General features: G+C 40.4%; 5 protein-coding genes across 10 annotated transcripts; 2 read left to right on the forward strand and 3 right to left on the reverse strand.

Annotated features, from left to right (window-relative positions):
- The first annotated feature begins 3,463 nt into the window (after positions 1-3,463).
- On the forward strand, positions 3,464-8,962 carry ldha (lactate dehydrogenase A4). The gene is made up of 8 exons (XM_086298193.1): positions 3,464-3,606; positions 5,566-5,691; positions 5,924-6,041; positions 6,147-6,320; positions 6,418-6,591; positions 6,680-6,797; positions 7,515-7,638; positions 7,754-8,962. The coding sequence occupies exons 2-8, from the start codon at positions 5,566-5,568 to the stop codon at positions 7,916-7,918; spliced, it is 999 nt and encodes a 332-aa protein (XP_086154319.1). The 5' UTR covers positions 3,464-3,606; the 3' UTR covers positions 7,919-8,962.
- A 439-nt stretch (positions 8,963-9,401) lies between these two features.
- tsg101a (tumor susceptibility 101a) lies at positions 9,402-16,295 on the reverse strand. Its single transcript, XM_086298192.1, has 10 exons — positions 15,878-16,295; positions 14,598-14,685; positions 14,445-14,510; positions 13,807-13,970; positions 13,434-13,560; positions 13,104-13,161; positions 12,781-12,875; positions 11,129-11,331; positions 10,758-10,997; positions 9,402-10,658 (listed from the first exon to the last, which is right to left on the reverse strand). The coding sequence occupies exons 1-10, from the start codon at positions 15,917-15,919 to the stop codon at positions 10,569-10,571; spliced, it is 1,173 nt and encodes a 390-aa protein (XP_086154318.1). The 5' UTR covers positions 15,920-16,295; the 3' UTR covers positions 9,402-10,568.
- Positions 16,296-18,478: 2,183 nt separating this feature from the next.
- LOC147324412 (tumor susceptibility gene 101 protein) lies at positions 18,479-20,309 on the reverse strand. Its single transcript, XM_086298194.1, has 6 exons — positions 20,169-20,309; positions 19,965-20,049; positions 19,802-19,867; positions 19,521-19,684; positions 19,277-19,379; positions 18,479-19,097 (listed from the first exon to the last, which is right to left on the reverse strand). Exons 1-6 carry the CDS (start codon positions 20,208-20,210, stop codon positions 18,979-18,981), a joined length of 579 nt encoding a protein of 192 aa, XP_086154320.1. The 5' UTR covers positions 20,211-20,309; the 3' UTR covers positions 18,479-18,978.
- A 2,525-nt stretch (positions 20,310-22,834) lies between these two features.
- LOC147324413 (GTPase HRas) lies at positions 22,835-40,629 on the reverse strand. 4 transcript variants are annotated; one of them, XM_086298196.1, is made up of 6 exons: positions 40,193-40,629; positions 30,017-30,170; positions 29,058-29,236; positions 27,551-27,710; positions 26,741-26,865; positions 22,835-25,765 (listed from the first exon to the last, which is right to left on the reverse strand). In XM_086298196.1, the coding sequence occupies exons 2-5, from the start codon at positions 30,125-30,127 to the stop codon at positions 26,746-26,748; spliced, it is 570 nt and encodes a 189-aa protein (XP_086154322.1). In that variant the 5' UTR covers positions 30,128-30,170; positions 40,193-40,629; the 3' UTR covers positions 22,835-25,765; positions 26,741-26,745. The 4 variants fall into 4 exon arrangements, with proteins under 4 accessions (XP_086154322.1, XP_086154321.1, XP_086154323.1 ...); XM_086298195.1 differs by having other exon boundaries at positions 30,017-30,173; positions 40,193-40,621; XM_086298197.1 differs by lacking the exon at positions 40,193-40,629 and adding an exon at positions 39,253-39,371 and having other exon boundaries at positions 30,017-30,173.
- A 1,686-nt stretch (positions 40,630-42,315) lies between these two features.
- lrrc56 (leucine rich repeat containing 56) lies at positions 42,316-51,931 on the forward strand. Of its 3 annotated transcripts, none has more exons than XM_086298199.1 (13): positions 42,316-42,461; positions 42,656-42,828; positions 43,246-43,333; positions 45,102-45,162; positions 47,154-47,250; positions 47,696-47,893; positions 49,089-49,263; positions 49,351-49,581; positions 49,782-49,849; positions 50,439-50,581; positions 50,851-51,056; positions 51,209-51,524; positions 51,691-51,931. In XM_086298199.1, the coding sequence occupies exons 2-13, from the start codon at positions 42,664-42,666 to the stop codon at positions 51,851-51,853; spliced, it is 1,911 nt and encodes a 636-aa protein (XP_086154325.1). In that variant the 5' UTR covers positions 42,316-42,461; positions 42,656-42,663; the 3' UTR covers positions 51,854-51,931. The 3 variants fall into 3 exon arrangements, with proteins under 3 accessions (XP_086154325.1, XP_086154327.1, XP_086154326.1); XM_086298201.1 differs by having other exon boundaries at positions 47,154-47,184; XM_086298200.1 differs by lacking the exon at positions 42,316-42,461 and adding an exon at positions 42,552-42,574.
- The last annotated feature ends 5,095 nt before the right edge of the window (positions 51,932-57,026 follow it).

Consider the following 57,026-nt stretch of genomic DNA (forward strand, 5'->3'; position numbering starts at 1 on the left):
TGTTATGTAATGTGCTTTTTCCTGGATTTTGGTGTTCATGTCTTTGTAAATGAGCAAACTTCCAAATAAGGAATTAATAGTAATTGGTAGGGGAGACCGGGGATAGTTGTAACATTTTTGACATTTCTGTCTGTAAATTGAAGCTCTTTTAAGGTAGTGGATTCAAAATGTAATGCAAAGTATTTACATGTCTCTGCTATTAAATAGTGCAGCTATTTTCTCTGCAGCACAATTACCCATTGCATGGTATGGTCTCAAACACGAAGAGTGAAATGTTACAATTAACCCCATAGTCTGGGTTAGTTGTAACATATCCTGGGGTAAAATGTAACACAATGAAAAAAGGGTACTAACAAAACATTAACATGTAATCTTTGTTTATTCAACACATGAATGCACTTACATCCATTTATGTAGCTATGTGTGTGTGTGACAGAATGCAGAAATCTAGCTTTTGAACATATTCCAACCCCCCCCCCCAAAAAAGACAAGTTATGGAATTTTCTGCAACTGAATATTTCATTAATTTTGGTTGGTCTTCCTTGAGTTTGGCCTCATTGGATCAGTGGGCATTATAACCTACAACTCTTGCACCAATTTTGAATATAACAATGAAGCTGAAAAAATGTAGTTGTTCACCAGCATCGCAATTCCATTACTTTTTATCATGGCTTACCTTTGTGTGGTTTGCAAAGTGCTTCAGAAAGATGAGGAAATCTGTTTCTTGCACCCATCTTGATTTATTTCCACTACCAGTACTTCCTACTGGTCCATCTCTGACACAGTGGTCTGCATAATGTATGTGTGGGAACACAAACAGAATTGTGTTGCCAATGGCATTAACTGCATATACAAATGCGACCAGTGAACCTCTCTCTGCTGATGTCGTTGCCCCAACTTGTTTAATATAAGTTAAAGTAATAGTGTGGTAAGTTGTAACATCTGCATTATTGTTACAACTAACCCAGACTGTTGCTGTTACAACTGACCCAGACTCCTATAGCCACGAACTAGCTAACATTACAGCCAACGGCTAAAACATTAGCACTAAAGACCTACGCAGAATATATCCCCATAGACATACAAATAACACAATTTAAGTTTGATGAGTTTAACTGCAAAGCAGATAATGTTATTAGAAATTGAAATAAAGTAGAAAAACGTACTTTTTGGCATACAAATTACTTTTTTTCATGTTAAATTGTCTGTGTTTGACAAAATGTGCTGATTTTTCACATGTGATAGCAGAACTGAGTTGGGCATGCACAGGATGAGTCACATCATTTGAAACTTAGCCCTGATTGGAGAAATTGGAAGTGTTACAACTGACCCACGTTACAACTATCCCCGGTCTCCCCTACTAAGGAAGCCAAAGTATGCAAAGAAAATAGATCCCACCACCACCAGACTGAACTGTTGATACAAGGCAGGATGACTTCATCCTATAATTTTCTTTTTTGCCAGATTCTGAACCTACCATCAGAATGTCAGAATCAGATGATGCAATGTTTTATTGTCCAATTTTAGTGAACTAATGCCAACTGTGGCCTCAGTTTCCTGTTCTTACACAGGAGTGGCAACTTGTGTGATTTGCTGCTCCTATACTTCAAAGTTCAATGTGTTGTGCAACCTGAGATGTTCTTCTACATACCCTGGTTATAACTAATGGTTATTTGAATTACTGTTGCCTTCCTATCAGACTGAAGCAGTCTGGTCACTCTTGTCTGAACTTTGGCATGATAAGGCATGTTCTCCCAGAGAACTGCATTTCACTGGATAGGTCCTTTTTTTCAGGCCATCCTCTGTAAACAGTATAGAAAAACCCCAGTACACTGGACGTTTCTGAAATACTCACACAAGCCTGTTTAGCATCAAAACCCATGTCACATTTTGTGTTACTTAAATCACCTTCCTTTTCTATTCTGATGCTCAGTTTGAACTTCAGCAGGTTGCCTTGGCTATGTCTACATGAGTAAATGGAGTGAGTTCCTGCCATGTGAATCACAGCTGAACAGCTGTACCTAACAAAGTGGCCAGGGCCTGTGTGAGTGCGTATTTTAGGTGTCATGACTGAAGAATACCTAAGTTATCTTTATGATCCTTTCAAGGGCAAGTTAACATATTCCACTATTCACACGTGCTCTGACAGAAAATCCTCTGGGATACTTGAATTCTCTTTTCCATATCCTCCAAGAACTGTGTCAAATAAATAGGTGACAATTTCAGTTTCCAACTTCATCAAACACATTGCTTCCAGAAGGATATATATTAAACGGGCATGCTTAGAAAATTACACATTGCAGCATAATTTGTACATTCATTTGAGTGAACTTTTCAATTAGCAATGACTGATAACCTTATTAAAATGAGAAAAGGGTGCATAATCACTCCACTATTAAATCTTTGGTTTTAAACTGCCCAGAAAAGCGATTTAACTAAAGTCGACCCGATTTGACCTTTTATCGTCCATTTATTTTCATGTGTTTTTTTTTCTCACATGCTCAAAAATGCATTGAAAGCTGTGAGCCAAGAGGACATCACGTTGGTGAAATAGTCCTAACTGAAAGCTTTTGTTTGCAACAAAAAAATTCAAGTCGGGAGAGGTGTAAAGAGCAGCCAACAGCAATCGACAGTCTGAGAGCACACTTTTTTTTGCCAGTGTAGGCCACTTGATGATTCAGAACACTTAATTTTAATAAGGCGGGGTGGGGGGTGGGATGCTGGTTTCCGTGCCTTTTGCCAGCCGAATCATATCTGTGTAAGAAAACTTCCCCTGACATGTAGGACAAATGAGTTGTTTTATTGCACACGGGTGAGTAACTCGACTAGTTTTGAACTAACTCAGAGTGGACAGGAGGTGGCGCGAAATGCTGCTCGTCTGACTGTATGACGACACAGTCACTGTTTCCTTCCAGTCACGGCCACATGGGCGGCGTATGAAAGGCTATCCTCAAATCAAAACCGTAACGTTTCCTGTTAAATTAACAGCCACGTGATATTTATCTCGGTGACTTACACACTTTTAACACAAATTCCCTTATTATTGTCACGAAATATCCACTCACGTCCGGCAACCAAGCCGCGGTTATAATGCTATGTTGAGAATGTTGCTACCCTCATTTAAAATCATTATCTGTTACTGTGTCCGTGTGGATGACAGAACTGCATTAGAAACCAGCACAGAGGGTTTTTGAAGTAATTTAGGTGGGAACTATTTCTTCTATGTGCGGACTGTGACAGACTGCGCAGTGCGTCCCTGTACTTTCACCTTACACTGTAACCTGTGCGTTAATCTATCACAGGCGAGAACGGAGTGCGTGTTTTCCATCGTTTTAAATGCAAGTTGCCTGAAAATATTAAAGGACACAGAGCAGATTATACCAGACCTCAGTACCGCATCCTGCCGTGGACGTGACATTCAACACGGGTTAGTGCCCACACAACCATCCGACCTCATTAATATGTAGGTACGTAACGTCCACGCTGGAGGCTGTCTTTAAATACGGGGAGACACCCTCACACCGGCAGCACTTCAGTCAAAGAGCGTTAGTGTGGAGCTGACACATTCCAACTCCTGTTTTCACCCGTTTCTTTGAAACCTTCAAGGTAAGATGGGTCGCGGTACTCTGACTCTACACACCACATCTGCACCCAGGACTCTCTAAAGACTGTTTTTTATTTAAAGATTTTAAAAGCTGAATGTCTCAAACCGCGTGCTAGAGGACAGACCGGGGCGTGACGATGTGTAATCAGTATTAATTGGGTTCAGCTGCAGATTAAATCAGTTAAGATTTCTGTCAGTATTATTTCCCTTATAGCATAAGTAAACAAGTCAAGCAGAGGTAACAGGTTGTCTTGGGCATTCTGCAGATGCATAGTTACTTGTGGGCTATTATGGAGTATTTTATTCGCCCGTTGTATAAAATGTAATAAAAACAGGAAATATTCCGACTCGTTGGTGTTTAAAAACCTTTTTATGTTCTTTCTGTTTGAATCCATCCCCGTGATCGAGGCGCTTGGGTTTTGGTGACGTAAAATGCGCATTGGCTACGCATGCCTACAGCCGCGGTGGCGACCATCTTCCAACAGCTATAAATGACCCTGGCCCTTTTAATTTACTGCGCTTGGGCGTGCTTGCCTATCGCAGGGACGCAGTGTCTTTAATTGTCTTGTTGGTGTTTTATGGCTTTGCCAGAAATGCCGTCCCCGCGTTGTCGGCTTTGTCTGATTCATCGGACCTTTCTTGGCACAGAGTTGTGGATAAATATTTGACAGATGCAGACTGTGGGGAAACTATTAATGTCTGGTTCTATGACGACTGCAGGGCGGTAAAGCTTTTCTAGGACTTAAATTCAACAACAGTCTTTTCTTGAATTCAGATGTGGACAAGAGATGTGCAGCAGCATTGTAACTGAGATGCTGAACGGCAGCCGTTACCTGACACCCTGTATAGCCTTTAGTGGCCTGCTGGCAAAAGAATTAACCAAATGAGCACAATAATGTTGGGAAACATGATAACACTAGGACTGTGTGTAATGTCCCATTATACTCTTCCAGCTACTAAAAGTCGTCCTCTTATTCAGGCAACTAAGGAAGCAGTTTGCCTGGTTTGTGGAGCACAGCAGTGAAGCACTGTCCCATAAGAACACTGGCAATAATCCTAGATTATAATGGGTCCAAATGCTGGTACATGTAGTATGGATTACACTACTACATTTTTATCCTACAGTTTTGAGCAAACTGTATATACAAGCTGTAGATGGTCACCTTGATGTCAGACTGACAGTCTGGCTCCAGCCATCTTGTTTGTTTCAAGTAAACTGATAGATGCCTGGCAGCTCAAGGACACTGGTCACTTGTACACTAGTGGATGCTCATTCAAAAGTAAGCCGCACCCTAATGCAGAGGCTGCTTTATCCTCTTCTCTTAACGGCGCAGCATTTAAGACTAGAAGGGATCAATTGGCACCATAAACCCGTTTGGGAAAGCTTTACCGAGGACATAAATCATGGAAGATGTAAGGTCACATTCATACACTTTAGAGGTTTCAAGTGAGCTCTAGTAGATGTCTCAGTGCATTAATCTGGGCCTGTACTTGGCCATACGTGCTCATCTACACGTCTCAGTGGAAACTGTGCCTTGTCACACCGGTGGTGGAGCCAGGAAACGCAGTGTGTGTGCATGTGAGGCCATCTGGGGATGTTCCCTGTTGCACAGAGGCAAGCTGCAGTGCTTTCAAAAGCAGTGGTTGCCATGGATGCAAGGAGAGGCTCTTTAAAGCTCAACCTTAATGAAAGTGTTCAAATGAAAATGACATTTCAGTTCTGTAATGATGAAATACAATAAAATCCAGGCTTGATTCATTGTGGGATGTGAAATTAGTCATGGAAACTTTTTTGTGAGCCAACTAGTAACCACACATTCAAATTGCTTCATGCTCTCTCACTCCCCTCTGTTTACCCCCCCAACCTTTTCCCTTCATTCTCTTCCCCTTTATACTTCTGCATGGCGTCCTTACGTCTTGTGTCTCATATCCTTCATTTCCTTTATCTTTACTTTTAATAGATGTCCACCATGGAGAAGCTCATTGGCCATGTGATGAAGGAGGAGCCTGTTGGCAGCAGGTGCAAAGTGACTGTAGTGGGTGTTGGCATGGTGGGCATGGCCACTGCTGTCAGTATCCTGCTCAAGGTAAGACGGGTAGGAGGGGAATAAACTTGTTGAAATTAAGAAGATTGCTACTATCCTTATTTGGGGATTGAAAAAGGTTTACTCAATAGGATTTCACTGGGACAGATGTAAAGGTTGTGATGGCTAGAGCAATAGACTTACCAGATCCAACGACATTTACCAGAAATGATTTGTTTGCTGTGTTATGTAAAGTTTGTTTGGTTGTTAAATTGACCTATAATATAATAATTAGGACTTGTGTGATGAGCTGGCACTGGTTGATGTGATGGAGGACAAGTTGAAGGGTGAGGCGATGGACCTGCAGCACGGATCCCTCTTCCTTAAGACGCACAAGATTGTAGCTGATAAAGGTGAGAATTGACAAACTGTCATTTAGTTTACTTGCTGACTAACCTGGAGTGGAATACAACTTTTTTTTTTTTTTTTTTTTTTTTTCCCTCCCTCCATCTCTTCAGACTACAGTGTGACAGCCAACTCTAAGGTGGTGGTAGTGACTGCAGGTGCCCGCCAGCAGGAGGGCGAGAGCCGTCTCAATCTGGTGCAGCGTAACGTTAACATCTTCAAGTTTATCATCCCCAACATCGTCAAGTACAGCCCCAACTGCATCCTGATGGTGGTCTCCAACCCAGGTTAGACAAGGAGTCTACATCATGTGGGGTTTACATGGTCCAATTCCTGTTCGAAGCAGATTAATGGCTGATAATTTCTCATTTGGCACCTTCCCAGTGGACATCCTGACCTATGTTGCCTGGAAACTGAGTGGCTTCCCCCGTCACCGTGTGGTTGGCTCTGGCACTAACCTCGACTCTGCTCGTTTCCGCCACATCATGGGAGAGAAGCTCCACCTGCATCCTTCTAGCTGCCATGGTTGGATCATCGGAGAGCATGGAGACTCTAGTGGTACGCTAGCGACATTATTTGCGAAATTTATACTGTCACGTACAGTTCAGAATTTCCTGTTTCAGTGGGGTGTATTTCTTTCTCGTAGTGCCTGTGTGGAGTGGTGTGAACGTTGCTGGAGTTTCTCTTCAAGGCCTCAACCCAAAGATGGGGGCTGAGGGTGACCCAGAGGACTGGAAGGCAGTGCACAAGATGGTGGTTGATGGGTGAGTGTTGCAATTTATTTGCTGGAGTCTGTCATCCTCTTCAAACATACTGATTTTTGTTTTTAACAACATGTATGGAGTGCCTATACTATTCCCCATGAAATGCTGTGTTAGACTAAAGCTCACTTGTTCTCTTTGACTCGTGTCTAACTGAAGTGCCTGACAATGATTAACACTGAATCCATAAATGGCAGTAATGACGCCGTATGACCCATTATCTGTATTGGTATGTCTGAAAGTTGTATGCAACTCTCTGCAGAAAGGTTAATATTGCACCATCATTTATTGTCTGCCAATCAGACTTGTATTGTAATAGCTGGGTCTTTAGAGTTCAGCCATGTGCAATACAATGTTCTTTGTGTCCCAGTTGAGTCTTATCATTTCACTTATCTTTACAAAGATGAGAGAAATCCACATGTGTTGTTTCAACAGAAGAAATGGTATCTGTAAATGTGCACCTCTGTATGGCTAGTAGAACTCATTTGTCTTATCTTTTAAAGGCAGTTAAATATTTTAATTAAAAATCAATTTTGTATCCCTGTTTTCAAAACTCTTATGGGCAACTTGTCAAATTTAAGTTTCTCATGCAAATACCAGTGGCTGCAATCAATGTCTACTATAAACTTGTTAAAAAAAAAGAGATCGCACAACATGACCCATTTCTCCTTTCAGTCTGTTATATGCCATGCTCATTTTTATTTCTTGTCCATGCTGCAGAGCCTATGAGGTTATCAAGCTGAAGGGCTATACTTCCTGGGCCATTGGTATGTCTGTTGCTGACCTAGTGGAAAGTATCATGAAGAATCTGCACAAAGTGCACCCTGTGTCTACACTTGTCCAGGTAGATGAGGATTTCAGTCTTTATTTTTACTTGCTGAAAAGAAAATGCTATACTTTCCACAGATGTGACAAGGTCAGCTTGTAACTATCACATTTCCTTGCCTTTTACTGTATAGGGCATGCATGGGGTGAAGGACGAAGTCTTCCTGAGCATCCCTTGTATCCTGGGCAACAGTGGCTTGACAGATGTCATTCACATGACGCTGAAGCCTGAGGAGGAGAAGCAGCTGGTGAAGAGTGCTGAGACCCTGTGGGGTGTACAGAAGGAGCTCACTCTGTGAAAAGCACGTCTCTGAATTCTCCAGTTGTCCCTAAAATGACACCATGTGACTCCCTCCTAGTTTCCCTCTTGTGTCTCTCATTGTAATTGGTTGATGTCACCTGTGAATTTCTTAAAAGGCCAAGTGCTTGTAACTAAACCACTCAAAGCTGGGTTTTACGTTTGAGAGATTCACATACAGGTGTCATTTTCCTTTGCTTCCTTCAACCTGGCCTTGATCTTCCATGAAATTTTTGGAAACTCATGCTCGTATCCGTAAAGTCAGCCTGTGTTGGAGAGTAAGTATTTGTCATCCATTTGTCCTCTCTGAAATCATGCAGTCTTTGTGCATATATATTCTGTGTACTGTATGTTACGAGTACTGTTATTGCTTTTTCTGTACACTCCTAGGTCAGTCTGTATGCATTCTGTGGCCGTTGAAGTTATGTTTCTCCACTTGGTAATCTCTGTTTATATCTTGGAGTATAATGGAGACATTCCATTCTGTATGAGGAGGGCTTCCTATTCACCCACAGTAACACTGCTGCATATGTCACTGGTCCAAAATCTTATGATACCAAAGTACCTTATATTATAGTAAAGCAGACTTCCATAAACTTTCTTGGTACTGAAGCCTTCTTAAAGCCTAACCACAAGTGCACTGACAAAATACTTTTGAAAGCAAATTTCATGGCACACAAAAAAACTGGCAAAGTTTACATCTATTAAGGATAAAATGTGACTGCCATAATATAACTCAGATAACAGAGCCAGTGGGAAAGGGTTGGGTTATGAATCATAAGACTGCTACAGTCATTTAAAACAAAAGTTGCTTGTGTACCCTAAATGTTCTAACAGGGTTTTTTTTTGTTTTGTTTTTTTTACACCACCTGACTCTGGAAAAGAACATTAAAAACAAATTCTATTTATAAATGTTAGATCTATTTATGTATTAATGTCACAATATTAAAGAGGATTTATCGATAAGTTACTGGGAAACATGTCATGGCAGCTGGATATTAAGCTGTTTGCTGTAACATCAAATAAATCTGCCAGGATTATTCAAGTTTGTCCTGTGTTCTGTCCTGCATTTACCATCAAACCTGGGGTTGGGGGTCCGTTTGTTTGCGGAGCTGCTGGGTCAGCTGTTGCCCAATATGAGGCTGATCTGAGCTTTTCATGCAAGACTTCAAAATATTTAACTTGCCTTTAAATTACTCGTATTCATACTATTCTACCTGCTCACAACCACTAGCATTTTAATATGTAACTATCACTGGTTTCATAAGTGGTCTGTGTTAAGAGCAGTTTTCTTACAGAAAGCAGTTCTACAAACCAGTGGAGGAAATTATAGTTCATTATTTTGGCCTTTGGTGTACAGACTAGAGCACCAATCTTCAAGTTGGTACACTCTGAACCACCGCTACCTTTTGGTTGTGCAACACAGAAAATCGTTGAATAATATCAATTATGCAAGCCACATGAATGACATGACTAAAAAGAGATGACCTATTAAATCAATTTATTTGTACTGATTTACATCTTTACATAAAAGAGCAAGTTGCCTATGGTTAAACTGAGGAAAAAAAACAAAACAAAATCTATAATACAATTCAAAGTGCATTTAGTAAAAGGCTAAATTCAAGAAAAAAAAAACTTTACACAAGTTAAAGTTTTGATTAGTACATTTGTTTACTTTTGTACCTCTTAACACCCAGTTTTATTCACAAATTTTTAACTTATGTTTACTTTAACCTTCTCAGCAGGACTGAGAATGGACAGCATGGGAAAAAAGAAAATAAATCAGATACAATGGAGAAATTCCTTTACGATCCAGTAATGTATGCCAAGCCTGCCACCTACCTTAGACACTCTACAGAGTGAAACAAAAAAATGTACATGATTGACTGGTTAAAGCAGTCAACGGGTATAACAAGCAGCCGCCACACACTGAAAGAACCTCTCTCTCTCACACACACACACACCCTCCATAAGGAGACATACAAATGGAAAATAATGTAGTAATAGTAGTGTGTGCAAGTGGGATAAGAGCTCAAATTAAAGCTGAATGTCTGACCCAAACAAATCGGTTCAGGTTAATGGATATAACTTCATGGCTACTGAAACATGAACAGAAATCCTGAGGATGAACCCTTCGCTTCCTGAAAAGTACTCCTGTGTATTTACAGACATATCTTTTCATTACAAAAGGGAGTGATCATATGGGCTCTCTACAAAGCTCTTCACTTTTAGCCCCTACCATCTGTACTTAAGCCCCTACCATCTGTACCTACTAGCCAAATCATGTGTTATGGCAAAGAAATTGCCAACAGAACCTGTAAGCTTTAGTTTTAGGCCAAATTTAATGTCATGACAGTGTTTTTTGCTTTTAATATTTGGTCATAAAAATAACCCTCTCATGTTTAGGTCATGTCCTTACACAATGACCTCAAAGGAGTGTTTGGTTAGTTTAAAATCTAAACTGTCTAGCTACAACTATGGCTGCAATTTACCATTCAAATATGTATTTTGTCTTTGTTGGTGCTGTTCAAATTTCTATCAGAATAAATTCAATATAAGACTATAAAATAGAGCAGCTGGTTGATATACAAGATGATAGAAGAGAGTAAGAGAGCATGAAGATATGAATGTTTCTAGGTAGTAAGCGTGGGTCAGTAGAGGTCACTAAGCCCAGCAGTCTTGCGGGCTTTTTGCATAAGAGCACGAAGCTGGAACTGCTTCCTGGACAGAAGACGTACATGCTATAAACAGGAAAAAAAAAAAAAAAGAGGCAGATAGGTTAAAGTGTCTGTATACTTGTTTCTGCTTATATGTGCTAGCAGCTATCTAGATCTGGTTACCTTGAGAAAAACTTCCAGGTCTATGACACCCCTGCGGAGGGCTTCGCCCAGGTAGAAGATTGTGTCTTCAATTGCATTCTCTTCAGCGTACAGGTTCAGGATCTGTTTGTACAATGGCGCTGTGGGCACAATGACGTCATCAATGTCATTATTCTCCGACTGGTTTTCCATTTTCTCCAAGGCCTCGCTCAGCTCCTCGTCTTTTCTCTTCAGCAGATCGATGTTCCTGTCAACTTCAGTCTAGTGGAAACATCGTGATGATTGCACATATTTAGCAAATCTCAAAAATGACTGCTGTAACAGTTATCTGTGGTGAATAGAGAACAAAACAAACAGAAAGATTTAACACTGAAAGTATGATCATCTCTCACCACTTCCTGGTCCAGTCTTGAGATCATCTCTTCCAGTTTCTGATGTCCTTTCTTCAGGTCCTCTTCTGTTCGCTTCAGGGCATCCAACTCTGCCTGAGCTCTGTCCATCTCCTCCTTCATTCTCCAGCGAAGCTTGTCACTCACTGCAGAAATTAGAGATGCCCGGATGGTGTCCTCGCCAATGGTGCCATCTCTGTTTGGGCCTTAAGAGGAAGAGATTATAATAAGTCATCTGAGACAGTGAACAGGAGAGCCAGATGGAAAAAAAGATACTACTACAACTTAAACCATAATCTCACCCAAATATAATTATATTTGATTTTGTTAAGTCTCTTTTACACATACCATGTCCTATGTAAAAGGGCCTTTACTGTAAATTGACAAAAGCTAATCATCTTCAGATAACTGTAAAAATGATAATTTAAATCATAATTCTGTGGAGGCTTTTCTTCCACAGAGAAACTGTGCCACCCTAAGGTGAGGATGTTTGACTAAACCATAACAGACATTTTTTTCAGGTTCTTGGTGGAGGCAAGAGGAAAATGCACAGATTTCTGTCAAATATGGTAACATGGACTTGTGGCCTTTACTATATACACAGACCAACTCTACCAGCGCACATAGTCACTCCCTAAAGCTCACTATGAGCCAAGAAAAACTCTCCACTATTCATCCTTGCATTGCAGTTATTCAGTTCAAACAATTCACACTACATTTAAAATATTTTCAACAGTATTTATAGGCACAGCAAGGCATCACCACAGAGAAATCTGACAACAAGGTTTATATACAAACAAAAGGGTCCAAAAGGGTGTTTTCCAGAATGATGGAAAATGAATGAAGTATTCACATGATTTTCCCAGTTAAGCCATTTATTGGCCTCCAGTTTTAGTTTCAGTTTAACACCCATTGGCCAATCTATGATTTATGTTCTGGTTGTAGCACTATCCATAGTGACAACAATATTGTAGGATGGTGGTGAAAAAAGCAACAGAAGGAAAATTACATCTTAACAAATTCATACTTTTATTGAAAAACAAATTCCATGTAGGCAACCTTACTAAGCATTACAGCTGGTATTTTGGACTGTATTGTAAAACAATTTACATGTTTATTTATTAGTGTTTTATACTAGCTACACAAGACAGTTCAAGGACTGGCAAATTCCAGATTATATAGCAGTAAATATACTGGCAAATGTCTGCAGAGTCAAGACCACCTTGTGTACAGTCTGGAGTCAGCGCCACAAATGTCAGAGTTAATTCACCCACTAGGTGACCCCATTTCTTCTCCTTTACCGTTCCAAACCTAAAAATAGACCTGTGTGCTTCTGAAGTTTAAGTTGTGGGGGGCAAAAAGAAGCTTTCCCTTTCCGTTCAGGGCCATCCCACCCTTTGGCCTTTAATAGACCCCACTCTAGTTACACTAACGACCTTTCACTGGTGACTTGGTACGCTACTGAAGTTATTCAGAGGGTGAGAGAGTCGAAGTCAAAAGGTCAAGTGTCTCAGTATGGATTAACTAAAGATCATAAAGTTTTATCAAGGGTGAATAACGTTTTTTGCTGAGAATTAAAACTGTTCTACATTAATATTTCAAAGATACCTGGAAGTAGAAAACATATGCACCCAGATGCTGGATGTAATACTTACCCACTGTGGAAACTGGAGTCTGGGTGGGGTAGTGTGCCGGTCCAGCAGTGGCTGGGTAAGAGTTCCCCCCTGGGTACTGATAACTTGGGTAGCCTCTGAAAATAGTTAGATGATTGTCAAGCTAATGCTTTACATTTTCTATTCTGAAACATTTCAAGACCGTATTTGCAAAATTCAGCTGTACATGTAACAGAGCCAGTGCTGCAGTGTCTTGATAATAAAAGTCAGTGAATACTCCACCATCAAACATATTGAATTTGTTGTGTCACACATATAAGTGTTAGCTGTAGGCAGCAAATAAAAGGGCTTGGGAGAAATCTTACCCAGAGTTAGGATTTGGACCATATGGTGACACTGCAGGCATGCCAGGCATGTAGGAAGCTGCAGCAGAGAGAGAGAGAGACAAAAAACGAGATCTCAGGACACAAAGGTCAAAGGTTTCATTGATTTTTTTTGGGACTGCTCACAGGCACACAGAAGAGACAGAGATAAAGTATCAGTTTCAGTATTGTGTTGCCATAGTATGTGAGCTCCATCTGGTGCCCAAGGAAGTAAATGCACCATTAAAAAAAAACACAAAAAAAACCTAATTTCTAACACTTTGGGAAAAAAAATTCACAGACTACTGTGTACAAGAAATGTATGTCACTCACAATTTGGGGGTCCGGCTGCTTGAAAGGCTTGGTAAGGAGCTTGTGTGGTCGGACGAGAAAACACAGGGGGCTCCTCCCCGAACACCACAATCATCACCTGAATCAGACCATACAGGTCTGATTGAGGCTATAAAACAGTGAGACACATTTTATTAACCAAATTGCCAGGCAAGTTAAGAATGCAAATGATATCTCGAGCCACAAAGGCACTTTTTTTGTCCTATAATCCAGCATACCAAAATGTTGCCTTTTTCTCCATCTAGTAAATTCTTTGAGCTACATTTTTGTGTGCAGAAACTCTAGTTGTCACACTACATGCTTTTAATACCTTAAAACATGTTTTTAAACATGGATTAAAAGAATTACTACTTACATGTTTCCATTCATGTAGATACGGCAGGTAAATCTTTCCATTAGCATCTATGTGCTTGCCAGTTTTGATCATCATAGCGCTGGTAGGTTTGACAAAACATATAGGTGGGTTGTAGGGATATGTGTCCAGGAGCCACAAACACACTGGGATGTTGTACACATTACCTACAGAAATCAAATACACAGTGTTATAATATAGCTATTGTCCAAAACCTTAATGTCCTCACTCCTCCCTTAATATTTAACAAACTCCATATTCTATTATCAAGAACATATTAAGTGAAACACATTTTATGTATCTTTGTACATCAAATACACATTTAAAAAAAATCACAAAGTCTGATATTCAAGCAAGATTAAAAAAAAACTGCTTTCTGTCCACATCCACAAGGTGAGAAAGTTTAGGTTTGGCATTTGTCCTGAGATAATGGTGTAAAAAGGAAAAAAAAAGGTGCAGTTAATCCAGTAAGTCAGAGTGACCACATCGGATAGAAAAAAAGTAGTCTAGTAGACATTATAAATAGTAGTAAAAAAAAAAAAAAAACTTCACTTAATTATGCTTGAAATTTTCCAAAATATATATAAAGTTATTAATTTATTGGAAAACCTCTTTTTAGAGAGCAAAGAAACATCCATTACCTCTGTAGCTCACAGGAACAGTTCCTGTCAAGCTCATCAGATCTCTTGTGGAGCCATCATTAAATACTGAAATACAAGCAGATGCATGCCATTACACAACATACAAGTGAAACCAAGCAGTTAAAAACAGGAGATAAATATTACTTAATTTACCATAAGCATCCATGACTGGCTTCAAATCCTTGTACTGGGAGATCACATTGGTTATTTCACGAACAGTCAGGTCTCTGTATTTGTATTGCTGGGCAACAAGTAGAGGAGACAAAATTAATATTTTTACTTTTTTTTTTTTAATATTTTGTTTACCAAGCTGCTATTCAAAATTCAGTGCCATACAAACTGAGAGTGATCATTTGTATTGACTGATTGATTTTATTTCACTCCAAAACATATCACAGACTAAAAACATATATCACTTAATTACCAGAATAATGACTAAAAAAATACAACTAAAAATAAAAGTCAACTTATTTGATAGGTATTTTGCACTGTCAGTTGAGCTAATGTTAACTGAATTATATTTCACTGACAGGCCACGTTTGTTTGTTTTTTTTACTATCAGAAATAATACTTTCACTCTTCAACAAATGAAGTGCAAGCTTACTGTTCTTCTAACCGCGGGATAACAGATTCTTATTACTGAGCTAAGCTCAATATCCTTAGGATTTTTACACAAACTACAAGAGCTGGATAAGAATCACGTACATAAAGGAAATGTTCAAAAGACAAATCTGAAACAGTAATAGACCTGTAACAGATCCTTGTGGTACACCACAGATAAAATTTCCAAGGGGTGACCTTGAAGAACCATTATTTAATTCTACATACTGTAAACAGGACTTGAAACACCTTACAGATTAAATTTACTGCCTCTTTACATTTGCTTATAAATTAGAATAATCCAATTAAAAAGCCTTGTGAACGTAAATTAGTACAATACCAGTATGGATACAATTATCCATATTAAACTCATTTTTATCAGAGAAGTGTTTAAGACCAGTGTCAATAGAGTCCCTTGGTCTGGCAACCGATTGAGAGTCATTAGCTTTTTCCCACCGATGCATCACAAACCTGGTAATAAACAATTCTCTAAAGTATTCTGAACACGACTGGCAATATAAATACAGGTCTACGGTAACCTCCAAAACCGTGGTCTCATTTTTTTAACCAAAGTAACTTCAATTAATAATATGTGCAACTGTGTGTTCTATGGTTACACAGTTATGCCTCAATCTAATTTAGTACAATATATTTTACCAAAACAATAGTTAAGATACTTTATTATCTTAAATTTGGCGAAAATTGACAGTCTATTAAACAAAACCGTACCAGGAAATGTTAAACTGGCTTCTAACGTTAGCCAGTGTCAAACAGGACGCTATGAGCTAATTTGCTATCGTTTTTCAACAGTCAACACTCAAGCTCAAACTTACCTTTAGCATTTTCTTCAGGTTACTTTCGTTGACTACTGCCATGTTCCTCAGGTGTTTATTTTCACTTTTCTTATTAATAAGTTAAGCGTCTTAACAGCTGACTTTTATGACAGCTAAAGTGACAGCGAATGCAAGCTAAAGCTGGCTAGCGGAGCTCCGGTAAATGCAAGGCTAACGTTAGCCCTAGCTCGGGCGGACTCAAACAAGGGCGTGATTCAGCTACTACGAGAAATCTTCCAGTCTTGTAAACGGGAACTGTATCTGTGTTCCACGCGAATACTCAAAAAACAACTCATAAATCGACAAAATAGCTAACGAGTAATTGTAAAAAGGAGCTTGAAAACAAAAATCCGATGGTCAACAAAAGGAATTTCCGGCAGTTCTCTTTAGTGCTTCCGGTCCCTGTGTGACGTGATGTGATTAACACGTCAATGTAAGATCCCCAAATTCTACGATAGCCCGTGATATAAATCTGTAAATGTACACATCAAATGAATTAATAATTACATCTTATTTAATGTTTACTGTTTTTACTTCCGTGAGATGCACACAAACAGAATACTTGAATTCTGATGATACTATATTTCTTCCATACACTTGACTACCGTGGGAAGGAAGAACTCCCTTTTTACAAAAAGTGACCTAAAGCATGACATGTTCAGGGAGGGGCACTCATCTGCCACAACAGGACTCGGGGTGAGGCAATAGAGAAGAAACAAAAGGGGAGCATAGCAGACAAGGACAAAACAAACATTATGGAAGAGAATATACAAAAATTATTCACATGTTGCAGTGGCATCCAAATGCATTAGGAGTGAAGGAAGCCTGCTCTACCCCTAATTATAAGCGTTATCAAGTTTTAAATCTAATTTTAAAACTAGAGAGTATCTGTCTCCTGAATCCAAAGGAGCTGTTTCCACAAGAGAGAGAGCTGCAGGCTCTTCCTGCCATTCAACTATTGGATACTCTAGAAACCATGAGTAAGTCTTCATTCCAAGAGTTTAGTGCTCTACTGGGATAATATTGGGATAATATGATATGAGATTTTTAAGAGCTCATATTAAATATTAAATATCTCATATTAAAGTAAAATTGAGACAGGCATGGTGTTGGCAGGATCACACTTTAGGGCTGTTTTGCTGCCAGTGGTATTTACAAATTCTTCTACTTTTACCTCAAATTATGATGATGATTGAAACTTAAACACAATTCCATATTCCAACAGGGCAATGATCCAAACCATACATCAAAACTGGCTTTGAAATGAGTAAAGCACACTAAATGGCCTGTATTTGTATAGCGTTTTTACTAGTCCCCACTAGGGACCCCAAAGCGCTTTACACACCCAGTCACACACTGGTGGAGGCAAGCTACAGTTGTAGCCTGGGGCAGACTGACAGAAGCAAGGCTGCCATATCGCACCATCGGCCCTTCTGGTAGGTGAAGTGTCTTGCCCAAGGACACAACAACCAAGACTGTCCGAGCCGGGGCTCGAACCAGCAACCTTCCAATTACAAGGCAAACTCCCAACTCTTGAGCCATGATCGCCACTAACATCAAGCTTCTGGAAAGGCCTTCCCAAAGTCACAATTATGGATTATGTTTAAAAGTCTGGGCCATGCCAGCAAGCCAACCAGTTTAAATGAATTGGTCAAATATTCAGCCACAGGTATGCCAGAAGCTTACTGATGCTAAAGAGTCTATTCAAGGTACAACTTCAGGACAGCATGGCGCAATCACTGTCCACTTAACATCGATGGATCCTCTGTGGAGGTCGTCAAGATCACCAAATTCAAGAAGGCCCAACAGCGTCTCTACTTCCTGCAGAAGCTGAGAAAAGCCTATCTCCCTCCATCCATTCTCACCATGTTCTACAGAGAGCCTATCAAGAGCATCCTGAGTAGCTGCATCACTGTCTGGTATGCAAACTGCACCGTACCGGATTGCAATACCCTACAACAGATCGTGACAGCACCTGAGAAGATCACTGAAGCCTCTTTTCCCTCCAGACACTTATAGCACCTGCTCTGTCCACAGAGCCAACAGCATTGTGGAGGACCCCACACACCCCTCACACACACTCTTCACCCTGCTGCCTTCTGGCAAGAGGTACCAGAGCATTCGGGCTCTCACTACCACTACCACTCTGTACTGTACCACTGTACATGGTTGGAAATGACAATAAAAGCCACTTGACTTAACTTAGGACATTTAAACAAATATCAGTGGAAATATATGCGTATATGTGAGCCTGTATGTATACTTTTGCTCTGGTATGGATTAGAGAAAATTCAAAATAAATTCAAATGTGTTCATGTGTGTTTAAGCTTAAAAAAAATGCAAAGCCTCTAATTCCCATGATTCCCATGACGAGTGTATAGAAACTTCTGACCACAACTTTATGTGGTATCCCAAAATCATACTTATAGTCATCAATCACACATTTAGCCATCATTTATATTCTTTAGCAGGACAAGGAAGACATAGGCTATATATATTCAGCCATTTATAGTTGCTATATTAAATATTATGGGCAAAAATCAAATGTTTTGTTAGTGAACTACAATTCCATGAGAGTTATTTCAACAATAACAAGCAATGCAGGTTTAACATAGCTATTTATTTTCAATAACAGAATAAATCAGTCAGTTTTTACAAAAGATTATATTTCAGTCAGAGTCTTCCGGGTATGTGTTTACACTGATGAAAAAAGCTTATACCTATATTCTATTGACAGAGGTAGTTTTTTTCTATTTTATATCAGTTTATAAAATAAGACAGGCTTTTATAAAATGACAGAGGACCACACCCATCTAAAGTCCAAACAGCCCAGAAAATATTGATGCAGTTGAGCAACATCTTTATGAGGCACTTGTAAAGCAATGACGGTGGTTAAAATGTTTATTGCTACCACACAAAATCAAATGAAAGGGTGCTAATTTGTGATGAAAATCATTTGAAATATAAAAATACAGCATGCTTTTTCATATCTGAAGACTTCACTATTTAACACACAGTCAATAGATACCATATCCACAATATGGGGGGAAAAACTGACAAAAACATTTCTCTCACAAACTGTTGCCAAATTGCACAAAATACTAACAATTAGTTTCATTTTCTTGCTGAAAAGGTTGCCCGTCTTCTCTTGTTAAAGACAGATATAAACTTCCATCTGTGTCTGTAAATACTTCTGGTTGTCTGTGGAACTGCAGCCAACCTGAACAAATAGAATAAATATCGTTAATCAAATAATGATCATGTCTGACATTCTGACAAGTGAAAGGTATTTTCAAACTCAATCAGGCGGATCCTCGATTATTGGCTCCATCTTATCAGGACACAGATGTTGTTTTTGACAGCATAGAGGCTTCTTTCGTGCTTGTGTGTGCTACTTACAAGAGGCTTGCTCAGGCTCTGCAGAAGGCTTCATACACACAGGAGGAAATTCTCCAAACACGGCAACCATCACCTGAACAAGGCTCATTAGGTCACACTCCCCCTAATAATAGAAGGAAAGGGTCACTTTCATGCGCTCTGGCTGTAGAGTTATGCAGCCACATTGTGTCAGTGCCAGCAAAATCAACCCCTAATCAACCCCACATGCAGCTTTGTCGAAAACAAATATTGCTTCAATTCTCACAGTCTTCCACTCTCGCAGGTAAGGCAGCATGACTTCACCATTGCTGGAGATATACTTTCCGCTGAGGATCATCATCTGTTGTGTGGGTCTGATATAGCAGATGGGAGCAGTTTGGGGGTAGGTTTCCTCAATCCACAGGCAAATAGGAATGTTATATGTTATATCTTGTATAATGGCAAAGAGAAAGATATCAAAATCAGAGAGATTCTTAACCTTTCATATTTTTTGTTTGAAGTTATTCTGTTATGAAAGAGAACAAAATGGAATGCGAATGTTATTACTATTAATCGTGGCAGGAATGGTTCCGGTTAAGCTCATCAAGTTCTTTGTAGTTCCATCATTGTAAACTGTACAAAACACAGCAAAGGCAGTTACTGTTACAATGCAACGTTCCTTTTTCCACCGAGTTTACAAAGTTCGGCAGCATTGGACTGTGAACCTTACCATATTTATCCATTACGGGCACAAGGTTTCTGAAGTAAGTTAATGCCACGTTTATTTCATGAGCCACACACTTCCGAAGATATATCTTCAAAACATAAAATAACAAAAATTAAAAGGAGAATAGACAAAAAACAAACAAACACTGGAGAAATCTGTACATGAAACTACAGCCGCTGATCCAGCGATAAATGAAACATTCCTTACCTTAGGAAGCATTTTCTTAATCGTATCTTCGCTGTATGGCATGATTAAAGTTTCTCTGAGAAGAAAATGCCACCTTTTTTTTTTCAATCAGTAACACTCTGTATGACTGTGTCAGACCTGTGAATGTCTGCCTGTCATGGCTTTTCGAGAACCTCTTATCTTTTATGACCCTTGAAAGCCAGGAAGAGAGAGTATGCAAATCTTCCGTGCTGAAAACCAATAACTACTCTACATGGCTTAAAGAAGAGGCATAAAAACATGAAGTGACTTGCATCATGGGTCACTGTTAGATCAATCTGCTAGCATGTGTCTTGCTTTCTGCTTCCTGATTTAGTGATGACACTAACTTATCACCGTCAAATAAATCATTTCATTCATACCATATGGGTGACTCTGTGGCACTAATATAAATAACAGTCAACTCCAGTAGTGACAGAATAGAAATAAGTTCCAAATGCTCTGCTTTATAGGGAGTGCAGAATTATTAGGCAAGTTGTATTTTTGAGGAATAATTTTATTATTGAACAACAACCATGTTCTCAATGAACCCAAAAAACTCATTAATATCAAAGCTGAATGTTTTTGGAAGTAGTTTTTAGTTTGTTTTTAGTTTTAGCTATTTTAGGGGGGTATCTGTGTGTGCAGGTGACTATTACTGTGCATAATTATTAGGCAACTTAACAAAAAACAAATATATACCCATTTCAATTATTTATTTTTACCAGTGACACCAATATAACATCTCCACATTCACAAATATACATTTCTGACATTCAAAAACAAAACAAAAACAAATCAGCGACCAATATAGCCACCTTTCTTTGCAAGGACACTCAAAAGCCTGCCATCCATGGATTCTGTCAGTGTTTTGATCTGTTCACCATCAACATTGCGTGCAGCAGCAACCACAGCCTCCCAGACACTGTTCAGAGAGGTGTACTGTTTTCCCTCCTTGTAAATCTCACATTTGATGATGGACCACAGGTTCTCAATGGGGTTCAGATCAGGTGAACAAGGAGGCCATGTCATTAGTTTTTCTTCTTTTATACCCTTTCTTGCCAGCCACGCTGTGGAGTACTTGGACGCGTGTGATGGAGCATTGTCCTGCATGAAAATCATGTTTTTCTTGAAGGATGCAGACTTCTTCCTGTACCACTGCTTGAAGAAGGTGTCTTCCAGAAACTGGCAGTAGGACTGGGAGTTGAGCTTGACTCCATCCTCAACCCGAAAAGGCCCCACAAGCTCATTTTTGATGATACCAGCCCAAACCAGTACTCCACCTCCACCTTGCTGGCGTCTGAGTCGGACTGGAGCTCTCTGCCCTTTACCAATCCAGCCACGGGCCCATCAAGACTCACTCTCATTTCATCAGTCCATAAAACCTTAGAAAAACCAGTCTTGAGATATTTCTTGGCCCAGTCTTGACGTTTCAGCTTGTATGTCTTGTTCAGTGCTGGTCGTCTTTCAGCCTTTCTTACCTTGGCCATGTCTCTGAGTATTGCACACCTTGTGCTTTTGGGCACTCCAGTGATGTTGCAGCTCTGAAATATGGCCAAACTGGTGGCAAGTGGCATCTTGGCAGCTGCACGCTTGACTTTTCTCAGTTCATGGGCAGTTATTTTGCGCCTTGGTTTTCCACACGCTTCTTGCGACCCTGTTGACTATTTTGAATGAAACGCTTGATTGTTCGATGATCACGCTTCAGAAGCTTTGCAATTTTGAGACTGCTGCATCCCTCTGCAAGATATCTCACTATTCTTGACTTTTCTGAGCCTGTCAAGTCCTTCTTTTGATCCGTTTTGCCAAAGGAAAGGACGTTGCCTAATAATTATGCACACCTGATATAGGGTGTTGATGTCATTAGACCACACCCCTTCTCATTACAGAGTTGCACATCACCTAATATGCTTAATTGGTAGTAGGCTTTCGAGCCTATACAGCTTGGAGTAAGACAACATGCATGAAGAGGATGATGTGGACAAAATACTCATTTGCCTAATAATTCTGCACTCCCTGTAGTTGAGCTAATTTAATATCATAGATACCATTTACTCATGTAAAACTGGGAAATACGTAATACACTTCAGTGATTTTCTTATACTATACAATGTTCCTTGTTTAGTCCTTCCTTCTTTTTCAGATGCTGGAGGTGACTGAAATACACAAGCCTGACCCACTATTGCTGACTTTTATTGAATTCAGTTGCAAAGTAAGCCAAATAACTAACAAGTGTGAATCCCACATCAATCAAACTTTTTTTTTTTAAACCAAGGCTTCTTTTGAAAGCCTGCTCCCTTATTCACTACATGGTCACCGCCCAGTTTTCATTAATGAATGTAGGGCCCTATCGCTTGTTATCACTAGAACTTAAATGTAATATTTTAATTTCTTCTAACATCTAACCATCCTGAAGGGTTTTAAAAACTACACATTACACATTAAAGTTCAGTTGTGCAATATTAAATTTGTTGTCACTGCAGTGTTTTATGGTAGAATCATGTGTAAACAGGGTTTATGATTGCCCTTTGAACCCCTTATCAGAGCTGTATTTTCTCACATTATATAGGCCTCATGCTGTTGTACACTGGGACTCTTCCTTATAAGCAGTTAAATATAAAACATTTATCAAGAATATCTATATATGTCATCAGCTTTTATTATAAGACAAAAGCAATATTAAACCAAAGCTGTCCCAGTCCTTCAACTTCACGGCAGAATACACATAGTAGCCTGCAGGGGGAAGCAAATCACAAACTTAAGAACAAAAGTTTGGTGGCGAGTGGACCAAAGCAGTTTGATCTTGACATCTTTATTCCTGTCCTGCAATACATTTGCCACATTTTCAAAGAGTAAATACATCTTAAATAGCTAAACAGTTGACATTTTTTTCACAAAATCCATCCACGCGCCCATTCCACAGTCTGCAAGGGGACAAACAAGCCCTTGAGCCCACCGAATCCTTGTGCAAAACCCCCAATGGTCCTGAAAGTCTTTGTCATGCTCGCCAGGTTTTCAGACATGTACACTGGTGGTTCACTGGCTGAGTATTGCGACAACATGATGCTTTTTCTAATGCAATGGTAATCTGAATGCATAGATTTGTGAAATTCTATGGTATTATTATATCACGGATGTACTGTTTAAAGATTAACAAGGATACCACAAGGACTGTAATTACATACTACAAACTCCACGCTCCTTTTCCATTGAAATGTCTGAGTACAGTGGATGAAAAATAAAAGCTGGGTACAACACAGCCAAAAGTAGGGCCCCTACGATTATCCCTCAAATAATGTAAGCAATATAAATTGTAAAATCGAGGCTTCTTTCAAACAGTATCAAGAGAGTCAAACACATTCACAGTTCATATCCTTCCTCCAAGCAGAGAAAAGAACACAAAACCTGACCACCATCATCCAGACAGTAATTAGACTGGTCATATTTCTGTAAGCAATGGTGAGAGTGAAAGAGAGTTCATTTGCATGTACAATATCAATTAGGTCAAAAAATAAAAACACTGTTTCCTTTAAAAGAAGGACAATGGCCAGATAAAGTTTGTCATCTGTTACATCAGAGCTTTGGATTTGAAGCAACAGGCTTGTAGTGTTTAGGACTCGGCACATTTCGACACATGCCCAATTCAGTGAACTACTATAATCTAGATATAATCTGTGCTAAATGCAACAATTTAGTCAAATCACTATCACATGTTCCAATGTGATAGAACTGAAATGTCATGAATATTTGATTATGACAAATTGGCTTATGCTGGGTTCTCTCTAAAGTTCATTACTACAGAAAAGCCCGTCTGTGTAGTGTTTTTAGGGACCTGTCTTTCAAATTCTGTACAGCGCATGTCGAAAGTCAACACACTCGTGTCTTTTTTTTTTTGCACACATAGTTAAAACAAACAAACAATTCAGCAAACTGAACAGATGACCATCTCGCTGCACACATGAGGTACGACCTAGCTAACAGATAAGGCAAAGTAAACACACATCAGTCTTTTTATTCAGGCAGCAAATTAATCCGGTTACGGAGCGCACAAGCCTGTCTGTAATAAGAAACACAAAACAATGCACTCCCATATCCCGCTCCTTACACCTGTTACACACAATAGTCCCACATATACAGTAAATATGGTTCTGACATGACTAGCACCTGACTTGATATTGTTCCTTTGAAAAGCTGAAAGTGGCAGATAAAGCAGAGCAGTGTGAGGATAGTCTGGTGTGTGGAAAAACTGAAGTTTTACTCTGAGGCAGGACTTGTGCATTACACTTTGCAAAAACTAACTTATGACATCTATTAACCCTGGTTTCCTGGACTGATAGATATCCTCCGGGACACCAATTCCTGAGCCTTTTCGTCCACAAGGAGTGATTCTTGCAATCTAAAAATAGCTGTTGTACACCATACAGCTACTAAAATGAAATGCAGAGACTTTTTGCATTGCTGTTTTGTTTTTTTTTTAATCGACTCGCTGCCAACTTTAAGGTATTTATCCCATTCTACAGGCAACCTATCGTGCTTTTGCAACTGCAAAGATAACAACAACTACATTTTCATGCACGGTACCTCTCCTTCTTAAACAAAAAGTAAAGCAGAAAAATAAGTAGTCATGACAGAGGGTATATTCCCAATACTTTGTAATTTGGAAAGTAAATTATTCTATTGCACCAGAATCTACGTACACTAACCATTACTATTATTATTCCACAAGACGACTCGCAATGAAACATCTGTAAAGAGAGAAGGCAGCGGTAAGCCATCTATCTAGAAATTCTCCATTCAAGAGATCTAGTCCAAAAGGATCTTCAACTACCTCAGGCAGGTCAAAAAAATGTCAAACCAGGTGCCAGCTGAAATAAGCACTTTCAAAACTGCCAATCAAAAATAAATGTTTCATATCAAATACAAAAATCAAAGTTGTTTTTTTTTTGTTATTTTACAGGTAGGCTAATTGATAAACAACAAAAAATACAGTCTTTCCCATGTCAGCATCCACCCCCTGTATCCAGTTAGAGCGCAGGGATTTCATTGCCATTCAAAAGAAACCAAAGGCAGGTAGGGTGAAGCGGGAATGGGATGGGTTAGCATGAGAGGTGTTGGGTTAACTAAAAGTCAATTCCAGTTCTTTCCACTGAAGTCACTCATTCCTTCCAGCAGCTAGGTGGGGGATGGGGAGTGGAATCAGGCTTTTAAGGAGGGCGGAGGTGAGATACCCGCCCCCCCAATTACCAGTGTTGAGACTGAAAACAATAAGTTAGCAGGAAAGTTGTGGAGCTACCCAGCGATGCCACATTGCAGCTGACAAAGAGTCATTAGTGGTGTTGCTCACAGGTCGATGTGGACCAACAAAAAAGATGGGGCTGGACCAGTCTAGTTCCGCTAGCCACTTAGGCAATAGTCCAATATTCCCCTTTCCATACAAGTCTATAGTTCAGTCAGCCCTGATGGTTTCTGTCAGGGCTTTTGTTTCAATCATCCTTTTGTTGGAAAAGTTTTTGTTTTCATCGTTGGGTTGTTTCATCTTCCAGTCCTTAAGTCCATGCTGCCACTTTGTGCCGTAGCGTTTCTCAACATGTAGCAGTGAGCTGGGCAAAGAAAGTGACACAAGATATAATTAAAGTTTTAAAACTCAGATTGTTTCAAAAGTGCTTTTTTTTTTTTACAATGAGCATCATCTACACAGAGTTACAGGTGGTCAACAAATGAATGGTGAAACCAACAGAACAGAGATATCAAGCTCATTTTCCATGTTTGACCTTAAGTGGGCCAGACCAGTGAAGCACCCCTTTCTGCCATTGCAAGTACTATGTCTCAGTTTCTCTGCATGATAAAGAAATAATTCTATAGTAAATAGAAGAAATCTGTCAGCATGACTCTTTGGGACTAAATTATAAGTAATAAATGTATCAAATTACAGAAAAAGTAGCTCATTGCCTTTTTTATTGTAAAAGGACTATCTACAATGGAATTTTATATTGTAGATGGTGAAAAATCATAGACATTTTCTTATTTAAATGCTCACCTATTTGTTAATTACTTTAGTGTAATATGAAGTTTTTTATCGGAAGGAAAAATGGTAAAACTTCAAAATATATGGCCTTTCCAAAGCTGTCCTGTGGGCCAGATCGGAGTCTTTGGTGGGTGAGTTCTGGCCCCTGGGCTGTATTTTTGATACCCCTGCAATAGAGCTTTGGGCTACCATGTGCTTTGATCGCTCAGGCTCTGGAGCTCTGAGAAAATATTTCCAAAATTTATGTGTGACTCTGGTGCTACCTAACATATCAGTCCAAAATCTCCCTTACATGTTCAGTTACAATAGCATATAACATCATTTTCATACTCATCAATCAGTGGCTGCTTGTACTCTATGGTTGGGGGCTTGGAAGAGGCCAGCTCCCACCCTAACAGGATAAAGGTGAACAACTTTGTATTAACTTGTAATGATATGTCCCTTTAAAGGTAAACCTTCCCCAAAGCCAGTGAATTCCATCATTCCATGCATTCACAACTTAGCTTTGCAAACTGATTTGGTGACCATTACTGTGTATATAATTTCTCACCTGCATCACGACACCACACAGCGACAGCTCATACAGTCTTGACCACTCTCATCGGGTGGGTTCAACTTCCTCAACTTATGCTGCCTGATCTCTCTAACCAGTGTGTAGAAGGCGTCCTCTACTCCCTGTAAACACACGCAAACACACAGACATACAGAAAAATCCAGGCACTTAAAACACTCCCTTTCAAGGCTCCCATATTAAATGCACGTCTTCTGATTGACAGCAAAGCTTTTAGGTGTGCTCACCAATTGGCAACATTACCATGACAACCTTAATCATTGCGTGCACTGAGAATTATTAAATACGTTGTCAAGAAATCATGATGACTAAAAAGACTGCATTTCTTTACTTCTTGCATTTCCTTTTGAGTGACAGATATTCTGCAGGTGTAGCGATGAATGCGAGTATGTATGTACCTACATAATGTGTCACAGTGAGTCACAGACAGTGGGAGCTGTGAGGCAACTGGTCCTTATGAGCCCTTTCAAATACTGTAGCTCTGTTCTCAAGCCAAGGTAACCTGGCTATGAGTCACTGCCTGCAGCATAATAAAATGTTCCCAGCAACACAAATCACATCATAGCGCATGGTCTGCTGTAAGATGCGCATGAATATTTTTGCAAAATGTGAAATTACACAGCCTAAATAAGAACACTGACATAACCTGCAGATAACATAATGATGCAGCAAAATTAGCATATGAGGAATTTTAAAGATTCAAACACCAATAAAAGAGGCAGGACACGAGAAAAGTATTCCTCTGCGGAAAAACTTTATGTTGCTCCTTACTTTATGTAAACTGCTTACCTGCCGTGTTTTGGCAGAGGTCTCAATGTAGGGGATGCCATAGGAGCGAGCGAGCTCATGGGCTTGCCTCGTGTCCACCGTGCGCGCAGGGAGGTCACATTTGTTTCCCACAAGGACCATGGGAACATCATCGGAATCCTTAACTCGCTTAATCTGTTCTCTGCGTTGCAAAACAAGAAAATTGAAAATTTAGTTTATTTCATTTCCTTATTATTATTTTTGTTCCTTGATACATCCAAGCACTTTATTTAGCCACAGTTACATGTCTGTTGGCTGAGATCCTCCCAGCATCATCAACAGCTCCACCCCTGGAGAACCAACCACCCGGGGAACTTTAGGACCCAGAGGAAGAGCTAGTGCCTACCGGTGCTGGGCTGTGCTGCACTGCTGAAGGAGGGAGGGTGGGTGGACAACAGGCAGGCGGCAAACAGCATTACCTCATCACTACAGCAGCAAGTGCCAAATGCCATGCAGCCAGGGGGGACTGAGTGAGAGGAGAGGGTCAGATCACTCCATCAGCCCAGCCTTTCTTCTCAATCAGCCCCAGTATAGCCTGCAGTACAGTCAGCCAAACCCATCTGCAGTCAATACTGCCAATGGTAATTATGACAACACTTGCTCTGAGTTTTGATGTCAAAGCAAACAAGTTACCCTATCAAACCACAGATACTTGTATACCTGGTATTAAGGCGAGTGCTTAAAGTTTAGCTTTAAAGAGTTGTGGATTGGTCTTTATTTGGTGTTTTTGTACATGGATGAACACTGCTCTGCCATGTAGCGCTAGTCAGCACTGATAGTGGGGGGGAAAGTTTTTGTGGGTTTTATTTCTTGTCACAAACAATTGTTGCCTGTAAATACAGGCAGCAGATGTCTAGATAACTCAAAACATTTAACTGGGCACTGAGCCAAAGTGCACTGCATACCTGTATGGTTTAAGAGCAGTTATGCTAAAGCAGGGTCCAAAACAGCTGAGTTGCAATGGCAACAGGCCAAACAAATGTACATTTACACACTCTGGAAACCTGTGACTTAAAGTGTAGCCTCATGCAAGACCAGCAAGTGGATGCCTAATGTGATGAGAAAGAAAAAATGTGGCAAAGAGAGAAAACACTGTCACTTCCAGCTGAAACTATCACCCCCACCCTCCCTTTCTCCTTCCCTGTCCTTGGGAGCGCTACCTCTCCCTGCTTCTCTAATTGAGTTAGGATCGATTTCATTGGCATCGTGCTGTAAGCCTCCAGTTGGGAGCTAAGCTTTCTTTAGCCGTGTTAAACGCTACAGCATGACATCATCAAGTACTGCAGAGAGCTGGCACACACGTATATAAAGCCCTTTTCCTGCAGACCCCACGGGAGTCCCTCTAACACACACTGCATATGCACATCCAGAGAAGCTAACAGACATGATTTAGCACCGGAGCTCCACCCCAACAGGCCTACGGTCTGGCCAAGAAATACAGAGGTGCACATTTTCCAGTTCTCTTTCTTTGCATTACTCTTAGACACACCTATACTGGTGAATGTCCTCAAAAGACTTGGTATTGTTGATGGCGAAGACACACAGGAAGCCCTCCCCCGTCCTCATGTACTGATCCCTCATGGCGCTGTACTCCTCTTGACCTGCAGTGTCCAGGATGTCCAACAGGCAGGTCTCCCCGTCGATCACAACCTGCTTCCTGTATGAGTCCTGCAGAAAAAGACAAACTTGCACTTTTAGAGAAGTGCTAAAGACATCACACAAAACTGATAGTTCACCTTAATGTAACCGGTGGTCCATTGCAGATTCTTACCCTGGGTCACTCAGGGCAAAGAAGTATACTATAGGGACACTATGTCAGTGACTGAATGTTGCTTGACTGTAATCAACTTAGGTTACTTTGTTAAATTCCCTCCTCACTTTCAGGTCAAATGAAAATCAAGAGATCAGAGGAGCAGGGTATCAGAGCCAATGTTTAGCCTTCCAACATGCAGTCACAAAAACATGGGAGTGCTGTCCCTTTGTTTGTTAGAGCATAGGGGCCAGGAATGCAAATACACAAAAAGGACATTGTCTGGCCAGAGGCAGGCGTGGTGAGAAAGAGAGGGATAGAGAGGGAGAAAAAGGGGAGAAAAGACAGGAGAAGACATTCTCACTGGCCTTCCTCTTTGCTCTGCAATATATTCCAGTGTCTTTTTCCTCAGGAAAATATTGAGTAAAAGGTGGAGAAAATGCTTTTCTCTTTTCTGAAATTATGGATTTCTTTCAAGCCTTGTCATTTGGAGGATTGCCACAGAAGTTAATTAATTAAAGTAACTTGGTTTAGACTGTGTGGTTGGACATTTATATAAAACATCTAATTACGCAAAGACTGCACATGAACCATTTTAAAGAATGTCGCAGAAGCACACAACAGTTCAAGGGGAAATACTTCATCTAAAGATAACTGCTGCAGGAATAATGTACAGAACACGTAGAAGCACGTCATACCTCTATTGTGGGGTCATATTCATCCACAAAGTGGTTCTGGATCAGCTGTATGGTAAGTGCACTCTTGCCCACGCCTCCAGCTCCCACCACCACCAGCTTATACTCCGTCATGTTCGCAGCTGCAGCTCAACCACACACTCACACACAACCACCGCTGCTGGAGAGAGGAAAAGGTGCAGGTTAGTATAATGACCAAAATAAACATGACACACAGTTTTGACAAGCACGTGTCAAGATTGACGTGTCCTCAATTGGTGGTACAGACAAAACATATGACAATACCATTAATGCCCACTGGTGAGAAACACGAGTGGTTGTGTATGCTGAAGTGTGTGCATGCAGTGGGGGCTGTAGTTGAGACCCTCAAAGGGGAATGTGAAAAATGTGCTGAAGGTACTCAATGTTCCAGTCCTCTCCCGCTCAGTGTTAGCAGCAAAAAGTGTGCATGAGAGGGAGTAAGAGAGAAAAAGGAGGGGCATCACACTGGCAGATAGATCCATATCACTCAGGGTTTAGATTACTGAGGTCTACCCTCGACCATACAGGGACAGTGATCCAAAAATAAACAAATACATATTAATAAAGATCAAATTGAGTCAATACTAGAACATTTTTAATAAAATAATTCTAAAAATATATTTAAAACTCTTCCACTGTTTCATTTTAACGATGAGGTAAATCACTATCTACGAGACTGTTGTTATGAAGGATTTCTTGTTGATTCACTCTACAGCGATCCATCCAGGAGGGTTACAATTTTATGACCCCCAGGTGTGCCTGCAGTTGCCCCCTACGCTCCACCACACCCACTTAATATGTCCAGTCGATGTAACGTGGTCAAGTTAACCATAAATCAAGCCATGTTATTAAAGAAATACGCAAGTCTCGCGAGGAAACATGCGCGATATCAATTTTACAAAATGTACAAAATGGTACAAAATGGCGCCGGTGAGGTCGGCTGCCGTGCTGGATGCTCTGCCCTAACTTCTCCACTTTTTGCAGTTTTTCGTCACTTTTTGCTATATCTGCGATAATCTTGCATGGGCATCATGCAAAACACACAAATCCGCTACAGTAGAGACACTTTGGTTTCTACTGGTCTGCAGTACACGAACATTTCACCATGTTTAACTCCGGACCCAACCTGGCCAAAGGAGATCCTGAGAGAGAACAAAGGACGCGACCCTAAGCGACGGCCTCGAGGTAAAAGAGCCGGCATCAGGAACAGGCTACGGGCTCGCGCACACCGCGCACCCATGCCCAGTATCCTGCTAGCCAATGTTCAATCCATCGAGAACAAGCTTGATGACCTCAGAGCCAGAATCAAGTTCCAGAGAGACATTCGGGACTGCAACCTCCTCTGCTTCACCGAGACTTGGCTGAACCCAGCGATACCAGACCACGCCGTGCAGCCGACGGGGTTCTTTTCGGTTTACCGCATGGACAGGACAATGGAGTCGGGGAAGAAAAGAGGTGGTGGAGTGTGTTTGATGGTGAACAACAGATGGTGCGACAGCACAAACATCTCCCCACTCACACGCTCTTGCTCGCCCAATCTGGAGCTTTTGATCGTTAAGTGTCGCCCTTTCTATCTCCCTCGGGAATTCACTGCGGTCATTGCCTGCACTGTTTACATTCCGCCTCACGCGGACTCGGACACTGCCTTATGTGAGCTACATGAGGCTCTCACACATCAACAAACACTTCACCGAGATGCCGCACTCATTGTTATGGGAGATTTTAACAGAGTGAATCTCAAACGGACATTTCACAACCTTCACCAGCACATCAACTGCCCCACCCGGGGCACGAGGACATTAGACCACTGCTACACCCCGTTCAAGAACTGTTACCAGGCTCAGCCCCTGCCGGCATTTGGAAAATCGGACCATTCCGCCATCTTCCTCATACCTGCTTACAAACAAAGGCTAAAGCAGCAACCACCAATCAGGAGGGAGGTCGCTCGCTGGACGGACCAATCGGTGGCCGCGCTGCAGGACGCACTGGATGACGCAGACTGGGACATGTTTCGGCGCAGCTCTGATGACATCAACATGTTTACGGAAGCGGTTGTGGGATTTATCGGGAAACTAGCGGACGACACAGCAGAAAGAACTATCATCCGAACGTTTCCCAACCAGAAGCTGTGGGTGGATAAAAACATCCGCGACGCTCTGAGATCACGCACCGCTGCCTACAATGAAGGGCTTGTCTCCGGTAATATGGACCTATACAAGGCTGCGTCCTACAACGTGCGCAGCGCGGTCCGAAAGGCAAAGCGGAGCTACGGGGAAAAACTAGAGTCACAGCTACGACAGTGCGACTCTAGGAGCCTGTGGAAAGGACTGCGGACTATAACGGACTATAACGGACTATAAACGACCAGCTTCTTCAATGATGAATGCAGATGCTTCACTGGCTGATGAGCTGAACACGTTTTATGCTCGCTTCGACGCCGCAGCAATTAAAACAACAAACGGCTGTGCGCGCTCGGAGTGCACCAGTGAAGAAAATGCATTCGTCATCACAGAGCATGCCGTGAGGAACACCTTCAGGAGGGTGAACACCAGGAAGGCAGCAGGACCAGATGCAATCCCTGGCCGGGTCCTTAGAGCCTGCGCTGATCAACTAGCACCGGTGTTCACGGAGATCTTCAACCTCTCCCTGGCCCAAGCTGTGGTTCCCACGTGCTTCAAACGGTCCATTATTGTCCCTGTTCCAAAGAAACAACAGCCCGCTTGCCACAATGACAACCGTCCAGTAGCACTGACTTCAATTGTGATGAAGTGTTTTGAAAGACTGATGAGAGATCACATCACTTCTTCACTTCCTCCCACCATCGACTCACTTCAGTTTGCTTACCGGACTAATCGTTCCACAGACGATGCCATATCTCACCTGCTCCACACATCCCTGAGTCACCTGGACACTGGCAGAGGGAATTATGTTAGGATGCTGTTCGTGGACTACAGTTCAGCATTCAACACAATAATTCCCTCTAAGCTTTTCACCAAGTTGACGGATCTAGGACTCAGCTCATCACTGTGTCAGTGGATCCTCAACTTCCTCACAGACAGACCCCAATCAGTGAGGGTAGGAAAACAAGTCTCCCCCTCCATCTCACTCAGCACTGGAGTGCCTCAGGGCTGTGTTTTAAGCCCCCTGCTGTACTCACTGTACACTTATGACTGTGTAGCCACATCCGACACCACCTCCATTGTCAAGTTTGCTGACGACACTGCTGTTGTGGGCCTGATCTCCGACAACATCGAGACGGCCTACCTGGAGGAGATTAGGAACCTGGAGACCTGGTGCCAGGAGAATAACCTCCTCCTAAACATCAGCAAGACTAAGGAGCTGATCGTGGACTTCACTACAAAGCAGGCGAGGAATTACAAACCCCTCATCATCAGTGGCACGCCAGTGGAGAGAGTGGACAGTTTACGATACCTGGGTGTCCACATCACTCAGGACCTGTCATGGTCCTGTCACATCAACACCCTGGTTAAGAAAGCCCGTCAGCGTCTCTTCTTCCTCAGAAGACTTAGAGACTTCCATCTGCCACTGAAGGTGCTCAAGAACTTCTACTCCTGCACCATCGAGAGCATCCTGACGTCAAACATCTGCACCTGGTTTGGGAACAGCACCAAGCAGGACAGACGAGATCTGCAAAGGGTGGTGCGCTCGGCAGAACGCATCATTCAATCAGAGCTCCCTGACCTGCTGTCCATCTACACCAAGCGGTGCAAGTCCAAAGCTAGGAAGATTATGATGGACCTCTCCCATCCCAACAATGGACTCTTCTCACTGTTGAGGTCTGGGAAGCGCTTCCGCTCCCTTAAGGCCAAAACAGAGAGAATGAAGAGGAGCTTCTTCCCCCAGGCTATTCGGGGCCTGAACCAGGTGTAGGACTGGACTCTCCCAACACGTCACTATAAGACTGGACTCTCACACACGTCACCACACGCACCACCACACATTTCCTATAATCCTATAATTCCTATAATTTATAATCCTTATCTTTATAATCTCTTCTGCTATTTGCACATTCTTTACTGTAAATTCCTAAGTTAATTTGTAAATTTTTGTAGTAAATTGTAAATATTGTAAAACTTTTCTTCTGTCATTTAATGGTCGGGCATTGTACAGCTACAAGCATTTCACCCCCATGTCATACTGTGTATGGTTGTGTGTGTGTGACAAATAAAATTTGAATTTGAATTTTATGTTACCTGAAACGGGCACACTCAAACCTACATAAATTTAGGAGAAATGATTAAAACTGGGAGAAAAACCAAGTTATTCAAATATTAATGAGATGTTTTTCCAGTGTAATAGATTTTTGCATGCTTAAAAATGTGGGAAAACTTGCGTATATTACAATTTTGCTCATTTCACCACCAAACTAGGTGAAGCTGCAAATGGTCAGCTGTCCATACAATGAGTCTCACTTTGCCACAGAACATAACAGAAAAACCATATGACTACTTTCTCTTTAACACTGGAATTTTACTGGCCAGCAACGCTGTGGTGGGGGAAGATGACCTGTGGGTACGTGTCTTTGCACTGGTTTGTGTCTGTACATGAATACCAAATAGCTTCTGAGTAGAAGACATGATGAGTTAGATTTATTACTGACTGATATGAACTTGTTGTGCTGGTTTTATAACATTAAATCGGCTACAAATCTATGACTAACAACAAGTGTGCTGGAGGCCCATTGTAACTACAGGACTCTACTATGGTTACAGTTTGACATTGTAGTAATAATGAGTGGAATAATAATGATGTCATATCTGGTTAAAGACCTAAGAGGAAAGTAACTGAGAACAGTTATAAATGATAGAAAGCCATGTGTCTTAACAGAAGCATAGTTTCACTTTCTGTTTGACAATTTAGACCAACAACCTCTAGACGCCACCTCTACGTCAAATATCTGTCTTTCAAACAGCAAAGCCTCGGTTGTCATAATTGTACTATACAATGAATCTAAAGTGTATATACAGTCTATATATAATATGGGCTGGTTCAAAAAAAAGGGAGGGTGACCTTAAAGGGAGAGCAGCTAAAACAGCTTGTTTCAGACAGTGAGCCCCCCAGCATGAGACAAATAGGACTCATTTTGAACCGTGACTAATGCAAAATGACTCTGATAAATATTCAAGGTGAAAACTCGTATATTATAAGTCCTCCTAAACAAAACAGTTCACTATTAACACTAACTTTACTTAACACCCAGTGTAACCCTAAATCTCTCTTCCTCAAAAGTTTAAACTATGTCTCATTTAGCATAAAAGACGGGCACATGTGGGTTAAACATCTCCACATGCTCATTAATAGTGTCTCACTTTGCTGAATGGTCCTGAAGAGGAAAATCATTAACCTGCACCACCTGCTGCAGTGTATAATCAATCTGTCAGGATTTCATGAGCAGCACAGTTCACATATGCTCTTTTACCTTCCGCAGGGAGCCGTGTGTCATCCCTCATATAAAATGCACTCTTTGTTATAGCTGCTACACAAACTACTTGCGCGCTTAAGAGTGTAAACATCAGGGCTTCAGTTGACCTGAGCAGTAAACACTCACGCCCTGTCTCTTGTGCTTTGACTCCCAAAGGAATGAAAGTACAAGCAATAGCTGGGGTGAATCTTGAACTCTAACAGTATAAAGAGAGAAGTAACAGGTGGCCTGTCATAAACACAGCCTGTGGTCAGTTCAATAACCGGACAAGACACAGAATTTCAAAAGAAAATGAAACATATAAGGTCAATTTAGCTGTGGAGAGGAAAAAAATAACAGACGTTCTATATTTGTCTCTGGGTGTGGTGTTGTATTAATAGAATCTGCATTCTCAGAAAGAAAAAAAAGTCCTGTTTGGGTTATTTGTGTCTGAGGCTGTATGTGCCTGTGCTGTTAGGACAAACTAAGATTAACCAAGACTGCAATAATGTTAATGATTGAGAGACAACCAGACTTGCTAAGTTGAGGACACAGTCATTTAACTGCTCTCATTCAATCACCATGATACGCAAGCACACAAACGCACACACTCCTGCATCCCGTAAGCCACTGCTTCACCTTAATGGAACAGGTAGCTCTGAGCACCATCACCATTACCAACAACGACCTCCTTGTCAAAACACCCTCGCTGCTATAACTCTGAAACACAACAGGAAGGGAATTATACTGACCCCTCAAACTTGTGGTTAAACATTTAGCTTCCTTTTCCCTCAGTGTAAATAAATCAGCCTGGTACACAGTGCAGCCTGCCCTGGCTGGACTGCAGACTCTGGTGGAGTAGCAGAGCCAGTCTAGCTCCTTAGAGCCCCCTCTAACTAAATAAACAGCAGCTGTGTGGCGAACAGAGACTTGTGTGGGGCAGGCAGACGCTGGAACACCTTTGGCTGCTGAAACTCCAGACAGGGCAAGGATCAACAATAATAGACTCATCGGCAGTTATTTCACGTTTAGTGTGGACACAAGATAAAATGTTCAACTATAGACAAGTCATTTAGATCAAAGATTTGATATGACTTATTCCAGTTCACTAAAAGACAGGATGACCAATATGCCATCATACAGGATGAAACACTTGATGACTAAAACTGAATACTCAACCATACTGTTGGTCAGCTGTTCCACGTATTCGCTCTGTTTTGTCATATCTAAACATTATTGTTAATCAGAGATTGATCAGATGCCACAAGCCTCACTGGTGAGCACTTGTGCATCTTAATTTCAATTGCTGCCTCACAATTAACAATAAAAGCACTGTTTTTCACAGAATTGGATTCTATTTGTGGCAGTAGCGGCCTGGACAGTTAGCCAGTAGGGAAACTCAAGCCTGAAAGAGCTAGATGGGGTCACAGCACTAAAACTAAAGAAGCTAAATCATTCTGGGTTGAGATTTTTTCGAAAAAATGAAATGTTGCCAAAGCCTATGAGAGATTCACACAGAAATATGCATGAAATGCCTCCTTTTTACCCGATATTCATCAATATGGCAGTGATAACTCGTGCGCTGAACTGATTAGTATGACGAATTTAGGCCAAACAAAAACAAAAAAAGATAGCTACATAATCGAATACAGCATCATACACAGTTCTTCAACATTTAACACACGTGGTTACAGCATTTTTCTACATAACCAGATCTCTAGTGTACACCTGCCAAGCCAGTGATATTTACAGCCTAAAAAATGCAAATTCAACACATCCATGCATCGCTACTGGGAGTTCAGAGGAGGGAAAGCAGACAGCCGTCTTCTCTCAAACTAGGCCATGTCAGCTGCTGATTAATAATCCTCATATACATATGGAGATGAATAGCAAAATCAGTCACTGACACAGACAGTGCTGCGTTTCTACAGCCACTTGTTGTCAGGAGGGGCTCATACTGAGCGGGTCTTTGTGTAGATAGAGAGGAAAGACGAGGACACAGCCTCTGGAGGTCAAAATCATTAGTACTTGCATCAATTTCATCCACACTCAGGGACTAAGCAAAAGAGTGTTTTGTCTGAGCTCTCCTCTACACACAGATGGGTATGTTGCGTATAGCTGTATCAAACACAATATATCCCCATCTTCTCCTCTGCAATCCCGAGTGGAGTTGCTCTCAGCGTATGGTTAAACTCTGCTACCTTTATTTGCACACATGTGAAAACTTGCATTCATGATGTGGCAATTGTCTGTGTCCTTTTTACACACGGTGTACATGTGACCAAAGTAATTATCCTACAGCAGGGTGACTTTTGTTAGTCATTCAACAAAAAACAGTAATGAATCTGCCACAGCTGTCACACAGGCCGCACCTATCTCATTCCAAAGTTCCCAAAACCTTTGTAGAGCAGCTCTCTAATATGATCAAGGGCCACTATTTAGCATGTTTGAGTTTAGGGTTATTTATAGTGCACCACCGCCGGTCTGAAATTAACAGTCCATTTTGAAACCCTAGAGCCTCGCCTGGACCAAAAGGATAATCTTACATGACAGCTTACGGAGGGTGCAAGCAAAGAGCAGCAATTCAGATGGTAGCAGGAGAGTTCATTGGCAAGGGAGAAGACTGCTCTCTATATATACACCAAGGGCATAACAAACACAGAAGAGAAGAGTCTAGCAAGAAAGTGAAAAATATTAAACATAATGAAAATCCTCCAAGCCAAACTTCATTGCATCTTTTTCATCTTCTCAACACACGTGACACAAGGAGCTAGGTACATGGATGACCGTCTTCCTCAACATGCACTCTGGTCTCCATTTAAGTGCTTAATTGGTTAAAGGCTCCATACTGGCAGAGCCACAAGCCCACTGCAGAGATAATAGATTTTTAATGGAGCTATGATGGTAAGGAGACCCTCTCAAGGGAGGTGTCACGGTCAAATACGGAGACTCCGAGACCCATCCTAAAGTCTCGATAACCACCCCACCCTCCCTCTGCTTTCCAGTGACATCATTCTTCTAAACAGCATCCAAAACACTAAGTGTTTTCCACCAGCTTAGGAATGAAGCGCTATTCTTCTCTCAGGCCAGTGAAACACAATTACGTGAAGACATTGGTTCAGATTTTATGAAGTTGGTAGGAGGGTCAAACTGACTACAACATAGTTAAAAAAATTTACCCTTTTCTCTAGAATTTAACACAAAGCTGAATTTGGTTCTTTTAATAAACCATTTCTTTCCAAATTTCTAAATGTTTCACTATCTAAAGAGGCCTTTTAGCTGTTCTGAAAGCCACTAGCCTCTAGTGACCTTTTCCCTACTGGGTCATCCTTTTAGTTTGTAGGACAGGGTGACACAGTGGAGGCAGCAGCAGAGATAAAAAGAGCAGCTGACCTCCACACAAAAGCCTGCCGGTTGGAGGAGCTGCAAGGGTTATCATTAGACACCTAACACCCCCAAAACTCTAAATGTGGGCTCTGGGTAAATCTCAATGAGTTGTTTTAGTTCATGAAACAATGTGAAAGCAAAGAAAGCATCTTCTGGGTCACATAAAAACACCTAATGTCCATTCAACCCCCCCCCCCCACACACACATCAATACTAAAACCCAGCAGGGAACGGTGTTATTCGTAAAATTTTGGTTTTTAGAGTCACACTTACTGCTTGGCTGCATAAAAACCTTCAAAGGAAAAAACGAAGACACATTGACCTCACACCTCAATCACTGGACCACCTCCAACTGTTTTCCAGCTGACTTGCCAAAACGCTACAGACACCAACACCAATATTTACTCACACAGAATCGCTGCAAAGCCTCCTTCTCGTAGTCATATAGACTGATGCACATTCACTTGCATGATTATGACTTTCACAGAAGATGCTCTGGTCAGCGAACGTGACGATGTGGCGGATTAAAAAAAGAAACCGTGTACCGGAAAGCCCCAAGAAAAACACACGAGTGAAACACTTTCTGTTGTATTGCCTAAGAGGGCACTCATTCAAATGTTTGATACTACTTTGAATGCTGAGTGCATTTAATTGTTTACTGTCCAGGAGCTTCTATGGCCATTCGCTGAGTGTTTGGTGCTGTCTTTGTAAATCCCTTTCACCTTACTAGCCATTTTTTTTTATCAGATACGAGACTTGAAATGATCATCTTTGTGAATGCCTTGTAATGGAATCTCACTTCCGCAGTGATAGCTTTTATTCACTGTGACGGGGCGTCACCCTAGTTGTCTCTGACGCCACTATCGAGACCAGCAACCTCACAGCCTGCTCCAGTCTTTTCCTTATACAATACAAAAGACAGAGGTACATTAGCATCTATTGCAATGGCACTTGCAAATGTCTTCGGTTTCTCTTTCAAAGTGAGGTAAAGCGGGGGGAAATCCTGGATGGTCATGTTATCCCTTTATAACCAAGTTTTAACACCCAAACTCAAGGAAGACCGCTTACCAAAAAATATATAATTGGCTTAAAACAGTCAGGGGCTGGGAGGAAAAATCATTCTATGTAGGCAGGGTAGAAAGAAGGCTGAGTTCTAAGCAGGATAATGTTCAAGCTCGCCGGGCGTGAATTAAAAAATGTTATGATAGCTAGCTAACCTGTTTTTCTGTAAGGACCGCAATCTCCAGCGGTGCCCAAATAACTGAAAGCACTTAAGAGAGGACATATTTCTCGGTGAGGGGAAAAAAACCGACATTTTTCGTAAGCAAGGATGTGTACAGTATACTTACAACAGGCAGAGGTCTATTGGCGACAGGAGCGGCGTTTCTACCGGAGAGGAAGAAGAAAATCTTTCAATTGTTTTGCTTCTCCGCTGAAATCGGAAAAAAGCCACAAAATATTCCGAGTCTCTTTCCCCGTTTCTTCAGGTATTTGCGTCCTATTCACTGTAAGAAACGGTGTAATTTTAAGTAGCTAAACTGCACCAAGGCATTCATTGGTCCTGGGTCCTATAATGTGCCCGCGTTGAACAATGTGCTTCCCAGAGAGAGCGGAGGGGATGAGGAGAGTAGTGCCCACGCCCAGCTCTATCAAACATAGATCCGCCCCGGTTACCAAGCATGTTACCGTGGCGTTCTTGTGCTGTCGGATTTTTGGCAACTCCACTGTGAAGGCCACTGGATCTACACATTTAAGCGCTAAATCCGAGTATTTAAAGAGGCACGTAAATCTGAATTCATGCAAAAACCTGAAAGTCATGAATGCCAAGTTAATTCGTTTGACAAACAGGAACGCTGTCTTTTAAAAAAAAAAAATACTATTATCCATCTCTACCCAGCATAACCCTTCGCCACTCTGAAAAGTAAGTGCCACCCAAACAGATGACTAGCAGTGTTTTGGTTGAGAATATCCAAAGTTTAAAAACGAATAAACTAAATCACCAAAACTTCCCAGACATTATGATTGTTTTTCTATGTGATGACTCAAGGTTGGGAACCGGTGATAGTTATAAAGGTAATGTCGAAATTATGTGGTAGGGGAGAGCAGGCGTGATTGTAACACTTTTTGTTTCAGTAATTACAACTCAGTAGGATGTAATTTTGAAACAAAATACCGTTATTGGTCCACTCCAAGTAGTAATGTTTCTAACCTTTTCATATTCAATTTCACAGATTACTTATTCAGGATTGTTGATTTTTTTTTTAACTGTATGTTTTTTTTCTTCATATTTTTCTGTTCCAGGTGCTGGGATTTTTTTTATTCCATGCAAGTGCAACAGTTGGCCACTCATTGTGGTTTTATGCTTGTGCTCTGATCCTTTCTGTAATTTTTTTCCCCTCCTGATCCAGACTTTCTTAATGTTTTTAGTTCTCTAGTCTTTCTGACGGTTTCAACAATTTTCTTTGGACACTGACTGATTTTTTTGTACTCATTTTGTAGCTCAGTCCATGTGCTTGACCAAGGCTGAGGACTTGTTGTAGACATAACCCAAATGCTTTTGAGGAATATTTTTTTTGTTCAACCACTCACTAACACTGACTGTATGAATCATTCAAGTATAAGAAATGTACCTCACTCGAGGCATGAATCAGCGTTGTGTCTAAACATAATTTAAATTGGTATTTTTAGTCTCTTTGTTACTAGCATCATTTTCTTTAGTTGTATGTATGACAAATGTCAAAGATAACACATGTTTAACGCAGTGTTTGATGTTTCCCAAAGAACTGTTTGCTGAAAACTTGGAAAATCGTTAATACTGTGCAGTGTGCCCCTAAAAAAATCTGGGCAATCTGGGGCAGTGGAGGACAATAAAAAATGTGACAGGCATAAAACGATTTACAGCTAATCAACAGAAAGAAAGACCAGGACCTAAGAGATGTATCTTGTCCTTCAGTTGATCAATCTACTGTTTGCTGAATCTTCATCAGAAATGTTCTCAGTGGCTGTCATGAAGGGAAACAGGGGGGGGAAAGGTTGGAGTATGCCAAATTACACAAGAACTGGGCTGAAAATCAATGGAAACAGATCTTATGTTGAGATGAAACGACTTATTATTATTATTATTATTATTATTATTATTATTATTATGAATGTAGAAAGGTTCTGTTAGATTTTGATCCACTAAATCGTCTGATTGGGAACAGCTTCATTTTTCAGCATTCTGATGATCCCAAACAGACTGCTAGTGCACACAAAAAAATATTTAAATAAAAAAGAAAGGCACAAGAAAACGTTATCAGTCCTGGATTGATCTCATCAATATCGACTGAATATTATCCAGTAACTACTGGATAATAGATTAGATGAGTGCCAACCATAAGAAATACCGGAGTGTACTACATATCCCAGGGAGCCACGGGTCTAACTGGGTCTAACTGCACAAACTGACCCCAGAGCCGCTGAATGGAATTCATGCCGCGGCTTTGGGGTCAGTTTGTGCCGTATCCAGGAAGTCGTCTGTGGTTGCCAAGGAAACTTTTGCTTGCGAGCCCTCAGTTGTAGGTTTGAATGTAAATGTATAGACTATCTAGTGACACAGACGGGAAAATTCTGCAAAAGGTGATATATATTCTTATTATAGATATAATATTATATTTCCGTATACACCAGCATGTAGCTAGGGTACATGCTGCTTTATTTAGCGCTACTTAGAATATCTGGCTGTAGAGAAGGTACTGCTCACTGCTTCCCTTTTGTTTCACAAGCCGTTTTGGTGTTTTCAATATAACTTTATGATTGTTTATTTTATACAGCGTGAGGCATGAGTTACTGTCATGGGTCTGTGCCCCACGGGGTCAGGTCTGGTACAGCACGGGTCCTGGTGACTGAGCTGAGTGGTTCAGGCTCCATCAACCCAACTCCTGCAAGTAAACCCTGTGAGGACTCTGAAACACCAGTGGAATTTTATCTCTCCCCGGAGAAGTTGGTAGGTACCTTTAAATACAGTTAGTATTTATCACCGTTATAAACCTCTTATCATGTTGTTTATACGTATATAATATACTAGTGAAAGCATTTAGTTAGTTTAGCATAATTCTAAATTGACAATAGTAAATGTTAGCATCTGGATAACATCTACCATATACATCTTGCCTGTATTATAATGCCTATTTTACTGAAATAATTTCGTTAGTGTTGTCTCTTATACTAATTAAAATCCTCTTTGATTTTTGCTTAAAAAGATTATGTTTGAAACTGAAATTGGGCAAAAAAAAATTCTTCAAAGATTTTACATCAAATCAAAGTCATGTTTGTTAATCGTAGCTACAGAATGATACAGACTACATAAAGTAAAGAGACAGTGCCCTTCTGCCCAGGTCAGCTTCTTATTCTCCTCCTACAGAAATTGCTGTGTGGCACACAAGACCTCTCTAATGTGACCTCACTGGAGATCTGTGTAGACACTCAAGAAAACACACTTGGTAACTTTGGTAAGACATATAACATGTCACTGATTAAATACAGTACTGTGCACTGTGCAAGTCTTGAGGCACCCTTCATTCGGTTATATTTTGCAAGAAATATGGGAAATAGGTGCAGTGATTCATTGAAGTATGTGCAAATATACACAAATATACACCACAATCAGCATTTGTAATAATCTAACAAGATTTGGTCTACCAAAGTCAGTATTTAGCATGACCACTTTTATTCTTCAACACAGTCTCAACTCTCTTATGCAAGCTTTCTTGTCATTTCTTTAAGTAGTCTTCAGGGTTCTAGAAGGACATTTCAAAGCTCTTCTTGGGAGTTTGGCTGCGTTTTGTTCTGTTCTTAGTCAACACGATCCCACACTGCTTAGGTAATGTTGAAGTCCGTGTTCTGGAGAGGCCATGGCATGTTTTTCTATCCAGGTATGCTTTTACAGCAGTGGCAGCGTGTTTGGGATCATTAGCATGCTTAAACATGAAGTTGTTGCAAATACAACACTTTTTAGATTGTGATCAAAATTGGCCCATATTGGTCTTTCACTGGCTTAAATGCAGCTCCAAACCATGACACTGTGTTTTACAGATGTCTGTAGACATTCACTGTTCTACCTCTCTCTTGACCTTCTCCATATATATTGATGATGACTTGAACCAAAAATGTCCAATTTGTATTTATCACTCCACAAGATCTGTTGCCACTAATTTTTTAGTCCATTTTTTTGTGTAATTTTGCTGGACTTTTTTTTTCTAATTTCTTAAATACATGACTTGTTGATACTGTTCCTCTGCTGTAGTTATTTTGCGGCTGTCAAACTGTGTTATCTTTTGTAGACTCGACTAAACAAATGAATTGTTACTGTGACAGGCAGCTTGTAAAAAAGTCCCTAAATATAGAAATTAAAATTGGTTCTTTTCTAAATTGTCTGTTGTGTAAGTTGTGTGCAGACACAAAACTAGTTCACCTCTTGAGTTAGGTACCTTTTTTAGTTGTTGAATGATTCATAGGTCAGTGTTAAGTAGTTTAACTAAGAAAATGATCAAGTACAAAGACTGTACTGAAAATAAGTAAAAAAAGCAGCCAGTGTCCCATGAAAAACTTCAGAAAGCTTAGAGACCTGTTGTTCAAGAATAATTAAATACAACAAAGTCTGGTTCCTTGAAGACAAAATACAAACAAATGAGGAATGGCTCAAGACTTTTGCACAGTACTGCAGCTGAATATGTAAAACAGTAAAACAATAGGTGTCTGTTTGTATGTGTACTTATTAGAACTAACTGTTAGTCAGCATCAGTGGTGTTATTGTTTTCTTTGTGTAGCCAAGGCTACAAAAATACAGTAACTTTTATCTCATTTAAGTTCAGTTAAACTAACGAGCAATGAGAAACTGTTAACACAATTTACAGTAATGATTCATAACAGATACTTGTAATAATCACAACACAGAACGAGCAGACAGTCATAAATTTCCACACCTGATTACCTCACAGGTGTGCCAGCCATCATTAGATAATGGTAGGGGGATATATTTACTATGACTGAGCTTTGTCCTCAGAAAAAATCCTAGATTGTGTAAGGCATGACAAACACTGTCTGTACATGTATGAGTCATGTTTTACCTGCCACTTCAGGGACGCTTTCTTTTACTTAAATGATGCTGAACATCTGATTAGCAAATAAATCAGGTGATAAGAACGAAATCATGTTAAAATGACACCAGTGTTACATGAAAATGAGAAAAATAGTTTTGTTTAACTAATTTTCTTGCAGGTGTCTACTTGCCTGGATTAGTGCAGCTAAAAATGAACAACAGCAGGATCCTGTCAGTAAGGTAAGTAAGACAAAAATAGTATCTTTTTCTTTACTTCAAAGTTTGTATTCCTGAGAAACAAATTTACAAAGTATAATAATTTTTAGATTTCCAAGATGATACTGATGCATGCTTCTGGTCATTTTTATCTTATTTTATACATGTTTCCAAAATAGGAAAACCCACATATTTCCTTGAAGAGAAATAAATATAAGTTAACCCAGAACAGAAAAAACCCCCATAGTTTAGTGAATGCTGTCGTGGTTTACTCTGTCATTACAGGAAGTCAAAAGTTATGAGCTTACCCAAAGAAGTATAGTATGGCTATAGTGACAAGGTTTTGAAATAGGGACTTCCAATATTTATGTGTGGAAGATGCTTGTTGCAACTTGTAAACCAGACACCATAGAGGTGAGACCTGTGTACAGGTTTAGAGATACACAGAGAACAGGTTAAACCACCTTTCTCACAATAGGATACAGAGGGGTTCAGGTACTATCAGATTTCAAAATCATGCATTTGATCCTCAGAAAGAGACAGGGAATATCTAAAGTTTTTCCTAGCTTGTCCAGTGATCATAGCTACAGCTGTTTCATCAAAAGTATATTGAAGCAAAGCTACAAATAGTTGTCACAGTAAGTGAGATGGAGAGAATATTTTTTACCATTACTGTGCAAAAGTCTTGACCCATCTCTCATTACTTTATATTTTGCTTCTCATGAGACAGATTTTCTTGAATGTGGTCTATTTAAATAAATTATAAACAATAGATTATGAAGTCTTGAAAAGGTTTAATTTAGACATCGGCAGTTTTTCACTCATTTTCAGTCCATCGCTTACACCTAACCATTTTCAGAGGAATTTTTTTTTGTTTGTTAAACAAGTTAACATAGAAATATGAAATATGTATTATTCGAGCATAAAAAATGCACCCAACTGAAGGAATGAACGTGAATGTTGTGCACATAACAGAAAGTTTAGCGAAGGAAGAATTTTTGTATCTGTAGGCACTCTGTTAGTAGCAGTCTGTCAGAAAAAACATAATCCGTTCCCAGTTCTGTAGTTGTATCTATGAGCAGATAATAAAAGATACCAAAAGATAACACAAGCAATAAAGTAATATATTTGAACCACCAATGTGATTCCCAAAGAGCTGTTAGCTGAAAACATGGCATATCTAAACATGGTGGGCAGTGTGTCTTTAATTAAAATAAGGAAATTGGACAATGACACAAGTGTTACATGAAAATGAGAAAAATTGTTTCGTTTATCTAATTATCTAATAATCAATATTTATGGAGGAGGACAGGAGAGATGTACAAGAGTTAGTGTCTATAGCCATCTGTAGAACACTGTGGAGGGCTCTGTCATGGTTTGGAGCTGCGTTTCAGCCAGTGGTGTTGGAAATCTCCCCAACACTGAAAGTGTTACGATCACAGAAAAGTACCTTGCAATGCCATCTGAAAATTGCTGGATTGACAACAGCTTCATGTTTCAACACGCCAGCGATCCCCAACACATTGCCAATGCAATAACTGCAACACTGTCAGTCATGGATTGGCCTCCCCAGGTATAACAGACTGTATTTATGTTCATTTCAATAAATCCCTACACCTACTTTTAATTTTTCCTAGCAGAATATAATAAAATGAAGAGTACTCTGAGACTTTTGCACAGAACTGTACACAGAGATAGATAGTGAACTGTCTGCTCCACCCCGAGAGCACCAGAGCAGAGCAGAGTCAGCCGGACATGCACTGGCTCTGATAGCATTTCCTGCTTTGGGTTGTGGGAATTGTAGTGGAGTTGGTGTTGTAGTGTAAGGTACACTGAAACTATTGTGGAAAGGTTCAGGCAGGGAGGAAAGCGGGAGACAGTGAACAGGACATAATTTTCACGAAGAGAAAGGAGCTGCAAGCTTCAGTAGCCAAGAAAGTATCCTTTTTTTAGCCATGATTATGTAACTCTCTTTCCTGCCTCTAAATCAAGTTTGTGTTATTTTGTCTCCCTAGAGACTTGGGAACCACCATCTCCCAACTGCAGGTGCTATGGATGTCTCGGTGCTGCCTACGAGATCTAGATGGGATTACTACTTTCTGTGCTGTTACGGTAGACTTTATAGGTTACAGGTGGCTTTGTAGGAACTATTCAGGAGCTTGGTAGCTTCTTTCTTTTCTCTTTTTGCAAATGTTAAAAAATGTGTGTACGGAACAAAACATAAATTGTGTCAAGGATTTTTGGATACATTTCAAATAGGCCTTCATACCTCAAACATTAATTTCCATTTGTCATAGTACCTGAGTGACCCATTTTTTCCCAAATCATTTCCTCGTTTTTGCGGCAAACACTGAACGTGCCTAGGTAGTAACATATGATTCAAGTAATTGAACTTTCGCTGTTTAAAACGTCCAACTGTCTGTGGCATGGGACGATACCACAGTGTGACTTGGGTCCAACATGTTTTTTTTCTTTAGTGCATTTTCCTTCTGCTGGTTCAGTTCATTAATCACACATTTTCTACCACTTAACACTTATTTCCTGTCCTTCTTCTCAGGAGCTGTACTTGTCCTATAACAACGTGTCAGACCTGAGTCAGGTTGGCATGCTGGAGAACCTGCAGCTGTTAGATCTGGAAGGGAATGACGTGGATGATTTAGTCCAGGTTCAGTATCTCAGTTTATGTAGCAAACTGGAGAGACTTACCCTGGAGGGAAACCCTGTCTGTTTACGCCCAAACCCTACATCAACTCAGGTATGAGTATTATGCGATGTGTTTGTCCTTTGTTGTTCAGACTTTAAGCGGATGCTCCTATTGCGATTAACATACCCAGTACATCTTGAAGCAACCGCCACAGAGTGGTGCAATGCTCAGAGTGGCAGTCTGGCAAAAGATAAAACGAAACCAAGAATGGTTGCAGCTGAATAGAGCTTGAGCAAGGAGCTGGGCAGAGTTCCTGAAAAGGAAGTGTTGTATTCATTTGATGTTGTAAATGCCAACTTGCAAATGCAACTTGTGGTTCTAATCGTTCAACAGTCTCGCCTGTGCTGGCTGTCAGCCCTGAAGACAGATAATCTCTAACATGTAATCAGTTTGTGCTGAGACATGAGAGCATGTGTGCGATCGCAACTCTCTGTATGTGGGTCCTTAACTCAACAGAAACACTCTGCTAGAGCAGGAGACATCAAAATACTCAAAAATAATTAGACATAACATACTGTTGAAATAGTATATATGTAAACATCAATGCTTTATTTTTATGTTAAGGTGCATTTTTTGGTTTCTGTGACAAAGCCTTAAACAGCTTATCATGGGCCAAATCAGTGAAACTGATTGTAGCTGGGTACACGGCTGAAGCTGCAGTGAGCTGAGTTTTTTGGGCCACTGTGAATGTGTTTATTTACACCCACCAGCAGAGCATTAATTAAGAAACTAGGGCAATGAGGAGAGATGCTGAGCTGAATATGCATTAGGCCCGTGCTTTGTAACGACTGAGGGGGTTCTTGGGTTTACTCCCTTGCCAAGTGATCACTCTTCATGCGCTCTGTCTTTCTCTCACTTCCTCTTATTTAAAACTCATTCTCCTCCTCTTTTCTCTCATTTTCTTGCTTTTGTTTACAGGCCTCTCACACTCTCCTTTTCATTTTCTGCATCTGTGTGGTTTGGTGAAACCAAAGCGAGGCCAGCGATTCACTGGCCTCTCTCTCGCTCTCTGCTCTCTTCCAAATGATAAAAGTCTAGAATTTATAGCAAATAAATAATTTATTTATTTGCAAGACTTTACAGACGCTAGCTGTTATGAGCTGGGATCAGCTTATGCTGTCTGGCACCCCCTATTTAAAAATACCACGTATTATTAAAAATGTCACTGTTGCAAAAAAATGTGATCTTGAATCTTGTCGTACACCTTAGCTCTGTCATTTTCTCTTGTTTCGTTCCTCCTGCCCAGATGGCAGACTACAGTTACCGGGCAGCGGTGAGGGAGCTGGTCCCTCAGCTGCGTTACCTTGATGATGTAAAGGTGGAGGAGGACAGGCTTAGCTGCTGTACCACCATGGGAGAAGACTGGGACATTCTCAGAAACTCCATTAGAGATTCTAACTCCTCTTATCCTGCTGGTGATGGTGTGTGTGTGTACTGTTTTAAATCCATCAACATGGTCCAGATATTCAGATGACGATTTAACAAACACCTCACTTTTGTCTTTGTAGAGGAGACAACCGACAGTGTACGTCCTTACAGCCGACCCAGTTCAGCCACATGCCCTTCTCCCAGCTTCTCCGGTGTCTGGGCCATGTCATCGTCAGGCACCAGACCACACTCAGGCTCAAGACTCATGTCAGCGATCAGGCCTGGAGTTCTCTCCCCTTCTGGATCCAGACCTGGTTCTGCAGACTCAGATCTGGCAGTAGTGGAAGCTGAAACCAGCAATCTGACTCACAGTTAGGCACTCCTGTGGTTGATCTCATTAGTCTTAGTGCCATTTCCATTTTATTTTGATTAGCATTACTCTGTGCAGGTGAACTGTTGGAGCAGTAAAAACAATCTTTGCTCAACAGTGCCACCAAGAGGACTTAATTGTGCCATGAAATAATGACAGTTTCAATCACTGATGCCTGTTTTACTCTGTCAATTTTTGAAGGAGCGGGTAACATCATCTTCTGTGGGAACCCAGTCCAGGCTATTCGAGCAAAGCGGCAAAAGTTAAGGGTAAGTAGCAACAAAGTCCTGCAATGCAGTGGAGAAAATTATTTGATCTCACTTAATAAATTATGAGATGTATCCATACACCACACGCTGTGATCCATATACATGAGTTATTTCTGTCTCGCTGTTCCCCATAAAACAGAGTCTTCATTGTCCACTAAGAGGAACAGCAAGCTTTATGAGCTTTGACAGGCCATTATGAATGCCTGGCACCAGCAGCTCGTCTCTTTAATGTCATGTCAGTATAAAAAGAATCAGCTAATTATTATCAGGCAGACAAACAACCTGAGAGGACAAGCATAGTGAGGGGTGATGGAGATGTGAGAAGGGTTGTGTCAGAAGAAGTTGACAGACGGGGCTATCACTGTCACCACCCTCTGATCTGTTATAACTGGCATAAATACACCCCACCACTGTCACTCTGCATCTTATTTATACCTTTCTGTCTCATTCAATCTGCCCTTGCTGTGTTTGTTGTTCCTCACTGTTTTTGCTATCCATAATTAATATGCTCTTAGGCCTCTATTACTTTAAGTTTCCTACCATCATCTATTACCACTCATGCTTGTTGTGCCTCTCTACTGTCTGATAGACAGCACCCACCAGGTCTACTTTCACCCCCCGAGACACTCCCATTCACGTACCAGAACACACATATGACCTCGAGGAGCCTGATCTGACAGAACGTGCTGATGTCTTTGCAGAGCTCAGAGCTTGGAAGGAACAGCATAGCAGGTATTACATGCTGAATTACTTTTTTAAAAACACATACATGTGAAAAATAATAAAAGCTACATTTTAATCTATATCTTGCCATTGCTGACCATGCAATAGATTAATTGCATATTAAAACAGTTGTCCATTGAATACCATCAGAGGGCTGTGGAGGATTTCACAAATACAAAGCCTCTTCACAGCCAGTTAAAATCGCAGAAGCTGTCGATGTGGCTATGTCTGAAGACTTGTATGCACATAAAACTAAATATCATCATTCTTTGTTTCAGACGTCTTGAGGCCATAGCGAAAGACAGACTGCCACAAATCTTGTCCATTCAGCACTCTGATGATGAAGAAGCCCGTTGTGATGAGGAAGAAGATGGCTGTGGTGCTATGAGGAGTGACAGCAGTAATGAAGAACATGAAGAGGAGAAAAAGTGTGACAACCAAGATGCAGCCTCACTAGATTTCACTTTCCAGTCTCTTTCCCCAGGTGAGAACTTTGTGAAGTTATTTATAACTTCATAAATTATAAATAAGGCTGTACAGAATAAAAGCAGTAATTGTAATGTCTGATCTTTTTGTAATGTAAGGAGAAAAATAACTGAATTATTTCAATTATTCTTATTGTTTGTTTATTTTTAGATCTGCTTCCCAGAAAAAACTTACCCTCAGATATGGCTCGACTGTCGCTGGTCCCCAAAACCGCAGTGTCCCCTTCTCCTCCTCTCAAAGGCAGTGCAACTGCTGTTGATTTGAAACCGCAAGGGATCCGTGCACGGAGGCTTCACCTTAGCCAGGCCAGACCACAATATTTACCTGAATTCAGCAGCGCCTTTGAAATATGTAGGACTTCAGGAGATACAGACCTGCAAATGAGTGTGCCTCCAATGACTCTGCCTGCACCCATACCGCACCCACCTCCAACAGCTGCCACAAGTGAAAGGCTGAAGCATTCACGGTATGTCATTATTAAAAAGTATCTTTATATTCAAATAGTCAGATTTGAAACAACACATTTTGTTGTAAAATGTTTAGCTGAGTTTTGTAAATCAGTGACATCACCATATTGTGATCTCAACTTGGTCAGTGGAATGTGGACATTAAAAAAGATCTCTATCTTTTAGTGTGAAGATGGACTCTGGTGAGCAGCCAGGCCAGAAGTGTGAGATATCCAAAATCCTCAAGAGACCAGCAATAACTCGCCCTCACACAGCCAGGGCAGCTTTACAGAAACATCACCAGCACCACATACTCCAGTCCTGCAGAGGGAGCTCACAGCCAGATTGACTGTTGACTGTCTCCTGTCAGTATGACTGCTCTTAACTGCTCAATTAAATGGGGTCTTTCCCCTTTTTCAACTCATCACTCAGCCGTATATTGATTTGTCATAGTTTACCACCATCGTTTCTTTTTCTCTGTTTTTTAAGAACTGAAGATACTGTTGTTGTTCACCAGTTCAACAGCATCCAGTGCTCACGAAGCTCACAGCACAAACAGTACACTGTAAAAAGAATAACCCTATTAAAAAAAAAAAAAAAAAAGATGTCCAATTGTCACATCCAAAATATTTGACTTCATAGAATCCAAATTGAGTCACTTGATATGACCTGATACTTTTATGTTGATATAAACAATATTACTAGACTTGACTGAAACTTTAAATTTTGCATTGATCCAAATTGATTTTTTTTTACATAGAACCATATTTTAATTATTGAACCAAGCTAATATATTGAAATTTAACCAACCCAATGTATTCACATCGAACCAAATTAACATGAAGTAATATGTTTGTGTTGAAGCCAGGTAATTGATTTACATATATTCAAACTATATTTTTTACATTTCATTTTATTTCAGTTCAAAAATGCTCTGCATTTCCTATAAAAAACAAGACAGTTGGCCAACCAATTATTTCAAAATTATTTATTGTTCCAAACCATTTTAACTATAATCAATAGAGAGGATTAGTAATATACAGATTTAGTGCTACGGCAGAAATGATTAGAGAAATGTTTGTTTTATAAAACCTGCAATCTTTTGAAAACCAGTATAAAACCTGCAATCTTTTGAAAACCAGTATAAAACCTGCAATCTTTTGAAAACCGTTGGATATTTTCCTTTACTGAGACAAAACCTCTCACACCACAGAACTGCTCTTAAATAGACTCTTAAAATATCGAAGAGACCGTAAGTGCACATCTCAGGATGCTCTATAGAATTTTTACAAATACAGCCCTGTGCTGTTTAGCTGGAAAGATGTAAAATATGAACTTCCACGAAGACTACCTGCAGTGATGGTAAAGTTCCTGATGTTCAATGTGTAATAGTCTCATATTGTCACTTGAGGGCACTGTGTGTAAATATTAAATCAGAAAATGAATCCATTGCTTCAACCACACTGAGCAAGCAATCCTTCAAACCTACCACCTTGACATGTGACATTCATTATTTTTTTTGTCTGTTTGACTACACTTACGGCTGGGGTTACCTCCATGCTACAGTAGTGCATGCTACAGTATTTGCCATTTAAATGTACAACATACAAGCATATTTCATATTTTACTGATACAGCAATGCCGCAATAGAATGAAAAAAAAATCAAGTCCATGTAGAGTTTATATGTTTTAACTATGATATAATCTTTGTTTTCCAAGTGCTATGGAGAATTACCCATCGCCTGCACTGTGACGGTCAATCTCAGACTCATTTGTTCTGAGAAACAACTGGAACTAACAACACTGCATTTGTGGAAATGAGGGCCAGAGTGGCAGCCTAATTCCTTAGTGGTTCTTAAGAGCAAATTATGCCGGGACAAGTTTGTTTTGAAGCCGTCACAATAATTATAACATGGAACTTCATTTCAAGGAAACCCCGACAACCAGCACAGTGATGTCTCCAAACTTGCCCGGTGTTTTGTACGAACACCTGACATAAGCACACACATACAGCAGGACACACAGGTAAGAACGCACGTCCCATATTTGTGTCTGTCGTGCGTCACTTATGTCCACAGAAACAGGATGTAAATAAATGACTCAAAGTACAAAAAAAGAACCACAGGATAGTATTGCGAATATTTCTGACCACTGTGCTGGTTTAAGAGATGTACATGCTCTTAAAGTAGGAATTTATGTATGTTTGAACATGTAATTGCCTACAGCCATCCAGCTGTTATGTAACACGTTAGTTCTTTTCTTATTTTCTAGCAGCACTTTCCATCAGGCAGCCACCCCATCTTTTCACATAACTGCTTTGTCTATAGGATTGTTTAATTTTCTCACTCCCTGTCAGGCTTTTGTAGCCACACTCCCATCCCTCTGGTCTCTCTGTATTACATCTCAGGATGCAGGTAGAGGAGAATGGAATTAAATGCAATGCCTTTTATGGTGGGAAAGTGGGATGGTGTCCACCTACTCTGTCTGAACAGTCTTGTAATTTATTCAAAAGGATCATTCTCCTAGCTTGTCAAGACTAGAAACGGAACCTGGCCTCTTCTTCACTCACTCAGTTATTACCAAATGTTGTCAGAAACCATAAAGGTGTGTTTCTATCTAATGTTTAGGGGTGGTAAACACTGTGGAAAAAAACCCAACAAGAAAATAATTAAATAATTTTGAAGTTAATTTTTTATGTAAAAGTAAAAAAAAATAATCCAAAACCTATTTTATTCACAACAGAACATTGATAAATATCTGATGTTTAAACTGAAACAACAAAGTTGGAACAGGCCTTGCTGACTGCTGTATAGCAGCCTTCCTTTTTTAAAACAACAATCTGCAAATGTCTGTAGACTGAGGAGACCCGTTACTAGATTTTTAGATGAGGAAAGTTTTTTTCCCCTATATAGAATTCTTGCTGCTCAATACTTTTGGATATTTCTGTTGGTTAAAGGTCTGGACTACAGGCGGGCCAGGTTCAGCACCCGGACTCTTCTACTACAAAGCCATGCTGTTGTAACAGTATGTAGCAAGACAGTTAGAAGCATTCCACAGACACCCATGCACTCCCGTAACATCAAAGATACAGGCTTTTGAACTGAGCAAATTGGGTTGTACATGTACTAAAAACAACAGATTTATTTGCCCTTAACGTCAAAAGACATGGTGCTTTTCTAAATTTAAAACCCCCCTCTATCTTTAGAGTTGCATAATATATAGTACCAATGTACAAAGAAAACTGAATCATAAACTTGTTAATTATAAAAATGTATAAGATTATTCAGAAAGTTCTAAAAGAGAATCAAGTCGACTTCAAGAAAAAATGTTCCTGTCTGCCGCTAATACACCCACACAATAGACTTTACACATACAGTATTTGTCAACAGTGAAGTGGAGCAGCACATACTGTATGTCAGCACATGCCATGAATACTTATAATAATAAGTTCCAGATGTGGTGAATAGGACCCAGGTACTTTAGGTTGTAGTTACATTCTTCAGAATACTATCAAAGCCGCACCTTCTTGCTGTAATTGCTGTAAAAAAAAAAGTTCAAATAAATTAATGGAAAATTGATAGTGAAAATGAGGTATTATGATAATATCATCGTGTTTTGACTTGAGACGAGTCACTTTTTCTATCAGGCGTTGGAACTGGAAATACCTACATGAGTTCAGACAGGTCTGGGAGACGCCATTTGTACAGTACCACACGATTCTGCCGCGAGGAACATTCCTTTGTAAGATATTTAGGTTTCATAACTCATTTTCCACTGACACCTTTACAACCAAATGCAGACATGCTGTCCATAATGGCAAACAAAAGGCATGAACACAATAATTATTCCTTTACATTTGCAGGTGTTTAATTTGAATTTAATTTGATCTGTATGGTAAAAATATATTCTATTCAATTCAGGTTTACAACAACAGTAACCTCAAAGTACTTTATACTGTAATTTAATTAAATTCAGTTTTATTTCTACAGTGCCAAATCACAACAACAGTCACTTCAAGGTGCTTTATATTGTAAGGTAGACCCTACAATAATACATACAGAGAAAAACCCAAAAATCAAATGACCCCCTATGAGCAAGCACTTTGGCGACAGTGGGAGAGAAAAACTTCCTTTTAACAGGAAGAAACCTCCGGCAGAACCAGGCTCAGGGAGGGGCGGGGCCATCTGTTGCGACCAGTTGGGGTGAGAGAAGGAAGACAGGATAGAAGACATACTGTGGAAGAGAGACAGAGGTTAATAACAAGTATGATTCAATGCAGAGGGGTCTATTAACATATAGTGAGTGAAAAAGATGACTGAAAAGGAAAAACTCAATGCATCATGGGAGTCCCCCAACAGCCTATGCCTATCCGGTTGTTCAGTCTCACGTCACTAGCCGTGTCTGGGTCTAAACTCCGCTGCAGCTCCATATATCAAACGATCACTATGGCATTACTGAGAGTTGAAAAACTGTCTAAAGTCTTTCATCTTTAATAAAATGATCAGCGTTCTGCTCTACCAGGTGTAACAATTGAGTTTAACATCCAGGCATCCATGAAAACGGAATTTATGACATTTAACGGAGTTAGAAGTTAGCAGGGAGTTAGCTCGCTAGCTTCTATCTAAATACAATATAGCATGTCCTGACTGCGAGGTTTTGGAAACAAATTCAAACGTACAGCTCTGTTATCACTTCCAGCATAAATGAAGACAGAAAACTAAACAGCAGTGATGTTTGTAGGGTTACTGAAGTTGGGCTAGCTGGTATATAATGATGTGCTACGTGACCGCTAGCGACACAGCTATGTTAGCATAATATAAACAAGCTAACTTTTTTTCCACTCGATAAAAGTTAACGTGAGTGTTCTCAGTGGTCAGAAACAAATGTAATCGCATGGCAGGATGCTGTAAAAGGACCAAACTTCAGCCAGGAGAACAACTGAGATAATCCATCCGCAATACGAGGTTAGTCATTCATATACTGCTGCATGGGCTGGGCTGTAGTTACATCCTAAGGTTTTAAAAACTGAGCTTAAATAAATGATTAGTGGTAATAAAAGCCGAGGGAGGTCAACCGGGATCACTGACTGTTTTAGGAGCTTTTTGAGATCAAATAGAAGAAAATACATAACATTAACATTAAACATGTTAACAACACAAAAGCCAAACGCAGACTACTTTAGGCCCGGAAGTAGGATTCGTCGCGTCATCACTGAACAACCGGATAGCAGCATAACTAAGGGAGAATTCAGGGTCACCTGGTCCAGCTCTAACTATATGCTTTAGCAAAAAGGAAAGTTTTAAGCCTAATCTTAAAAGTAGAGATAGTGTCTGTCTCCCGAATCCAAACTGGGAGCTGGTTCCACAGAAGAGGGGCCTGAAAACTGAAGTCTATGCCTCCCATTGTACTTTTAAATACTCTAGGAACAACAAGTCAGCCTGCAGTGCGAGAGCGAAGTGCTCTAATGGGGTGATATGGTACTATAAGGTCGTTAAGATAAGATGGGGCCTGATTATTTAAGA

This window comes from Aulonocara sp. 'chitande type north' Nkhata Bay, linkage group LG7, assembly GCF_057382095.1.
Source record: "Aulonocara sp. 'chitande type north' Nkhata Bay isolate Kocher_YH1m ecotype deep benthic linkage group LG7, A_spYH_male_GT1.1, whole genome shotgun sequence".
NCBI lineage: Eukaryota > Metazoa > Chordata > Actinopteri > Cichliformes > Cichlidae > Aulonocara > Aulonocara sp. 'chitande type north' Nkhata Bay.

Coding starts and splice junctions, on each gene's coding strand:
- tsg101a (XM_086298192.1), bottom strand. CDS start 15,919: ATGGCAGTAGTCAACGAAAGTAACCTGAAGAAAATGCTAAAG. Junction 12,876..13,103: donor GGTCCAAATCCTAACTCTGG/GTAAGATTTCTC, acceptor AACTATTTTCAG/AGGCTACCCAAGTTATCAGT. Junction 10,659..10,757: donor ACCTGGAAGTTTTTCTCAAG/GTAACCAGATCT, acceptor TCCTGTTTATAG/CATGTACGTCTTCTGTCCAG.
- ldha (XM_086298193.1), top strand. CDS start 5,566: ATGTCCACCATGGAGAAGCTCATTGGCCATGTGATGAAGGAGGAGCCT. Junction 5,692..5,923: donor CTGTCAGTATCCTGCTCAAG/GTAAGACGGGTA, acceptor TATAATAATTAG/GACTTGTGTGATGAGCTGGC. Junction 6,321..6,417: donor GATGGTGGTCTCCAACCCAG/GTTAGACAAGGA, acceptor GCACCTTCCCAG/TGGACATCCTGACCTATGTT.
- LOC147324413 (XM_086298196.1), bottom strand. CDS start 30,127: ATGACGGAGTATAAGCTGGTGGTGGTGGGAGCTGGAGGCGTGGGCAAG. Junction 29,237..30,016: donor AATATGACCCCACAATAGAG/GTATGACGTGCT, acceptor CTTTTTCTGCAG/GACTCATACAGGAAGCAGGT. Junction 26,866..27,550: donor CCTCTGCCAAAACACGGCAG/GTAAGCAGTTTA, acceptor GTGTGTTTACAG/GGAGTAGAGGACGCCTTCTA.
- lrrc56 (XM_086298199.1), top strand. CDS start 42,664: ATGAGTTACTGTCATGGGTCTGTGCCCCACGGGGTCAGGTCTGGTACA. Junction 49,582..49,781: donor AACCAGCAATCTGACTCACA/GTTAGGCACTCC, acceptor CAATTTTTGAAG/GAGCGGGTAACATCATCTTC. Junction 50,582..50,850: donor TGGAAGGAACAGCATAGCAG/GTATTACATGCT, acceptor TCTTTGTTTCAG/ACGTCTTGAGGCCATAGCGA.
- LOC147324412 (XM_086298194.1), bottom strand. CDS start 20,210: ATGCCATACAGCGAAGATACGATTAAGAAAATGCTTCCTAAG. Junction 19,685..19,801: donor CATTCCTGCCACGATTAATA/GTAATAACATTC, acceptor CCATTATACAAG/ATATAACATATAACATTCCT. Junction 19,380..19,520: donor ACCTGCGAGAGTGGAAGACT/GTGAGAATTGAA, acceptor TTCTATTATTAG/GGGGAGTGTGACCTAATGAG.